The sequence below is a fragment of the Vicia villosa genome, linkage group LG3 (genome assembly GCF_029867415.1).
Source record: "Vicia villosa cultivar HV-30 ecotype Madison, WI linkage group LG3, Vvil1.0, whole genome shotgun sequence".
Classification (NCBI taxonomy): Eukaryota; Viridiplantae; Streptophyta; class Magnoliopsida; order Fabales; family Fabaceae; genus Vicia; species Vicia villosa.
In genome coordinates this window covers 812539-884627 of record NC_081182.1, presented here as the reverse complement: position 1 = coordinate 884627, position 72089 = coordinate 812539, and the positions used below count along the sequence as shown (strand labels likewise).

Sequence of the window (72089 nt, the reverse complement as noted above, 5' to 3'; positions counted from 1 at the left end):
CTAGAATATTGTTTCCATGGTCTTCCCAAGTATGTTGGCTATGAGGCCAAAACATAGTTACTTGGATTGTAAACTGAGTGCCTTGACGAGGACTTTTCCTACTTAGAACTGTCACTAAAACCTTTTGTAATGGGAGTGAAACTCTTGTGTATATCTTGCAGTTTTGTAGCACAAAACTCCATTATAAAAAAATGAAGTCTAAGGCTCCATATATTTCGCATTCGCGGTATAATTGTCTCAACGAGTGTGCGTAAAACTTGTCTTGGTGCCCTTTTACGCTCCCATCTGATGCCGCAACCGCATATTCAACTATACCATGAGGTTTAGATTTAAGAAGCTCTTCATCATCTCGATCATCCACTCAGGAAACTCAAAGATTATATTAGTATTTGTTTCGTGTAGGGTAGTGTTCTTTGGAGGTCGAAAAGGTAAACGGTTAAGCTGAGTGTACAAAGACAAAACATTATTGAGAATCTGTGTTACTTGTGTTAATTTTCCACTAATATAACTCTCAAGACATTTATTAGTGCCTTCGAAGCCTTCTATACATGTATCTTGGTTGCTATGCACCACACTTAGCCAAACTCCGAGGTCCCCTCATATTGCGTGGTTTTGTCGCTATCTCAAAAATAAAAAAGCTCCTTGTTATATTCTATTACAAGTTAATGGTAGTCACAATTTAAATTTCAATTTAATTGTCATATTTGTCAATACCTATTGGCTTGATACCTTTCTCATTATTATTTCTTCTATATATAAAGGTTACAAGGCTATATCGGTAATTACACTAAATAATTACATTTAATGAGAACAAACCCTAATTCTAGGAACAAGCTAATTCTTATTCGCATCCCCCCTCAAATTGATGCTGCTTGTCAATGAGCATCAATTTGCTAACGAGAAACTGATGGCGTGGACGCGGAACAACCTTGGTAAGAATATCTGCAATCTGCAATTGAGTACTGACATGAGGAAGTGATATTATGCGGTCATCATAAGCGTCCCGGATTGAGTGACAATCAACTTCAATATGTTTGGTGCGTTCATGAAAAACAGGATTCACGACAATTTGGATGGCACTCGTATTGTCCGCATAAAGTGAAGTTGGCTCTAATTGAGGAAATCCAAGCTCAGCCAAAAGACCACGAAGCCAAATTATTTCAGAACAAGCAGCAGACATGGCACGATACTCAGATTCAGTAGACGATTTAGAGACTCTCGCTTGTTTCTTACTTTTCCATGATATCAATGAAGAGCCAAGAAACATGCACCAACCAGTGACAGATCGTCGAGTATCAGGACACCCTGCCCAATCGGCATCACTATAAGCACTCAATTTAGGAGCAACGCCAGTAGGAAAAAATAAACCACGATGAGAGCTTCCCTTCAAGTAACGAATTATACGACGAACTGCTGCCAAGTGAAGGTGGCGAGGAGAATGCATGAATTGACTTACTTGTTGAACAGCAAACGATATGTCAGGGCGAGTAATAGTCAAGTAATTAAGGCTACCCATGAGTTGACGATACAATAAGGGATCAGGCAACAGATCACCATCATCACGATGATATTTAACATTAACCTCAAGAGGAGTATCCACTGGAGTAGCCGATTGGAGACCAGCCATAGAAATTAAATTTGTGGCATACTTGTGTTGATGGAGGAATATACCCTTGGATGTAGAGTGAACCTCAAGACCAAGAAAATAATGCAAATGACCAAGATCTTTCATATGAAACGATGCTTGTAACTGTTTTTTAAGGCTTTGAATTGAAGCATTATCAGAACCAGTAATAATCATATCATCAACATACAGAAGAAGTAGGACAATTCCAGTAGACGTTCGATGAATAAATAGAGAAGAATCATATTGACTCTGAGTAAAGGAGAACCCAAGTAGAGTGGAGCGAAATTTCTCATACCATGCTCTAGGCGCTTGTTTTAAACCATATAAGGAGCGTTTAAGCTTGCACACACCTTTAGATGAAGAGAATAAGCCTTGAGGAGGAGTCATATAGATATCTTCCGCCAGGTCACCATGAAGAAAGGCATTTTTCACATCCATTTGATGAAGACACCACCCATTAGAAGCGGCGATATAGAGTATCGTACGAACAGATGTCATTTTGGCAACCGGTGCAAATGTCTCATCATAATCAATTCCATATTCCTGCTTATTTCCTAAGGCAACCAATCGAGCCTTGAAACGGTTGAGAGACCCATCAGAATTTAGTTTCACAGAATACACCCATTTGCAACCTATGGGTTTGATATAAGGGGGACAAGAGACAATATCCCATGTAAAATTCTCTTGAAGGGCCTGAAGTTCCTCATTCATTGCTTATATCCAGCGTAAGTCTTTAACAGCCTGTGCATAACAAGTAGGAATAGATATGCTAGACAATGAGGCAGACAGAGAAGATGTGAGGAATCATACCTGTTTGGTGAATATCTATCCGGTGCTTTAGATATTCGACCAGAACGTCGTGGTTCGACCGGTCCAGGATCAGGTGGCGGATCTGTGTCGGGAGGGGCAGTGGGAACCTGTTTTCTGCGTTGTCTGGTATATGTGATTCCTAGTTTGTAACGTTCTATGGATTGAGGCATAACAGAAAAATTAGGAAGAATAACAATATCATTTGTGGCAGGAGAAAGAGAATGAAACATATATTGATTATCAAAAAATGTAACATTCCGAGAAACTCGAAAATGGTGATTAGAAACATCATAACACACAAAACCTTTATGAGAGTTGTTATACCCCATAAATGCACATTGAATAGATTGTGCTCCAAGCTTATTTCGCTCAAACGGAGGTAAGTGAACAAAACACACACATCCAAAAGTATGTAAGTCACTATAATTAGGCAGAATTTTAAAAAGACGAAAGAAAGGAGAATCAAAATCAATAACCGTCGAAGGAAGGTGATTGATCAGGAATACAGCTGTGGAAAGAGCCTCGACCCAAAATCGGGATGGTACAGAAGCTTGAAGAAGCAAGGTGCGCGTGACATCAAGCAAATGACGATTCTTTCGCTCCGCCATCCCGTTTTGTTGGGGGGTATTGGGACAAGACCGTTGAGACAAGATCCCTTTTTGTTGTAGGTATCCCTGAAATTCATGAGACATATACTCACCTCCTGAGTCAGATCGAAAAATTTTAACACTTGCTTGAAATTGATTTTCAACATATGTCAAAAAATTCTGAAACATAGAAAACACTTCAGACTTAGATCTGAGAAAATATATCCAAGTAAAGCGACTGTAATCATCAATAAATGTGACAAAATATTTATAGTGAGCATGAGATGTTGTAGGAGACATTCCCCACACATCACTATGAATCATCTCAAAACAATTAGCAGCACGATGAGCACTTGACGGAAAAGGAAGTGTTTTACTTTTGGCCAATTTACAAACGGAACATAAAATAGAAGCAGGACAATCATGTTTATTTCCCAACAAACCAGTTTTAAATAAATGAGACAAAACAACGGAATTTGGATGGCCTAATTTTCTATGCCAATAATCATAAGAGTTCAAAATAGTATTGTATGCAAAAGATAAATGACTAGAACTAAATTGAAGCGGAAACATCTTCCCACTTTAGGCCCTTTCGCGATCACCTTTCCCGATACCTGCTCCTGCACAAGACAACCAACACGAGAAAAATTAACATTACAGTTATTATCCACCAATTGAACAACCGACAATAAGTTAGAAGCAAGTCCGGGTGATACAAGCACGTCACGGAAGTTAGAGTTTATGTCACCAACATCAGTGATCGAAAGTTTATTACCATCAGCAACTTGAATTTGTTGATTACCATTATAAGAATGTAAATTTTGCAAGTATTCAGAGGAACCCGTCATGTGATTAGATGCACCAGAATCAAGAAACCATGGTTGAGAAGCATTAGAAGACTTACCCTGAATTCCCAAGGCTGAAAGAGCAGAAAGTACCATTTGTTGAATCATTTCAGGTTGTAGAATGTAACACCCCTTTTATACCCCAAAATATTTAACATATAATCAGAGAATAGCATGCATATAATTCAAAAGGGCGTCACATCGATGTTTTTAGAAGAACTAAAAACCTTTTTAAAAAAAAAACTGACAGCATTTATCTACACGACACGGTACACCTGGTCATTTTAAATAACACCTAACATATAATCATAATTCATCTAGAATATGCATTAACAGCGGAAAGTAATACTCATGTGTTTCATATAAATGATACATGTCCCATACCATGATCATATTTCCATAAACAACTCATAAGATAACCATAATCATAATATTTGTCTTAAAGCCTTTCAACAACAAGCAACCAATTAAACATGTTCACAAGTTATAACCAAAATACATAAACAAGTAGAACATGAGTTCAACGTCTAAGCTACCCAGTGTTACATGACCAGAGCATCGACTTGCTACTTAATTACCAAGCAACTCGGAAGAAACTCAGACTAGATCACACGCCAGCCACTAATCGTCAAAACCTGCATGTCGCCAAACGAGGGCAACATTAAAACAGAAGGGTGAGAATACGAACCATTATGAAGAAAGTATAATGAGATACAATGGTTAAATCAACAATTATAGGAATGCATTACACTTGCCTAATCATGAAATTAATACTAATCATAATTCACATATATTAAACATACACCAAGTATAAGAGTATAATACCTCAATACTATATTCTCAATTATACACATAGCCATAATTATCACATATTCTCGCATTTAACCAATTACGTATTCAAACATCACCCCTTCCCAATTATCAACTAATACGATTTTCACTACAACACCAAGTGTACATAATGAATTACCAAACTCATACACATAGCATCACGACATCAATGCACATAATCAATTGTTCACTCGTACACTTACCACAACAACATAATGCACATAATCAATTATCACATTCAAGCACATATCATAACAACATAATGCACATAATCAACTATCACATAACTCTAATGTGACTCAATGAAACATGTGACACTATGCATGTGGTACCAATGCGAAATTCTAAGTTTCACCGGCCTCCGATTCATAACTCTAGAATCTAAGCCACACTTCCGATCCGGACAAGACCAAAGTCCACCAATTGTAAACATATAGTTTACGGCTTCCGATTCACTCTAGAATCCAAGCCCGCTTGTGTTTCAAAGCAAATCCACCTGTGTTTCAAGGCACACTATGATATGAATGTATGTACAATATCACAAATATATGCAATTAAGATCATCTCTACCATCTTAACTTTCCGCATATCACAATAATTCAACTCTATGAATTATCCACCAATTGTACACAACATTCGCAACACACACACACATCATTAACATATAAGAGGCCAATTAATCAATTATGATTCACACAATCCAATTAACACTAGTAACCATACTATCTCATGTTAATTCTCATTTTTGCTAATTATACATAAACACACACTTTCAACATCAAGTAATTAATCATTAATTTAATGCTAACCAACTAACCACAGAGAATCAATATTAGCACAACATCATGGCATATACATATATTATTCTCAACATACATATTCAAGCCAAAACACAATTACGGACGAATCCTCAAAATACCGTAATTTATCGACAAACCGAATAATTGATCCAACTTTAAGTATATTCCAATCAATTAAACTCATTGCAATTAATTTAACTATTAAGTTAACCAATTAATATCAAACTATATTAATTTAATTCACTTCTATTTCTATTCCATTTCCACTTTCTAGCACTCTATTGCTCAAGACCATTTTTATTGAAAAGGATATCGCGCTAGCTTTCTAACGCTTCGAACGGAGACTCAAACGGAGTTACGGTTCAAAAGATATGAATTGTTAAAGTTTCAACGAAAAGCAAACACTGACATCATAAACTAACAACTCTAAACATGTCAAAATTACGTAAAACAAATAAAAGTACGACTCCTAATAACTTAAAACAACTCTGACAACTTATTTTCAACTCTAACAACTCTATTGACAACCCTAACAACTCTATTGACAATTCTATTAAATTGTTATAATTTATTTATAAAGAATATTTAAATAAAACACAATTTCACTCGATTCGTAAAAATCACAATTTCAACAAAATAACACCACCACGTTAATCTACTAATTAAACTTAGCTACGACGTAAATTTTCATCAAATTCCGGATAAGTAATTATACCGCTTAATTCGACTATTTCGATCAAACGGGACTGTTTTATTTTCATTCTAGCATATTACTGTTTCCAATATAATTTAATTTCACGTTTTGTTTTTAATACTTCTATTTCATTCTTATAACTCTTACATATATATGCTATCATATATGTAAGTACTATTATATTCATATATCAATGCCATTAGGAACCTACAGTTTTAATACCAATTCAATTCCATAAATTATACTCATTTACCAATTACTTTACACATATATTTAATTGCATGTAATTCAAGTACTTAAGTAGTATAGTATGCCCATTTAAATTGACAACGGATTCACTAACAGTAGCCAAACCAAACCAAAACAGAAAGAGTATGAACAGGGCATTCTACAAGAAACAAAACAGAAACGGAAATGAAAAGAAAAGAAGTGGCTGGCAATGACACTCGTCATAGGTGAGGGAATGGAAAGGAGTGTCACGCAGGGACATCACTCGGCCCTACTATGCACCACACCTAGTTTCATTTTCCAGAATCATAAGAATATAGAACAGCAATGTATGAACTTCATTTTCAACTTCCAATTATTTCAAACAGAAATCATACGGACGGATTGAAACATAAATTTCTATACGATTCAGCTATGATCAAAGACAAATATATTAATCTACCAATTACCCCATTATACTAGCCCACAATGATTATGGATTCTCCCCCTTACCTCTTCAATGTGCTTCAAACCCTAGCTTTTGCCCCTTGTTGCTCTTCCCCTTTCTTCTTCTCTTAGTCTCCTTTCTCCTCTTCTTTTGCAAATGAAAATTATGATACCTCTACTCTTCCAACCCTTACTATATTATTCATATTGGACTTACCCAAATAATTCCACTTCCTAACTAATTAGGCCCAATTGATAAAATAGAGTAGTCAAATAAATAATTATGTTCCAACAAATAATATTATTACCCTTAATATTATTTTCCGATTAATCCAGTTAAATCCGACTTTGTCTCAAATAAATAAAAATCCAACAATAATATTATTTCTCTACATATTCCACTTTATTAATTCTTCGATTAACCGAATAAATCCCAACTTCACTTAATAATCAGAACACGTTTCTCAATAACACCGAAGATCCAATTAATTATCAAACTTCGTTCGAATTAAGTAAATAAATCCTTATTTAATTTAATTAGTCAAATAATAAAATTCGGGCTGTTACAACTCTCCCCCACTTAAAATATTTTCGTCCTCGAAAATTCAGTCGACACAACCATCTCAACACCAAAACCACATCCACTCCCTCTCTCGATTCATACCGATACAAGACGTTCTACACTTACGACCACACAAAGCTTCAAAAGATGTCATTCCAACATCCGAAGAAAATACCATGCAAACACACAATCTTTTCGATGCACAACTTAGAAAGTCTCTTATCGAATGGTCCATCTTCAATTGAATAAAACGAGCACATTTCGTCAACTATCCACACTGACCTAACTCACTTCACAATTACTCGATGCCTCGGCAATTTCGAAACAAAATCCATAGAGATACTATCTCACTTCCTCTCGAAAATAGATAACTGTTGCACCAAATGAAACGGTTCTTGACAAATCCAACTCAAATACACAATTCTGGTATATCCCTCTTCATACTTTACCACTACACATTTCCTCAAATCTCGATACATCATTAACACCATGATTAATACTCAAATCAGTACGATGTTCCTCATCCAAAATTCTCTTTGTCCGAATTCTAACCATCAGGAATACAAACTCGATCACAACATCTCACGACACCATTCTCGACAATCGAAAAGTTACTAATTTTTTTTCCTTGATTAATCAATATCATCTTGTCCACTAATTGAAAAATCCAATTTCTAACCTTCTCAAATCTTGTCAAAATATTCCAAGTAGGCTTCAACATACCGACTTAACACACGAAGACGTCGCTTCACAACCAAACTCAACCCTCTAAATCGTTCCAACGATTTCCAATTCTTAAATTCTCAACATAACTTATATAAAATTATTTCCTACTCAATGCATCGGCCACAACCTTCACTTTTCCAGGGTGGTAGTTCAAACCAAAGATTAAAATCCTTCGAAATTCTACTCGTCTTGTTTACCTCATATTCAACTCTTGTGATCACTCAACACATCAAACCTTGATCCGCACAAACAATGCCTCTTACATTCCAAAACAAACACAACGGTAAACAACTCCAATACATACATCGAATAATTCCTCTTATGAAATTTAAGTTACCTTGAAGTGTAAGCTACTACTTATCGATATCTGCATCAACACATCTTAACTCGAAATCCCATATCCAAGAAAATTCACTTCTTCCAACCAAAACTCACATTCAGAAAGCTTTACATAACCTTCTTCTCTTTCAGCACCGATAACACAATCCTTAAATGTTAAACATGATCATCGTCGCTCTTTGAATCAAATATCCTCAAGAAACATTACCTCATAGAACCTTCTTTCTTCTTACTCGACGAACAGGGGTAACTCTACGACTATACACTCAGACAATAAACTTCTTCTCAAACAATTCTTCAAATCTACTCTTCAACTTCTCCTTAGTCGCTTTACACGCTACCAAGTTAGTAAGACAAGTCTATCTCGTCCAATACGATCTCGTCTTCTATCAACAATAGATTAAGGGTGATCAAGTCTTCAATTTGTCAATAGACAGTCGACAATCATAATGAAACATAAACCATCGTTACTAAACCATAATAGTGTTCCTTCAGAACTCGCACTCGAAATCACTTAAAACACCAATACCCAAAATCTCTCTTAAAGTTATAATTACTTGCTTCAACTCCAACCAGTTCATACCAAAATTCTCATCAAATTAGTCTAGCGGAAAACAAACTAAATCAATCCCAAAATCTCTACCAAGATGCTCAAAGGATAACTCAAACACGTAAAAGAAATAGAAACAAAGCCACCGCAGTTGTATCAATAACTACACTTCCATGCATAACAGATAAAACATGATCCAATCTTATAGCACAATCCAAATAATGAAATAATGCGTTGCACCATTATCAATAATAAAGCACGTACCTCAGATTAACTTATCCTTAGAAGTAGTCTCAGCACCAGACAACGCAAACACTTTTCCTTTCGCTTGATCCTTCTTTGGCTTATCACACATGGCACAATTGTGTCCTTGCTCACCACAACTGTAGCAAGTCCTACTCGAACCAACTCCACAATCAACAGTTTTGTGACCCGTCTCGCCACACCCGTAGCACTTAATCGGAATAGAAGCTCCTCCCCCACTTGGCTTCTTGCCAAGACCAGATTGTTCCCTCATGTCATCATACGATTTCCCATGGAACTGTTCTCCTCCTCGTTTCAACTGTAGAAACCTCACTTCTTTCTTTCCACGCACATCTTCTGGAAAATAGTTTCCCAAAAATGCATCACGGAAAAGAGTCCAAGTAACTTCAATATCTTCTATTTCAAGTCTCCGCACAGTATTACTCCACCAAACGTCAGCTTCTTTTGTCAGCATGTGAGTACCAAACTGTACCTTCTGTACATCAGTACAACTCACGAATCGAAAGATCTTCTCAATTTCTCTCATCCATGCGTGCGCTTTGTCCGGTCCATACCCTCCTTCAAAGATCGGCGGGTTGCACCTTCGAAAGTCTCCAAAAGCACGGAACTCATCCTTTCCTCCATAACCGACATTCTCTTGCGACGCTTGTCCAATCGCACCAGTCCACCTCATCATTGCCCCAACATTAATGTCAACATTCCTTCTTGCAGCCATCGTCCTAAACAACCAGACAACCAGACATAACAATATCGATCGTGTCAGATACACGAATCAATTACAACAGGATAAAAGACATTAATAACCTTGACCAACTGGTCGACCATGCTCTGATACCACTAATGTAACACCCCTTTTATACCCCAAAATATTTAACATATAATCAGAGAATAGCATGCATATAATTCAAAAGGGCGTCACATCGATGTTTTTAGAAGAACTAAAAACCTTTTTTAAAAAAAAACTGACAGCATTTATCTACACGACACGGTACACCGGGTCATTTTAAATAACACCTAACATATAATCATAATTCATCTAGAATATGCATTAACAGCGGAAAGTAATACTCATGTGTTTCATATAAATGATACATGTCCCATACCATGATCATATTTCCATAAACAACTCATAAGATAACCATAATCATAATATTTGGCTTAAAGCCTCTCAACAACAAGTAACCAATTAAACATGTTCACAAGTTATAACCAAAATACATAAACAAGTAGAACATGAGTTCAACGTCTAAGCTACCCAGTGTTACATGACCAGAGCATCGACTCGCTACTTAATTACCAAGCAACTCAGAAGAAACTCAGACTAGATCACACGCCAGCCACTAATCGTCAAAACCTGCATGTCGCCAAACGAGGGCAACATTAAAACAGAAGGGTGAGAATACGAACCATTATGAAGAAAGTATAATGAGATACAATGGTTAAATCAACAATTATAGGAATGCATTACACTTGCCTAATCATGAAATTAATACTAATCATAATTCACATATATTAAACATACACCAAGTATAAGAGTATAATACCTCAATACTATATTCTCAATTATACACATAGCCATAATTATCACATATTATCGCATTTAACCAATTACGTATTCAAACATCACCCATTCCCAATTATCAACTAATACGATTTTCACTACAACACCAAGTGTACATAATCAATTACCAAACTCATACACATAGCATCACGACATCAATGCACATAATCAATTGTTCACTCGTACACTTACCACAACAACATCATGCACATAATCAATTATCACATTCAAGCACATATCATAACAACATAATGCACATAATCAACTATCACATAACTCTAATGTGACTCAATGAAACATGTGACACTATGCATGTGGTACCAATGCGAAATTCTAAGTTTCACCGGCCTCCGATTCATAACTCTAGAATCTAAGCCACACTTCCGATCTGGACAAGACCAAAGTCCACCAATTGTAAACATATAGTTTACGACTTCCGATTCACTCTAGAATCCAAGCCCGCTTGTGTTTCAAAGCAAATCCACCTGTGTTTCAAGGCACACTATGATATGAATGTATGTACAATATCACAAATATATGCAATTAAGATCATCTCTACCATCTTAACTTTCCGCATATCACAATAATTCAACTCTATGAATTATCCACCAATTGTACACAACATTCGCAACACACACACATCATTAACATATAAGAGGCCAATTAATCAATTACGATTCACACAATCCAATTAACACTAGTAACCATACTATCTCATGTTAATTCTCATTTTTGCCAATTATACATAAACACACACTTTCAACATCAAGTAATTAATCATTAATTTAATGCTAACCAACTAACCACAGAGAATCAATATTAGCACAACATCATGGCATATACATATATTATTCTCAACATACATATTCAAGCCAAAACACAATTACGGACGAATCCTCAAAATACCGTAATTTACCAACAAACCGAATAATTGATCCAACTTCAAGTATATTCCAATCAATTAAACTCATTGCAATTAATTTAACTATTAAGTTAACCAATTAATATCAAACTATATTAATTTAATTCACTTCTATTTCTATTCCATTTCCACTTTCTAGCACTCTATTGCTCAAGACCATTTTTATTGAAAAGGATATCGCGCTAGCTTTCTAACGCTTCGAACGGAGACTCAAACGGAGTTACGGTTCAAAAGATATGAATTGTTAAAGTTTCAACGAAAAGCAAACACTGACATCATAAACTAACAACTCTAAACATGTCAAAATTACGTAAAACAAATAAAAGTACGACTCCTAATAACTTAAAACAACTCTGACAACTTATTTTCAACTCTAACAACTCTATTGACAACCCTAACAACTCTATTGACAATTCTATTAAATTGTTATAATTTATTTATAAAGAATATTTAAATAAAACACAATTTCACTCGATTCGTAAAAATCACAATTTCAACAAAATAACACCACCACGTTAATCTACTAATTAAACTTAGCTACCACGTAAATTTTCATCAAATTTCGGATAAGTAATTATACCGCTTAATTCGACTATTTCGATCAAACGAGACTGTTTTATTTTCATTCTAGCATATTACTGTTTCCAATATAATTTAATTTCACGTTTTGTTTTTAATACTTCTATTTCATTCTTATAACTCTTACATATATATGCTATCATATATGTAAGTACTATTATATTCATATATCAATGCCATTAGGAACCTACAGTTTTAATACCAATTCAATTCCATAAATTATACTCATTTACCAATTACTTTACACATATATTTAATTGCATGTAATTCAAGTACTTAAGTAGTATAGTATGCCCATTTAAATTGACAGCGGATTCACTAACAGTAGCCAAACCAAACCAAAACAGAAAGAGTATGAACAGGGCATTCTACAAGAAACAAAACAGAAACGGAAATGAAAAGAAAAGAAGTGGCTGGTAATGACACTCGTCATAGGTGAGGGAATGGAAAGGAGTGTCACGCAGGGACATCACTCGGCCCTACTATGCACCACACCCAGTTTCATTTTCCAGAATCATAAGAATATAGAACAGCAATGTATGAACTTCATTTTCAACTTCCAATTATTTCAAACAGAAATCATACGGACGGATTGAAACATAAATTTCTATACGATTCAGCTATGATCAAAGACAAATATATTAATCTACCAATTACCCCATTATACTAGCCCACAATGATTATGGATTCTCCCCCTTACCTCTTCAATGTGCTTCAAACCCTAGCTTTTGCCCCTTGTTGCTCTTCCCCTTTCTTCTTCTCTTAGTCTCCTTTCTCCTCTTCTTTTGCAAATGAAAATTATGATACCTCTACTCTTCCAACCCTTACTATATTATTCATATTGGGCTTACCCAAATAATTCCACTTCCTAACTAATTAGGCCCAATTGATAAAATAGAGTAGTCAAATAAATAATTATGTTCCAACAAATAATATTATTACCCTTAATATTATTTTCCGATTAATCCAATTAAATCCGACTTTGCCTCAAATAAATAAAAATCCAACAATAATATTATTTCTCTACATATTCCACTTTATTAATTCTTCGATTAACCGAATAAATCCCAACTTCACTTAATAATCCGAACACGTTTCTCAATAACACCGAAGATCCAATTAATTATCAAACTTCGTTCGAATTAAGTAAATAAATCCTTATTTAATTTAATTAGTCAAATAATAAAATTCGGGCTGTTACATAGAACACTGCCAGTAGATACACCACTACTGAGAGGACCAGCTGCAGAGTTGCTAGTGGCATGAAATGCTTGAGTTGGACGTTGCGTTGGTCGGGGAGGACGTGTGGGACAGTCAGAGATGATATGACCCTGTTGTTTGCAGTAACTGCAAAACTTCTTACTACAGTTGCGAGCAACATGTCCAAATTGTTTGCAAGAAAAACATTGGACTTGTCGCATATCACGACCCGTTCCTCTACTTTGAGCAGCATATGCAATTGCCACAGGTTCAGAACTGACAGCATCATGAGACATGATTCCTTGAGTAAGTAGACGTTGTTCCTCCCTTAGAAGTTTGCCGACACAAGTATCTAAAGAAGGAACAGGATTCCTATTGAGCAACGCACCTCTAACAACCTCAAATTCTGGACGAAGTTTCATGAGAAATTGATCTCGCCTACTTGTTTTGTATACTTCTTGAACAGCCGCAAGAGAGGTTTTGGGAACATTAGCATGTATAATAGCAGAGTGTTCTGTCCAGAGATTCAAAAAACCAGAATAGTATTCTTGAATAGACAAATCACCTTGTTTGTAGTTGGCTATGTCTAGCTCCAACTGAAAACGTTTTGCCGAATTGTCCTGGTTGTAAATGCGCTTCAGATAATTCCATATTTCTTGAGCAGTTGAAAAAGAGCGCAAATTGTTTATCATCTGAGGATCAATACTGTTGAGAATCCAAGTGATGATTTGAGCGTCTTTAATGTCCCATGCATCTAAATCTGTTTTATCCGTTGGTGCCTTAGAAACATCATCTAGATGACCCCATAATCCCTTTCCTTTAACATACATCTTGAACTGAAATTCCCATGCAGAATAATTCTTGCCGGTGAAACGGAGACAAAAATTCTCTCTTTCTTTTTCAGAAGCCATTTGAAATTTGTTCTACTGGAGACAATTCACCAATTATTCTATTATTATAATAATTAATTATTAATTATAATAATAATAATAATAATAATAATAATAACCAAAAGTAGGAAACAATCCCAATTAAAATGAAACTGACGGTGACCATAATTTGAAAACAGTAAACCACGAAAGCCAATGAAGAAAATTCCACACGCAAGAATACGACAATCTCACACGCAAGAATACGGCAAACCCTCCGAACACACCGAAAATCCAACACCAAGAGACACGAGCGAAAGAACAATCAAGACGAACCGCAAAACCAAGAAATCAAGAATCACGATTGGATCGCAAAGGAAAACGCAACCCTAAATCCAAAGGATAATTATGACGGCAACGATACGAATCGGTAGGAAACAAATTTCACTGTCGATCAGGACCCAGAAACGATGATCAACAAAACACGAGCGACAGGATGTTGTGGCGAAAACAACAACCACGATCAAAACCAAAAAATCACAGGTTTGGACGACGAGGCTGATACCATGTCAATAAATATTGGCTTGATATCTTTCTCATTATTATTTCTTCTATATATAAAGGTTACAAGGCTATATCGGTAATTACACTAAATAATTATATTTAATGAGAACAAACCCTAATTCTAGGAACAAGCTAATTCTTATTCACAATATTTAATCTCATCATTTTTTGAATTCGTATCAGTTAAATTTGTGTCATTTTCTTCTTGATTTTTAATAGTTTTTTTACCTTTTATTTTATCTTGTTTCTTATGTTAATTTTTGTTGATCTCGTTCCTTATTTTATAGACAAAAATGATTAATTATATACAACGATTTGTTGTTGAATTTCCATAAATTTTGAATTACATACACTAGAATTATTAAGCACTAATTAAAAAAATATATATTTTTTATAGTTAAATTCCCTGTAAGAATTCTAGTTTAGATCTCTAAGTCAATTAAATTCTCAATTTCGGTTGAATTTTCTCTAAGAATTAATACATGATAGAAAGTAGGGGTGTATATAGGTTGGATAAGCAAAAAAATCCCGATAAAATTCATTCAAACTGACCAAAAAAATAGTTGGGTCAGATTATTGGGTTAACACGGTTTTCAAAAATAAAATATCGTTTAAAATATTTGGGTTAAAGGTAAACACACACCTGACCCTTAAAATATCGTTTAAAATATTTGGGTTAAGTGCCTTTTTGAATGGTCATATTAATGAAGAAGTGTATGTCTCTCAACCTCCCGGTTTTGAAAACTTTAATTATCCCGACCATGTCTATAAGCTTAAGCGTGCCTTGTACGGTCTTAAACAAGCTCCTAGAACTTGGTACGAGCGGTTGAGCAATTTCTTGACTGATCAAGGTTTTTCAAGAGGAAAAGTAGACACAACTCTATTCATTAAGAGACACAATAAACACTCTATATTAGTTCAAGTATATGTAGATGATATTATTTTTGGGTCTACTAATATGACTTTAGTCAAGGAGTTTTCTAAGCTTATGCAGGGAGAATTCGAAATGAGTATGATGGGTGAATTAAATTACTTCTTTGGACTTCAAATCAAGCAACTCAAGGAAGGAACCTTTGTAAGCCAAACCAAGTATTGTCAAGAACTTCTAAAGCGTTTCAACATGGCAAAATCAAAGGTCATAGACACACCAATGCCTACCGCTATAAACCTTGATCGGGATAAACATGGTAAGCCGGTTGATGTAAAAAGTTATAGAGGTATGATCGACTCCCTTCTCTACCTTACCGCTTCTCGTCCTGACATCATGTTCAGTGTATGTATGTGTGCTAGGTATCAATCATGTCTTAAGGAGTCACATCTAAAATCAATCAAGCGCATACTCAGGTATCTTTGTGGTACAACTAAGTATGGGCTATGGTTCTCCAAGGGTAGTGATTGTTCTTTGGTTGGTTACTCCGACTCCGACTCCGACTTTGCTGGTTGCAAGTTGGATAGGAAAAGCACTAGTGGTACATGTCATTTCTTCTCTAATTCCTTAGTGAGTTGGATAGCAAGAAACATGTTTATGTTGCTTTGTCAATTGTCGAGGCGGAATATGTGGTAGCCGGTAATTGTTGTGCCTAAATCTTGTGGCTCAAACAAGAACTTCTAGACTTCAACGTCAAGCTCGGCCATATTCCTATTTTCTGTGACAACACGAGTACTATAAACCTAGAGATGATAGTGATGAGGAAAATGAAATTGAGAACATTATAGGTGAGGATGATGAAGCAATGGGGGAAGATGAAGATGAAGACCAAGAAGGTAACAATGATCATATTATGAATTTTCTTGAGGCCATGCGTCTCCAACTAGTTGAGAACTCAACCCTCGTAAATTAGCGTCTATCCACTATGTCCAACCGGATTGAGGAGCAAGGTGCTTAATTCTCGGCCTACTCAACTCTTCAAGATCAACGGTACGACACATTGTATGGTATGATGGAGTCTCAAGCCAACAACTTCACCAACAATTTCAACTCCTTCACAAACAACTTCATGCAACAATATCCTCTCCACCAACCTCAAAATCCCTCAACCCAAGATGGAAATGAGAATGAACAAGACCAAAGTTATTTCCTTGATTTTGTATCTTGCATCATGTGTGAACCTTTTTTTTTGTTGCTATGTAATGTTATGCATTCGTGCTTCTTTTTACTCACTTTATGTTTGTTGTAATCCTGAACATTGAGTGTATGCTCAAACCTTGGATGTGCTATTTATGTTATTTGGGTAGTTTTAATCTTTCTCTAACTTATTTTTATGTGAATGATTGTTAGAGTCATTGAATGCAATGTTGATAATGATGTAATCAATAATGAATCTTACAAATTGCTTGATCTTCTTTTTGATGTTGTCAAAGGGAGAGAAGCAATTGATAGCTAGTAATGGAAGTCAAGAAAAGTCATCAATTGATAGCTAAAGAAAAGTCATGCAAATTACTTGAGAAAGTGCACCAAGATAGGGGGAGTGTTTATCTCCATAAGATTGCTTGTGGTTGTTCATAAAGAGTATGAAAGAGAGTGCATCAAGATAGGGGAGAACTTCCTTTTATGTCAATGCATCTGACGCGTTCTGTTTAGAGCTCACGCAATTTATGCTTCAATAAAAGTTTGCTTGACTCATAAGAACAAGTTTTGCCATCATAAAAAAGGGGGAGTATGCGAGAGTAAGATTGTGTTTTAAGTGATGTCAAAACTTGAAATTCAAGTATGGATGTGTCTCAAACCAGCAGGACAAAGTAGGAAGCATTAAGAATCTCAAAATTGGTATTTTTGGGTGTTTAAGAGGTACAGGTCGACCTTCACAGGGCTCAGGTCGACCCACAAGTTCAAGAAATGGTGCTTTTGGTGATTTGAAATCTTCAGGTCGACCTACAGATCCTTCAGGTCGACGCATGAAAATTTGGGAGAGCCACGGGTTTGCTCAGGTCGACCCTCAGGTCGACTCATCTTGGAATCCATGTTGGGACAGCATGTGTCGATGCATGCCCTGCTTAGGTCGACGCAAGGACTTTTGAGTGACCCGCGAGTTTGTACAGGTCGACCCTTAGGTCGACTCATAGCATGCTTAGATCGATGCATGGAATGCTTAGGTCGATGCATAACCTGTTTTCTCTTCTCTGCTGAAGCCACGGGATTGCACAGGTCGGCCCTCTCAGTTGCTCAAGTCGACCTGTCGCTGTGAAAAGCTGTTTTTTGCTGTTTTCAAATTGCTTTAGCTCCACATGACATATAAATGATTCATTGATTAATTTCATTACATGCAACAAGAAAAGTGAAAGATATACACAAGGCTCTTATCATCTGCAATCTCTCGCTCATCGATCGACAATTACACATAATAATTTTTGTCAATCAAGGTGAGGAGCGTGTGTTGATAATGTTCGACGGTAGATTCAGTTCTTGTTCGAGTTAAGAGATTGTGGGTTTTTCTTGAATAAAATCTTAGGGTTTTGTCCTCCAAGATCATTGGGATTTGGGGGGATTTTGACTATTCTTCGCTTCATCAATATTCAGCCGTGCTTAAGGGATCAAAGAATCATAGGTTCACTCAACAAGGTAGCAACAATCGGAGGATAGAGGAGGACGAATCGGGGCCACGATCTTGGAATCAAATCAGCCGAGCAGAGAGTTTGAGAAACATTGGGTTCTCAACAAGGTAGCTACAACCGGAGGTTTATCAAAGATCTGTGACACACTTGGTTCATCTCGAATCAAGGGAAGAGAAGAACATTGTTTCAATATTTATGCATGTTTGTAGTTGGTAATTGGTAACATTTTCTTCTCTTCTAAACACTTTGCATTCAATATTGAATATCCTAATTATAAGTTTAGAATTAGGGGCAAACGTACCCTACGCGAGGACGACAATGGGAACTGCCGAAACAAATCGTGCGTCTCTTTTACTTTCTCGCTTTTTACTTTCGCTTTGCTTAATTTGTGTTTGTGTGAATCGTTAGAGCTTGGTAACTACTGCACACCAAGTGTTTGATAAAATCACTCACACAAATTATTGTTGTTATTTGTCTATAAAGCATTGGAAGTAATATTCTAAAGTAACACAAATAAGTCAACTGATAATACAACGCGTTAGTTCACTTTTTCATCACGTTGGTTTTTGCATATCCGATCCTTCCAATAAAGGGTCGTTTTTAGACGATTTCGCAAATCCGAGTAGCTTTCGTATTAAACTCTTTAAAAGGCGAAAATAGAATAAAGGATCTATTCAACCCCCTTCTAGATCCGTCACATCATCTAACACTTCATGCCACCGATGATCTAACCATATATAGACAAATCATTGAATCCCCCGTTACAAAGATGCGCATATTCACACATCATAGAGAACTAGAAGATCAAATAGAAGTGATTAAATATCTCATGCTGCTTCCATTAACATCCTAAGATTAAGATTATACCAGTGTTGTCGATGACATGTGACGGTTAATGGGGTGAGTGAGCCACAAAACCACCAGACATAAAAATATGGTGGATGAGGTAACGGCAAACGGAAGGGCAAACGGAAGACAAATTACTAGTATAAGACTTACCAAGTATAAATCAAAAAACAGCAAAAAAGATAGAACACGAAAAAACTATCAATATCTGCCAAAAACCAGGGATTCTTTGGAGATAGAAACTAGATAAACATCAACAACAAAATTGGTAGAAAATAGATGGAAAAATAAATGTATAATAAAAAAATAAAGCAAATATACAAAAATAGTTAGAAAAAATAATGGCCAGAGAAGATAAAAAAACAGAGCCCAAATGGAAACAGAACTAAAACAAATAAATAAATACATAAAAAAAGAATAAGATAAGAATAGGGGGAAAGTAATTCAGAAAATAAAAAGCAAATAAATTTAAAAAGAAACAGAAGAAAAAAGCCAACACAAAAAAAAAGAAAGAAAAGCAAAATCAGAATACAAGAAACAGTAACAGATGAATGGTGGTCACACCAGGCCTCACGCACGTGCACCAGCCCTCACAGAAGGAGGTGGTCATCGTCCCAGACCCATTTTTAAGGGTTCCAACACATTTGGTCTATCCAAGTTTTCCAATTTCTGTTTACACGCACCGCCATGATCGCCATCCTAGTGGTGGCTGTCATGGCCCCACCATACAAAACCTGCGGCTGCCACGCTACCGCCACCAATATCAGCAATAACGTATATTCTATATCACTGGACTATACTTAATCCATGCAATTCCTAAAAGATATTAAATGTTTTATTTTAATATAATCCCCTATTCAACTCCAAGTCACAGTTAGTAGTTAATACAAGTATAGATATGAACACAATCAAATAAGGTGCTCAAAAAAATGATCAACTATGAAATACTCCCAATACAAGATTAACAAGAAGTGCTTCAAAATCAAATGACTACAGCAAACATCACAATCCACAAGGACATCAAAATTTTTAGCAAAAACATCAGCAAAAGTCAAAATCGCTTAACCAAAATCAGTGAAAATGAATATAAACTACCAAGTACCAACTTAAAAGTAAATTAAAAAAGGACATACTAAGATGATTCAGTAGTTTTTCTCTAAATTTCGGTCACTGTCTAATAAATTCTACCTCACGGTTACAATATCATCAATCTTCAAAATCATCCGCACACACTCAGTTGCCAAGGTGATAGCACTTGTGCTTACTAGCAGTGGCTGCACCACATTCTCCTCAAGGATGTTTGTAATTTGACCTTTCCTGACATTGATTCCAGTATTGATCTCACCTTTGGCATGACGATTCCTCAGCTCAGTAACAATTGCAATCGGGTTCAAACCCGCATTCTCAGCAAGAGTATAAGGAACAACTTCAAGAGCCTCAGCAAATGCACGAATGCAGTAACCCTCCATCCCATGCAACACCTTAGCCCAAGCACCCAATTGCCTAGACAGCTCTATCTCCGGAGCACCACCACCTGCAATCAAAAACCTCTTGGCAACCAAACACCTAACAACACACAAAGCATCATGCAGACTTCGATCAGCTTCATCAAGAACAAGCAAGTTAGAACCCCGAACAAGCACAGTTGTTGTCTTTCCCATATCCTTAATACCAGAAATCTTCACAATCTTCCCATCCCCAATCGAAACCTCCTCCACAAGATCAGCAAAACCCAACTTCTCAGCACGAAAATGCTCAATATTAGCAATCGGCAAACAATTAAGCGTCTTGGTAATAAACTCAATCTCATCTCTCTCAACATCTTTAACCACCAAAATCTTAGCTTTCGCAAGATAATGCAAAGACAAATCAGTAACAGCATCTCTCAAAATACTCTTCTGAATCAACAACACATTACAACCCGTCGCCTTAATCTTCTTAATCATCCCTAGAATATAACTCCTCTCTTCTTTCAAAATCCTATCCATCTGAGAGTAATCACTCACCACAATACTCTGCTCAATATCCGTCTTAGGAGGCGAAATCTGAAACTGAATCACAGCAATCTTCGCATTCTCCATTCGAGTCGGTCCACCAGCAGCATGACTAACCTTCTTATCGAATACCAAACCCTTAACAAGCTCAGTATCATCAACAGTCCCACCAAGCTTCTTAACAATCTTAACATCCCGAAGATCAACCATTTCCGGATGAGCAGGATCCACAACAGAGAGAACCGAATCAACCGCGATCGGAGCGAGAAGAGACGAGTACTGACTAACAACCTTGCTATTCAACGAAGTGCTAGCGGATTTAATTAAAGAATCGCGGTCGGAAAGTTCGACCGGAACCGCCATAGCAGTGAGAACATCAATGGCTTTAACAGAGGCTTTATGAAGCGAATCAGAGATAACAGTAGGGTGAATACCGTGGGAGAGAAGTAAGAGACATTTCTCGAGTAAAGCACCGGCGATGACGACTACAGTAGTGGTTCCGTCTCCGGCAGCGGAGTCTTGAGATTTCGAAAGCTCGACGAGCATTTTCGCGGCGGGTTGGAGAACCTGCATCTTGTTGAGGATGGTGGCACCGTCGTTGGTGATGATAACTTCATTGGAAGAGGTGGAGATCATCTTGTCCATACCTTTGGGGCCGAGACTGGTGCGAACGGCGTTGGCGACAGAACGGGCGGCGATGATGTTGGCTTGACGGACATCTTCCTTGCGTTTGTTGTCGGTGTAGGATTCGGTTTTGGAAGATCGGGGAGGAGCCACGGTTGCCGCCATTGATGGAGGGGGTGAGAATGAGAAACCCTAAAATGGGAGAAATGTGAGAACTGAGAACCCTAGGTTTTAGAAATGAGTGATGTGAAAGATGAAGTGAGAAGTGAGAGGGGCTTGTTTGTAAATTTTGAAAGTTGTATTGTGTTCGCGAAAGTGCAGGAGTATGGGCTTCGTTGTCATGTCATGTGATACTATTTTTATTTATTATTTTTGTTTTATTGTACTTTTGAGAAATATAAAATGTCAGTTTTAAAAATTTGAAAGCCTTGTGTGAACAAATGTTAGTACTATTCTTGTAACTATTTGATTCTTTTAGTTTTCTCTTTGCATTTTTATTTTTGTTGAGTTATTATTAGTGATTCTTTCATAATTAATGTTTAAAAGCTTCCCGAGTACTTGCATTCATGGTCGTACTTAGCTTGTGGTTCGATTCTTGTCTCCCATATAGAAATAATATAAACTCATTTAAATCTTTTGCCTCTTGGCTTTCAACATTCATAATCTTTTCATAAAAAGATGCTTCCTCCATTCCGCAATGATGCATACAAAGCTTCCATATGAGAATATCAAACGTTTTCCACTTGAGTGTGAAGATGGAAAAATTTTGTGTTAATCTGGATTTAGTCATCCATTCTTGACGTGACACAAATATTTAAATATCCATGTTTTGGGAAGCATTATTTTCCGTAATGGTAAGAGACGTCAAATAAGAAGAAAACACAGTTAAAGAGCTTATCTCTAAACGAGCTATAAGAATGAATTATGTACACAATGATAAAAATTTGGCATATTGTTTTATGAAAGGATTATTTAGAGAGAAAATTCATAATACATCCAAGAATATGGACTAATGCATATACTTAAGCGAGTTGCTCATAATAGTAACTCAACTTAAAAAACTGGAGATCATAAGAATTAAGTTTAATGGGTAATAACAAGTTGTGAATAATATGATATGATCATGCTAGGATAAATAATAGAAGCATGAATCTTGGAGTGATAAGAAGATGATATGTCAGATGATATAAACTCTTAATGAGATTTATACTTTGTATTAGTGGAGTGTCAAGCTATAAGAGTACTCTTGATAGAACCATTTGTATCATTGTTGAACTTAGGTCAGTTCTTATGGAATTTTGAGGCATACTTCCTAGAGTTTCACTAAACTAGGATAGACGTGCAAGTTCATTAAAGCACGAGCTTATAGAATACACCCTAAGAAAAGGTTGTGTATGAAGTTAATGTTTGAGATAGAATTTAAGACTATGAGTCACTTTTGTTGAATCAAAATTTTACTTGTGATGCAAAGGTTTAAGTTGTAGACACCTTAGTTTATGCGCAATCTTAAAAAAGTTTGATGTTACTTTTTAAATACTTTAGCGTAAATTGGTTAATCATCCTTGTTTTAGTAAAAAAACATTAGTCTGGATATGCATCTCTGAAATATTCCAGAGATGCATCTCCGTAAACTTCTCTAAAGAATATTCTTTTCTTTCAAAAATTATGTGAAATTGAATGAATGCTCCCGAAATGTAATTATGTTAGATCCCCAAGTCAGACTAAAGAATGCAACATATGTTCATGTATTAGCAAAAATAGAAGGATGTGAGAATGACCTTTATTACTTTTTCGAATCGGAGGTGACATCATCTTATCATCAATTACCAACTGTTATTTTTCCAAGAAATAGATTTCCATACTAGTATCACTATCGATCAGCTAAAGCATATCTAACTTTCACTTTCACATTCTCTATAATCCAACATATCTTGTTGAGCAAATGGGATTTATGTTGGATTTGGGAAATTAAGCAAAAAGATGTCGAAGTTGCAAAACATGTTTACGGAAGGGCATCTCTGAATTTTGTCCTTTCGGACTATTTTTTAGGTAAAATAAGGGTGTCTCCTTAACAAAGTTTTTGTTGGTGTGATTTTGAATGCGTCCGGAACAAGAGTAATTTTGGATTTTCAAAGATGTGTATACCCATATAAAAGTAGAAAGAGCATTTGCCAAAACTTAATGTCTCACATTGCTTAGCTTACATAGTTTTCAACATTATATAATATATAAGAAAAAGAAAAAGTGGTATATCGATATAAAAGTAGAAAGAGCATCTGCCAAAACTTTATGTCTCACGTTGCTTAGCTTACACAGTTTCCAACATTATATAATATATAAGAAAAAGAAAAATTGCAAGACCTATATTATTAGATTACACACTTTGTTTAGTTTATTTTATTATATAAGAAATTCACAAGTTTCATTTCAAAGCATAACAAAAAATTACTTTTGAATTTTTCATTTCTCACTCTCTTTACTTTGCATTCTCAAATTGACGAAGCGTCAACTTCTTTCCTTTTCATTCTAGTTGTTGATTATTTCTGAGTATTTTTAAGATTCTCTTTGAAGAATTATTTAAATTTCTTCTTTTATTCAATAAATTATTTAAGGTGACCAAACGACCATTATCTAATTCTCTTTTACAGAATTATTATAATTTCTTTTCATACACGAAATTATTTAGGATGGTCAAACAATCATGATTTGAGGGTGTAAATCTAGAACAATTATCTACATGGTAACAGTTTGAACTAAGTTGAGTTATCCTATAGATGTCATGATATATTGTATGCCTTGCGCAATTATCGCACAATTTAAGCACTGCCACAAAACATTTTTAAGAGGATGACTTAGTCGGCGACTCAACCCGATAATGTCTTTTATGGTCAAAACCGATTTTTAAATTGAAAAACATCATAAAGTATTTTTAAAAAAAATCATATGAACTTAGTATGAAATTATAACTTACATGTCACTAGAATTTCTCTTTTGTTTTCAAATCCAATTAAATTCTTCAGTAAACTTTTTAAATTGAACTATAAAATAATAAATTACAAAAAACCACGTATCTTATCGTATTATCTCATATATAAAATAAAATAAAATGAAAATAAAATAAAAGCATCTTGCGTACAACTAAGATGTAAAACACAACACCAACTATTTTGAAGCCAAATTCAAATCTGTGATTCTTTATCCTGCAAAAAAGTATAACAAAAATATAACAAAAATATAATTGTCACTCCCCTCCGTTCCTTTATAATTGTCACTTTTTAAGTTTTTTCACATACCAAGACAGCCAATGATTATCGTTACTTTTTAAGTGATGATTATTCTTTTTCCAATAATACCCTAAATTTTTTAATATTTTATTTAACTTTTTCTCTCTCTCTCTCTATCATAATGATTAGGGATAATTTTGACAAAACAACAAAAATACTTTCTTGAACTTTGAAATGTGACACTTAAAAAGAAACAAATTTTTTTTACAAAAGTGACAATTATAAAAGAACGGAGGGAGTATAAATTTCAAACACGCAACTAATGCTACACACTTTTATATCATTTTAAATTTGTAAGTTAGATCAACTCCTAATTTTACATGATATTTCAAATTCAATAATCTAACTTATCATCATATCGCCTTTCCAAAAACAATAAAATATCATCATAGCTACTGATGCTGATAGAGTACTTAATTGCTATAGGTAGAAAAGAGCCCAATACCAACACATTTGAGCATGATGCCATACACAATAAGCGCTTGAATAAACTTCACAAAGTCAACAGAAAAGCTCTACACACTTACAACACAGACTCGTGTTTTCTACATCTGAATATCTCCTAATGAATCATCACGTTGGAATGGATACAAAAAAACTACAAAAACTCTTGGTAATGAAATTCTCTGCATTTTCTGTTATACACTGATTTGATCCGTTTTGGGGGAGGGGTGAGTATGGAACCCATTCTTTATGTATTCAAGCTAGGATTCCATAATTTCATTATTGTTTACTCCACAACTCAAAGTACGCACCATTAAGTTTCAGGGCAAACCAAATTTTGACAAGGCTGATTGGAACAAAGTCCAGAATGCCTGTGATGAGCTTTGGTCATCGGCTTTTATTTTAATTTGTGACTTGGCCGAGGAAGTGTTGATTATACATTCTACAAGATATATTGATGCTTCTTCCGCTTTTTGAGCAAAGAAAAAGAACTTGAAATTAGGAGCCTGGCCGCCGGATGCAATGCACTGTATCGAATGACTTTGCATGTGCCGCAGGAGTGCGTGGGGAGTTGTCAAGGATGCAATTCCAAGAGGACTTAAAGAATATTCCTGCATCATATTATAAAACGTTACAAACCAAAAATAAACCAAAATGCTAAACATATTTTTTGGTGACGTGCATTTTGGTTAATATGGTTCAGCGCAGTTTATGAATCACGAACACCCCTAATGTGCATAGACTTCACTGGCTGAACAATTATAAGTCAATGATTTTGTATTAACAAAACTGAAATTAAAATTTCAAAGCAAACCTCTGATAACGATATTGGTAATTGACGCCATTTCTGCTGAAATGTGCCAGGATCCAGTACAGCTTTTGGGTTGAGGGTCAATGGGGGAGGTGGCGGTGTGGTTGCAGTCCCAACTGAAAAATCTAAACCAAGCAGATCATCAATTGCCATGATAGATCCTGGAGCTTGACCAGTTGCACTTGTACTTGAAAATGCCAAATCTGCAAGTGGTTGTGAAGTGGCAGAAGAGGCAGATCCATTATAGGAAGGAGCATTATAGGCAGAACCATTGCTACCAGGATCTCTAACATCATCTTTTTCTGTGGTACTTAGAAGCAGATCCTTGTCATTTTCCTCCACTCTCTGAGCCGGAACAACAGAATCTCCGGATTCTGCATTAATAGATAGATTTCCAAGTTCATCTGAAAACTCAAATGTCCCTCGGTGTTCCTTATCGGTGAACATGTAAGAAGGCTGGATGAATTTGCTATAGTTAGTTTGACAGAATTTAATATACAACCATAAGAGAGGGAGAGGAACAAATAGACCAGGATCATTGAAATAGTGTTTCAAATATCGATAATAAAAAACAAAGTGTTAGCTTGTCACCGTGTAAGGTGTAACTCTGAAGCCATGGAATTGAAGCACAGGTTTAAATGAATTATGAGGTTTCACATTATTGAATTGTTAGAAGTACAAATTCTAACATAATTATTTAGAATGTCACAGGTTATTCAATAGTTGACGCAAGACTCAACATGACATGATTAGAATGCCACAAGTTATTCAATAGAGGAGAAAACACGGTTTAAATGGTAAGATGGCCCATTTATCATATTTTCCTTCATTTTATTGTTATATCTGTTTATATAAACCACGGACTCTAACACGGACACATCGACGTCGTTCAATTTGTTTCATAACAAAAATATAATAATACAAGATATGTTAACCTTTTCACCTTCATTCATCCATCCCCTACCAAAAAACTTACAAAAATGTAATCAAATTTGACATATTTAACCCCCTCATTGTTTTTAAGGTACCTGATTAAAATATTGCTATATTACTTAAAACTTTTCTTTGTTAAATCAGGTGTCCGTTATTACCAAAGATTAGTGTGTGTTGTGTCTGAGAAATATCCAAAGTGTGTCCAACCAAAGAAAAAAAATTTAACACTTTGTGTCGCTCGGACACCAACACGGGAACACGCCTAACCAAGGAGTGTTTGTACTTCATAGTTAAAATGGAAAATATTATCACAGTAAATTGTGTTCATCATAAATCAACCTCTTGGGGGAAGTCAGTAGTTAGTTACCTTTTGGTATACGACAGACAAACTGTTAAATTCATCAAATATGCGATCTTTAACTTCACTGCTCTGAGTATCTGCAAATACGGAAACTGCTTGTTTGGGAGGGTTCACCACACTCTCTGCCACTGATACATTGTATTGTAGAAGCCTGTAATAAAATAAGGCCCTATCATGAACATCCTGCAATCAACAAAAGCACATGTAACAGAATGCTGCTGACACAAACAAATATTTAAATTGCATTGTTTTGATTTTGACAATTCAAATAGTAAGCAGTAACAACTCAAACCTGGTGAAAGTCAGCAAGACCAGCAGCCAGTGCAGCTCCTAATGCTTTCTGAGTCTCAGGGGGTCTTTTAAAGAAACACTTCATTACTGCAGTAAGAAGATGTAAGCGAACCTGCATCAAGCACAGAAGTTACTCATGCTTCAAATAAGTGATAAAGACATGAAATATCTTCTTTTATTTATCACATTAAAAAACTATTTGATGATTAACATGCAACCACTAGGGGTGTCAATGATGTGTGCATACTTTCTATTCAATATAGCCATAGAATTATAAGACAATAAAGTCATATTCTCGTCCAGATCCAAACCCAAGATGATTCCATGGCAGATGTGGGGAACTGATGCTCTGACTTCCACCTCTATTCCCGTGAATATATGAAAAATTTATGATGATGCATAATGTTTGTACTATTCATGTTTCTGCTGGGGCAGGAGGAAATTATTGAAGTAGGGGGGTCCTCAAGTGTAAGAAGAACAAGTGGATAATGCTAATGCCTATGCCATATTGCCATGTCATATCATTGGCAGGATACAAACCCAACAATGAATCCATGGCAGACATTGGTAGTCATGGTATGACTGCTGTGATTCGCGTTTTTGCTGGGGTTGGAGGGAATCGGTGAATCAGCAAGATTTTGAAGTGCCAAAAGAATAGAGGAATAATGTTTGCAGTGTGCCATGCGACAATTGTCATGATACTTGAAATTAAACCAACTTGTTACCTTAAAAAAAAGAATGAAAATATTTACGAGTATTATAAAACATAATGTGAAATGTCATATTTACACTGACAGTTCACAACGTTGTTATTAAATCCTATTAATTAATTAAGTTAGAAGTACATCAAAATACTCAGGAAAGTGGAAACAACTATTCACCAAAAACAGACCCAGGAAACAATTAAACAGTGGGTCGTAGCAACGAATCACTTCAAAAAAATTAGAAACCCTAATTGCACTGATTGTTGAGAGGAATATGGTAAGGCTCCTACGCGGTGAACAGTTCAGCTATCGCCTTCAAATAAACATGGTTCCGGGTTTTCCCCTCAAACCTGAGCTAGATTTCTTGAAATACAACTATGAATTGATTTGCGGTTTTGATGCAATTTCATGATCCTGCAATTCCCGATCCCATGTGCATCACCGTACCGAGGGAGCTTCAAAGATCGTGGGATGTTACGAGGTGACCCGCGATCCTGCAAATATTGGCCCATGAGACTTAACAACTACTGTCTAGGCTCTAGCAACAACCGTGTCCTATATAGTACATGGGGGACTGCTTCTGGCACTAGAGCTGACTAATATGGGGACTTCCTGGTATCAATAACTTGAGATAAACCTTAGTTTTTAAGTGCCTTCCCTCTTCAAATTTAAAAATTATCAACATTAAACTGATTGGACAAAAAAAAATTATTTGTCGTGAATATTTGAATTGTTGTTTTACAAGAATTTTGCTCATACACATTTTCATTAACTCAATACTATAGTGATGTTAGAAATAGTTATGAGTCTAAATATGTTCATCTTACCTTGTAACCTGAAGTATGGCTTGAATTTTGAAAAAACATTAATGCTTCCCAGGTTAATTTTAATAAGATTATATGTATTAAATTTCAACTGAGAACATTATTGACTATTCAAGACCAAAGAGCCAGTTAGAGATAATAAAACTAATAAAATCGTTGATATATTTTCACTCAACAGCTTAAACTTTTGGGAAAGTTGGATCATCGTGGCATCAAATACTGAAATATAAATCTCAAATGTAACATTACAAGACTGCAAACCATAAAAAGAGATATGTATACTACCTCGGCAGAATGCTCTTCGTCCCAATTTTCAATTAGACTTTCCAGGACATACGGTGCATCATGCATCTCCTGAGAATATTCCCCTAACATCCATATGAGAGCTGCCTTAGCCTTAGGTTCTTGGACATTGTTGCTACTGATATTCCCAACAACAGCAATACAATCCTGACTCCATTGAGGATATTTTCTTAGAAGATCTTTCACAAGCACCTGCAAAAAATGAACTTTCAAATTTGTAGGTCTATCATCATTTCCAGGTCAAATAAAAATGTTATGATTTTACATGCGTTTATATATCAATGGAAGCAGTGCAATATTACTCGGGCAAAAATTACAAGGTATCTAGCAGGTATTTGTCGTGTTTACCAGAGCTTCAGATGTAACATAGTCCTTTTCCATCTCCAGAAACTGCAGAAGTCGATCAACAATAGCATTGACATCATACTGCTGCAATGCAATCTTTCCAACAGCTCGAATTGATTCCCTTGCAATTGGGATGTCAACATTTGCAGCATATTCACATAATTCTGTCACTGAAATGGGACACAAAGCTCTTGTGTCAGCATTACAAGGATGAAATGGAGCAAATGAAATTGGGGATAAATAACATCAAATAGAAAAATGCAATTATCACAATTTCTCCTTCTCGGAATCCCCTTCTTTCTCTAGCACATTGGGGAGTCGCTTACCTATCTCGTAGGTGTTACTTTCATTTGCAACTGCAGTCAGCATTTCAAGCTTCAATTTCTTGACATAGGATGGTTCATTATACTGGCAATAAAAGTGTTTGTAGTCTGAGGAAAATATATAAGGGGCACGCATGACCAAGAGATGCAGGTGGCTTAGAATTGCATAAGATTGTTCCGGACTTCCTGAGCTCACTTGAGTTAAGAGAGGGGCTTTGATACGCTCATATACCTAAACAACAACAAATTTAATCAGATATCACATTGCTTCTTGCAAGCAACCAAAGCTGAAAAGATACAGTCAAAATAACTACAAGATCAAAACCAAAGATTAAATAATTAAAATGATAGTTTAAATAGGTTTCACGTATGATATAATAATAACACATTTATTCATATACAAATCAAGAATATAGATGTCTATGATCCATTGATTTCTTTGTTAGAAAGAAGCGTGTAATTCTTATGTTTCTCGAGTGTATTGTCGATCTTTACTTTTCTCCTAGTTGTTAAACATTGTACTTCGTAACAAATATGACATGATGTTTGTAATAAATGTTGTAAATAAGATCACAAATATACAAATCCTTAATTTAAATCATACACCAACATGATGGATATAAAGAAATAGCAAGGAATTTAAAACATAAATTAAACTAAGTTATATCTTTTTCGGGAGGCACATTTAGTGTCATGTACATATTTTTAGCGGTGTCTGGAAGAGTTTATTAGAACTTATATTATGACATAAACAATTGTACAAGTGTATGAGTTTATAGAAATAGTTTGAGACATGTCTATTAGAAACAGCATAAACAGAGTTTATGCGGACTTTACTCTCACTTTCTCTTCTATTGTAAAACATTTATACGTAAACTCTTACATGATCAGCACTTATTGGATAAGTATTTAATTAAGCTATTTACCCAAACACTTAATTATTGACAGGCTAGGATGTAAAACAAACAATACAAACCAAACCATACACAAAAACAAGATTTAAAAACACTGATATGGAGCCAAGGGAATCAATTATCAATAATTGAGTTGCTCGTGAACTAAACGAGCCAAGCATCATAGGTGAATTGACTAAACGAGCTTCAGTATACTGCTCAGGCTTATTTACATAATACAGAATCCATAGTGAACTGAGGCAAACTAGTTTCAATCAAAAGAACTCACAGATGGCTTAGTTTACTTGCATCCCTAAGCCTAAGGTCACAACCCAAACTCAATTATGTGCACAAGCCTCCCCTGACAGAACCTTAATGAGAAATGCATGTCCTCCATTACAAGATACCAATAGTATAATCTAGGCTAGAGAATGAAATGTATAGTCAAACAAATCACACAAAATTATGTTATGAAAAAAAAAACAGGTAGTATAAATAATGTTCTCACACATAGACACAAATCAATACATACCTGTTGATGAACATCAGCCATAGACAAAGTCAAGTGCAGAAATACTTTTATAGTTGCCAAGACAACAGCACCATTTGCATGCTGGAGTCTATCTTCAAGGAGATTCATTATATCAAATATTTCACTGTTATCTGATGGAATGTATTTGGCCACTAATTCCATCACAAGACATTGTGCCCATTCACTAAATTCCTTAATGCTGCATGTTGCAAAAAAAGAAACTGATAAGTTTACAAATTAGTATTTTTGCAAGATACTACAACTGCTTTTACCTTTGATGCCTGCCACAACAACAACAAAAAATACACATTTTATAGCCTTTACAAACACAATTAGCAAATAAGGTATTCCAAATTCTTATTCATATTTGTGAAGTAACTATTCAGTCAATCACTTACTCCCACAATAATACCAAGTATAATTGATTTACAGTTGTATAGAAGGACAAAGAAACTAGAATGTTGACAGATTATATACAGTAGCCATAGCATTTGTCAAAATGAGAACTAGAAAGATATAAAAAAAATTTTAAAGGGAATACCAGAGGGTGGTTAAGAAGCTTCGGTATATCTGGTATGTGTCAATAAATGAAAAACATTAATTCAACACTACAGCTTTTCTAAGTAGTTCAAAAATTATCGGAAAGCAAGAAACTACTTAAGAAAATATTACCGATTGAGAAAGTAATAAACAATTGGCTTGCTATGCAGAGTTTCTCTCTCCCTGGCTGCTTCCTCTGAGTTGGTCGACTCTAAGGTCCAAATTTCTTGTAAACCAGACAAACAATTTGCAACTACCTGATGAAACAAACATCACCATCTATAAGTGTAATTCACTTGGCAAATGCTGCCATTTCTAATTTTTGTAATAGGAAGAATTTTGCCATCCTGATATATTCATAAACAACAAAAGAAAGAACAAAGAACGGAACATTTTTAAGGAACATAAAGAATTTAAAAGTATAGTAGTTAGAATAGTGAAAGTTCAGCTTAATGTGTAAAATACACTTCACTTTGAGAAGTCATGGCAGATTAAACTCACATGATGTAAGACAGATGAATAAGAAAATGAGAACAACATCAATCTTTTATATTATATTTTAAGGTCAAGGAAATCAAATTATCTATAATGAGTTTAGAGAACATGTTGAAGGAGCTGATAATAATAATAATAATTATTATTAATAATAATAATAATAATAATAATAATAATAATAATAATAAAAAATTAATAATAATGATGCTAGCGAACAACTTAGAAGGTTGACATGCCCAGCCAAATATAATACAATTATAAGGAAAAAAAACTAAAACTAAAATGAGGCGATTTCTAATATATGAGTACGAATACATGCCTTTAAACTATAAGAGGCAAGAGCAATCAATCCCTGCCTAATAGATGGGGGGTCGTACTATAATGTAAACTAAAGTGTGCTTACAAAAGAAAATAAGAGTCAAAGCTCTCCCAACTATTGAGGTAACTCCTATCACAAAAAAAAACACATGCCAAACAAAAAGGAATAACCCCTTCATTAACTCCCCCCTCAATTTACATTCCCTTTCACCTTGTTACTCTCCGGTAACTAACTCTACCAAGAATCCGACTTATATTAACAATTGGATTATGTAAATTAGATTGGTTCTAAGGGAATCTCTTAAATCTTTACAAAGTTGAACAGAACTGTGGTGATTTATCATAAGTTGATGATGAATTCACTACAAAAACATAATCCTCACCTGAGTATCCTGGTCATTGAGCATCAAATGCTTCAGTGTTTCTGGAAAATCCGCATCCATACACGTCGTAGCTGATATGTGATACAGTTTCAAAACCCCAACAACCGCCACCGTCCTGACATAACTATTATTATCCTTCAACCCCGACCCTAAAGGCCCAACCAAATACTCCACCAAGTTCGCCACTCGAAGCGAACACAAACTCCTCAACGCTAGTCCTCGAATCATCGGATCCTGATCCTTACAATCCCTTTGCAGAAAATTAATCGTCAAGAGAGCGAGATCAGGATTCACCTTCGCATAGTTCCCAACATACAGATAACACATTTTTTTCAAAACAATATCTGATGTGGCCGAGCACATTACCATCTCCCCAAAGAGAGCCGAAACATCAATACCTATAGTCATGTTTGATATCACCTTCTTGAAAAGATCCCTCTTAGAATCATCAGTTCCCGGAGCTCGGCTACCAGCAAGCTGCCGGAGCTGTAGTTTTAAATCAGAGACTTCACTCTTCCTGGTTAAAATTAAATGTTAGGTCAAAACTCGAGAAAAAGAAACAATTCACCAAATGTACAAAAGATAACTGTAATAATATCAATAATATAGAACAAATTTGAGATGTAAAGCGGTATTGGATCTGCAATGTTCGCGATAACCTAGAAAATGCGTATACGAATAATTGGATACATGATGTGATGTAAAACCAGAATAGGCGCAAATTCGAGTTTAATAAGATCCGAAAAGCAGCGATTGATGTGCAATGAGTTACATCGATGAGTCGAAATTGAAATTGTGGATCGTTCGAATTGAAAACAAGTGAGAGAAGAGATGAGTGAGGGAACGGACCCGGAGGGTTGAGACGGGGAGGGAGAGCGTTGAGATTGCGGTGGTGGAGGAGCCATGGCCACTGGAAGTTGACTTAGAACAACCGCTCTGGCGATTCGCGCCGTCTTTGAAGAAAGTGAGATCTTAATGAAGATAGATGGTGGTGGTGAAGAAGAATAAGATCGGTAGTTGTAGATTGCAGTGATGATGATTCAGCTTGTAACTTGAAATTTGGGAATGAGAAAAAGCTATGATAAAAAGTAAAATTGGAATTGAAAATTATTGCACATGGGGATACGGTTTTTTCGACGTAGGAGAAGCTGAAGTGGCAAGATCTGATTGCTTTTTGTTATCTATCTTTTTGTATGAGAGATGAGATAATTAAATTAGACTAAGTTTATGAGTTTAATTCAAACTAGTACAAATTTGTATCATAGCACGAGTTTCGTCAGCGTTCACATTATATATTTTTAAAGTTTGTTTTCATTTAATCAGTTAGTTGATATTTATGTTGTTAAAAGCGGCTGGAGCATTCGATATAACGGTTGGTGCGATAAATTTGGCATTTTCTAACCCTAAGAAAGCATTTTCTATCAGCGACTTCTGAAACGAATGACTCCTCTTCTTCCATCGCACATCACCATCTTTGTTCATCTTATTCCATCACACATCATCATTATCGCATATTATCGTCACCTTCACGTAGTTTGCTCTTCCTCTCTGCTTCTGCTTTGTTTCTTTCCTTTTTCTTATCATCCTCGCTTCTCTTCTTCTAATGTTGTGTTCTTGTTCTTATATTTTTGCTTTGTTCTTTAATTTCTGCTTCTACCAATATTAGCGCTTCTAACCAACCTTGTTGAATCAGTAGGACTTTCATTTTCAAGCGCCACAGACTAAAATCGTTCACTCTGGTGAACTTTTCAATCTCATATTTTGTTGACGACATTCTTCTCCACGCTCATCGCACCAATTTGTTGTAAAATCAATGTCAAGAACACAGTATAATATGTTTCTTTTCTTGGCAAGAAACTCTCAAGGGTAGGAAAGAGAGAAGCAAGAAGAACACAATGAAATTGGTTATAAACTGTTATTTTTTAATTTCTCTTTGAAACAAAATTACAAGTGTTACAGAATAACAAATAATCTTTCTCACCCTAATTAGGATTTGCAGTGTCCAATGATGAGAGACTAGTATGTTATTTATAACAAAACTAACACACTAACCTAATAGGCTTTTGCACATATATCCATCACACAAACTAACTTAGGGAACAAGTTAACTTAAACAATTTGGCATAACAAACAAGCCCAATTCGATATGCTAACAATCATAGCATACTTCAACTACAACATGAGAACAAACTTTGACGACATGTTATGATCTTGTCAAACTATCGAACCAAGAAGCTACCATTCGACCATATTATACTTTGATCCAAAATTGAGAAAAATGTTTTAATTATATATATATATATATATATATATACTCTCTTCTTTTTGACCAAATTAAACATAAAAAATATTCATAGTGCACTTGGTAAAACTACAATCCTAAGTAAACCAAATAAACTAGAACTTAATAGCTAAGCATAACAAACTCAAACTCCAGAAGCTAAACACACTTCTGGAACAATCATCTCATAAGCTTCTGACTATAACAACAACTTCTGAATATGAATTACTTCCAACATCATCCCTTAATTCATATTCAACTAACTAAAACTACAGCACCAATTCTATCCCTAAAATGGATAAAGTGTTCAGTCTTGACATCCATCGTCAAAACATCTGCATGTTACTTCTGGTTGCTACAGTGTGCAACTCCTTTTAGAAAAGCAGATTTCTCCTTGAAAACTGGCGATGGATTTCTTTTCCTTTGGAAGCTCAGTTAACTCCCAAGTCTTGTGTCTTTCTATAGCCTCAAATTCTTCTTTCATGGCATTCAGCCACACTTTCTTCTTGAGAGCTTCTTCAATACCAACTTGTTCTGAATTTTCTTTTGATTCTGGAACTATATCTCCTTCTAGTCTTTCTTCAGAAGTTCGACTACCACAGGAAGCTACATCTTTGTTAACTTCTAGACTTCGTCCAGAACCATACCTTCAGAAGTACCGTCTTCAAAAATTGGATCGCCTCCATAAACTTTTTCTTCAGAAGTTCCACCTGTAGAATTATGACCACTGTCAGAGGCTGGACTACCTTTAGAAGCTCTGCCTTCAGAAGTTCCACCTTTAGAGTCATGATTCACACCAGAAACATGATCATCTTCAGAAGCTTGTCCTCTAGAGCCTACATCTTCGGAGTTTTCCCTTCCAGAAACATGATCACCACCAAATTCAACATCTGGATCAAAATCAGATTCACCATCTGACTCATCTTCAGAGTCTCCATAAGATTCTTCTTCTTCTGACTCACCTTCAGAACTTTTAAGCGCCGACTCATCTTCAGAACCTTCATGTTCTGATTTAACTTAAAAATCATAATTTTCTTCAGATTATGACTCATCTTCTGATTCTCCTTTAGACTCGGAATCACCTTCGGATTCTGACTTGTCTTCTGCTCTAGAGTCATCTTCTGATTTTGACTTATCTTTAGAATCTTCAAAGTCATCTTCTGATTCCGAATCATATAAAAACACTCCTTCAAAATATTCAAAGTTATATTCTTCCCCTTCACAATCAGAAAACGACAATCTCATAGGTTCCTCATCAAAATCACAAGCCATTATTAATAGCACAGGTTCATCATCAGAATTTCCTCTGGTTATTTTTGCTTCTTCTTTATTGGACCAACAATCTTTAGCAAAGTGGCCAAACCTATTACAACAGTAACAATGAACCATTCTCTTGTCATACTTCTCATTTCCTTTCTGATGTTTCTCCTCGTCTTAATATAACACTTATGACTTATGAGACCTACCATGTCTTTTTTGCTTCTGGTCTTTCTTGACAAAAGAAGCTTTTAGAGCCTGTTCAACCTCCCTCTCAGAGGTTCTTTCAGTCATACGCAACTCTTGCGCCTCTATACTGTTTTGCAACTATTATATTCTCATGGTGTCCCGATCTTTAGAATGTTCAATTGTCACAACTATGCAATCAAATTGAGGAGTAAGAGACCTCAATACCTTATCTATGATTACTTATTCAAAAAGGGTTTCTCTACAAGCTTTCATCTCATTAGTGATCAAAATCACTCTGAAGATGTACTTAGAAATCTTCTCGTTGTTCTTCATGTTGGGATTCTCATACTGCTTTCTCAAGGAATGAAGCTTCACCTTCTTCACTGATGCGTGACCACTGTAACACCTAACTAGTGTATCCCACACAACATTCGCCGTCGTTGAATCAACTATTTTCTTAAACATGTTCACATCTACACACTGATAGATGTTGCACAACGCCTTCTGATATTTTTTCTTGAGGGCACACAAAGAATTTCTCTATGCATCAGTTGCATCTCTTGAAAGTGCAAGTGAGACATAACCATTGCCGACGAGATCAAGAACATCTTGAGCGCTAAACAACACACTGTTGAAAGTATTTGTGGGTAAATATTTTCGGTAATATATCGTATCCACAGGGATTGGTTAATATCACTGCCGTTCTATAGTTGTTTATTTTGAGTTAAGAAATTTGGTTTGGTTTGTTTTATACTAATAATAATATCAAAAGCAAATAATAAAATAAAAGCAAGTAAAGGACTTTGTGTTAACAATTAAAGAAAGATGTTGAGTCTTTAGGGTTCATCAACCTAATCCTATACAATTATCAATTAATTCTCAATAGAACAATCCTTTGAATCATTATCTTCACTTATCCTCAAATAAGATTCCATGTCTGCAAATCAAATTAGATAACTTTTACCGGTATGAGATTCGATCTCTCCAAATCACAATAACGATAACAGTAATTAAGAACGATAATTATGAAAACCCAATTACAATTCCATCTCTGCAAATTGCAATTGAATCAATATAGTAACCTAGGGCAAAAGTTAAATCCTTTCTTTCGATCAAAGATTCAACAATGATGTAAATTAAAAGCAAGGTTTCTTATTGATAATAAATTCAAACAATTGTTCACAGGAATTAATCAATGGTAATGTATATTCATAGGTTAACTACTACCTTAGACTCAACAAGAGGGATTTAGCTCTCCATAGACATGAAGAACATACAAGAATCAATGGAGGAATTCATCTTCATCAATAGAATGTCTTCGATTGGTAAAGAATCCACCTTCAATTGTTGTTCTCAGCTTCAGAATCAGATAGCTCTCCTAATTTCGCTCCCACAAAAGTATCTCCCACCACTTGGAAAACTAGGGCTTTAAAACAGAACTTTTGGGCTTTTAACGCCGAGGCCGCGGCGCGGCAACGGGCTGGCGCGGCGCGCCCCTCAAACAGAAGTATTTTCGCGGCGCGCCTAGGAACTCTCGCGGCGCGCCCTTTGTACTTTCCATCTTTTTCTTCAGCCTTTGAGACTTCCAGCTTTCTTTCCTCCTCATGTTCTTCTTAAGTTCTTATTCAGCTCAAAACCTGCAACAATAACACCCACAAGTGATTCGATTTGCTTTACGCACGAACTAAACTTATTCAGTTCAATTCTTAATAAAAACCTATGGATTCATCACATTTTTGCATTGGTTTAGAGAAGAAATCACTTATATTAACACATGAATTTACCATTAATTTACTCCTAACACACACGCATCTGATTCTTCCAATGATTCTAGTTCTTATCATCGAACACTGGAAGTTTGGTACCTAGACTACCGTTTTCGTTCATGCTCAACCTTGTGCAAGTCACTCAGATCTCACCAAACACAGTGTTTCCAAATCCCGCAAAATCAGAAAATGTGATTCTATTTCGATTTTGTTCAAGACTCAACACGAATACAAGAACCAAAATCAATCATACAACGTCTCATCGTTTCACTTGTGTTTCCCAAGTTTCCCTGTGGATTCGAACCGAAGCTCTAAATACCAATTTTTAGTGCTCAAGGTTTAAGAAAGCAAAAAGAATGTTATATTCTTTGTAAATGACGACTACAAAATGTAAAGGAAAATGATTGAGTTTAAATGACAACTACTATTAATCTATTTATACACTGGAAAATTAAGTTGCCACGTATGCCCTAATAATAGTAAATTTAATAACTAAGTAAACAAAATAAACTAGAACATTAATAGCTAAGCATAACAAACTCAAACTCCAGAAGCTAAACACACGCAGTCACCCCATAAGCTTCTGACTCTAACAAAAACTTCTAAATATAAATTACTTCCAACAAAAGCGATGTTTATATTCTGTTCCGTTTTATTCCAATTTGCTCAATTCCGTTTTATTTCATATTCCATTAATTTTAATTTCAGCTATGCTATCTATACACTATTTTTTGTACACCGTATTTTACACCTTTAATGTTAACAAAGCAAAATACTATTGCACAAAACTCAAGACAGAAAAAATTATTTAAAAAGAAGAATGTATGCATTGTGTGTATAGATATATGATATAGGTGTACAAAAGAGGTGTAAGCTTATATTTCCCTTTTAATTTATCCAAATACACCTTTAATAACTTGTAGACAATTGATTTCCTATCAAAAGCAATTTATAATTTATAATGAAAAAACAAAGGCATGAATTATCATATCACCATGCTTATATCATTGGATTTTGGTTTCCTTAGGTTACCCAACCCAAACCTCTTGCACACTAAAACTCCCATGTCTTTCCTTCATCTCCCAAGGTTATCCTCTCCCTCATTTTCTCGTCTATCCTCACGCACCTTCACCACTCTTCTCCACCCACCACCAAAATCCACTCTCACAAACACAAATCCAGAATCAAACCAACTCTCCACAATAACCCCAAAACCCGAAACCCTATCACTCGAAAAACTCTTCATTCCTCCAAACACCCATCTCACTCACGAAGACGCAAGAATCTTAAACGGTTCAAATATACTACTCAGCAATTACGCCACCGGTGCGAAAATTGTGCAAGCCGATTTTGTTAAAAGCAGCCCTGGAACTGGAGATTGTCCGTCTGATGGTCTTCCTGAGTTCGCGCTTGTTGGGAGGTCCAATGTCGGGAAGTCGTCGCTGCTTAATTCGATTGTGCGACGCAAGAATCTTGCTTTAACTTCGAAGAAACCTGGTTAGTGTCATATTATCGTACTTTCTTTCAATTTTGTTTTTTTAGTTTTAATATGTGAAATTTGATGTTTTTCATGATGTTTTTTTGTAGGGAAGACGCAATTGATTAACCATTTTCGTGTGAATGATAATTGGTACTTGGTTGATTTGCCTGGTTATGGGTATGTATGGTGTTTTACTCTTTGATTCTCATTTTAGGTTATGCATTTGGAGTTGAGGCTTAGCATTGGAATTGTTGAGTGATGTATTTGATATGAACTTATTAGTATGTTTATAGTTTGTAAATGTTGTTTAGAACTTGGTGTAAATTTTTGTAGTTTTACTTCTTATGGATTCCATTAATTACTAAAGCAGATTGGCGTACATTGCAGAAAAGTACATAGTATTTTCCTTATCTTTTGCCGCAATATAGCGCTATTGTGGCGCTATAGCAGATTGGCGTAGTGGTGGTAGGGTTCGGCACAACACTTTAGGCATGTGAACTACCGTCATCAATAATGGTTTTAGCGGCTCCAAACCGCTATCGCGACTGCTACATAGTGCGATTGCAACGCTATAGCAGATTAGTGTAGTGGTGGTAGGGTTCGGCGCAAAACTTTTGGCATGTGAAGCGTGAACTACCGGCAGCAATAGTGCTTGTAGTGGCTCCAAACCGCTATCACGGCCACTATTAGGTTTTCTGGGCAAAATCACCCAAAACTTTCCTTTCAAGAGAAATGTTATGTTCATGCTGATAAGCAATCGTTATTTTGTCTTATTTTTGGTTAAGTTAGCTTCTGTTTTTTCTTCTCTGGTGTATTTTTCTATTTTCGACTATTTTTTTTACTTTGCACACTGATTCCTAGTCTTTGCAATAGCGGTTATCCTGATATTCCACTAGCATTTTAGGGGGTTGGTGCTGCTTGACGCTATGTGATTAACAACTTAAGAATGCATCGGCAGGCGTCAGTGTATTGTGCCACATGTTAGACACTTGATACATCTTTGATTTGAAGTGGCGGTTTTACCTAGGTTCTAACTTCTAATTGTTGTTATTGAGTCTAGACGTATTTGTTGGGCTAGACAGTTTTTTCAATGCTAGTTTATATGTTACTTCTTTTTCAACAATAATTTTAATCGTGTTCAGTTTTGTATAGATTTGATGACAATTATATGACATTTTGTTCTTTTCATTAGGTATGCATCTGCGCCTCATGAACTTAGAATGGATTGGGCAAAATTCACCAAAGACTTTTTACTGAACAGGTCAACATTAGTTTCAGTTTTCCTTCTAATAGATGCTAGCATCCCTGCTAAAAAAATTGATCTCGAGTATGCTAGATGGTTGGGTGAGAATCAGGTAATGCATCAAAATTTTCTCCATTTAACAAAAACTACATGCTTCCCATACTCAGCGGATCAAATTTAACCGTTTATTTTGGTAATGAGAGTTGGTTTAATATAGTTGTTTTCCTTTCAGATCCCAATGACATTAATCTTCACCAAATGTGACAAAAGGAAGAAGGCAAAGAATGGAGGCAAAAAACCTGAAGAGAATGTCAATGACTTTCAGGAGTTGATTCGGAGCTCCTTTGAAACCGTGCCTCCATGGATCATGACCAGCAGTGTAACTCATCAGGGTCGTGATGAGATTCTCCTTCATATGGCCCAACTTCGGAACTACTGGCTCAACCACTAGTTCTGGTCCATATATCATTGGATCTGAGTTGTCCATCTTGAATATTTAAAGGGCTGTATATATGAGTTGCTTTATCATTTTCTCAGTGGCAAGTTGTAGGGTAGACTAGAACCGGCTAATGATTAAGTTTCAAATTCATATAATTTCTCATGTTTATTGTATAGGAAAATGCCTTCAAATTGATTTATGTTGTATACAGGGCCTTAGGCAAGTGAATGAAAGAGTCAAAGACCCTGTTAAAAGAATCATTTTAAAGGTTGACAATAGATTGTTTTTGACTCATTTTATGGTATTTTTAGAATTTTTTGACAGGATTCTACATGTGTATTAGAGAAAACAGGGGGTGCAAAGAATTTTAAAGGCATTGTTGTATATGCAGAATAAAATCAATCAATTTTGTTTTTACAAGAAGTTCTAAGCAGGGATAAGGATTCTGAAATTAAATTTATGGATATTACTTTCAGGACGCACTCATATTATGGATGCAAGAAGTTACTATTATATATATTTTTATAAATCCAATAAAATTTAAAATTATCTTTATAAAAGATAATTTCAGGATGCACTTATATTTTTCATTTGTTTTTACTTTTTTGAAATTTAAAAAGGAATACAAAATTTATTCTCCAAAAGATAACTTCTGCAACTCAAGTGACATTGTCTAGAAGTTAATTTTCAGATCATGACGCTTTACATATGATCAATTTCTTAAATTCTCTCTCAAGAAATTATTGTATTTAGTTACACAATCAACCTATCTTTTGAAATCATAAATTTTATAATCGTCATAAATTATAGATAATATACATTTGTATCTCTTCTCACTAATTCATTCATCTAATTTATTTGGCTATGCCAAAATTGTTTGAAAGATATTTTCGAGACCTTTTCAACTTCTTTTGGATGATAATTTTCAGACCGATGTAATACTTGTTTGACTCTGTTCACTTTCAATGGTTGTAAGTACAATGTAGTCTGATGTTATCAACCCAACTTATGTACTAGAGGTTGGTGTAGAGTGTTCTAAAATCCGATATTGTATACGCTGATGTTGGGAATTTTTTTACCACTCAACGAGAGTTTAAGTTATGTAATTATATGCTTAAATGAGTCAGTGCAAAAGCCGATAAATTAGATTTTGGAATAATTTTTTGGGAGTTTGATTTTGGTTCTCATAGACGGTAAAAGACAATCATTGTTATGATGTGATGTGAAAGAAGTGGAAACGACAATAAAGAGATTGAAGATTTGAAATGAAATCGTTTTTGAAAATGTAAGATGGATCATTATGCTTCTAGGTATTAAAAGTGTGAGCGCATATTTTTATGACGCATCCAAATAAAATCAAGTTGTTTAACACATTTCTAAATGTATTACTAATAATTTACTCAACGCATAAGACAATTTATTACTTATTTATTAATAGTCATTCTGGTCTTATTTATAAGAAAAAATTTGACTTTTTAAATTCATTAAATAATCAATGTATTTTGTCGATAATATAATTTAAATATATTGAATATTCAATAAACCTAAAAAGTAAAGTTTCTCTTATAAATAGAATTGATGATAATAATATATTCAATTGTTGTGTTAACATCTAAACCTATCAATGTTCATGTTCAAGTCAATGTTGGAGTATTTATTAATGTAGCTACAAAATTAGGAGAATATGTTGTGACTCATCCATGTAAGAGGCAAGACAATTTATTAATGTGAGGCTCTAGATTTCGATTGATACATATAACCTCATCTTTTTCATGGATGTGAAGGGGTGGAAATAGGCTAGGCTAGGTTAGGCTTTAGAAGGCCTGAGCCTGGCCTACGATAAACTTAAAAGGCCTAAGCTTGGCCTAAGGCCTATCATAGGCTCAATTTTTTAGCCTGGCATGGCCTTTTTAAAAGCCTGGCCTGACCTGAAAGCCTATTTAAAAAGCCTGTATCTTATTAAAGTTTTCAATTAATCTGTATAACTTAAGAAGTCTTGTAGGTCGACCTATATATACATATATAAGTGAACCTATTTAGCATTTGTTTTATATATATATATATATATATATATATATATATATATATATAGGGTAGCCTATTTAGCTTTTTTTTCTAATATATATGCATACATGAACCAACTTATTTAACATATCTCTAATATATATGAAAATATAGGCCGGCCTATAAGGCTTCATAGGCTTTTTTAATAGCCTAAGCCTGGCCTATTAAATAAAATAGGCTTTTAAAAAAGCCTAAGCCTGACCTCTTTATTAAATAGGCCTGGCCTGGCCTAGGCCTATGTAGGCTGGGCCGTAGGCCCCTGTAGGCCGGCCTGGCCTATTCCCACCCCTAGATGTGAAGCCACTTATTTCATTAAGTCTCTTCAAACACGGAAAGTTGTTTCGTACATATAATCCAACTCAATTCGAAGTTATTTTTTCTAAATAAATATATTTTTAATGAAACTAAACACCCATACCAATATAATTTGACGCTATTTAACTTTTAAATAATTTTAAATTTACATTTGAATTCAGCTTAATAATTTCCTTTGAAAATAATTGCATTCCTAGTCCGCCAAATATTCTAAATTACTACCCATAAAACACACCGAAGCATTTTCTTGATCTTTCCTAGCAAGAAAGAATCAAAAACTTCAAAACTCTCCAAAACAGAGTGCATTGGAGGTAACGAAATTTCCAACCATGCAAACAAAACTGGCCAAATTTGAACCGAAATACTACATTGAACAAAAAGGTGACCTATCGATTCATCTTCATCTAAGTAAAGAGAACGCACTAAACCGTGAGAATCAACTAAACCTCTTCTCGAAAGTTGAAAACGTGGAGGTAGACGATTGAGAAGCAATCTCGAACCAAAAAAACAAAAAAATAGAAGGAATGAGAGCCTTCCAAATCTTAGAAAACAATTGAGAGTGAAAAAAGCCTGCACTTACCTGTCGGATGCAAAGAAATCAACCTCAAATAAGCTGCCTTAACCGAGAAACCAGACAGATTCCTCCACCAAATGAAAGTGTTCGACTCATGCAGAAAATGATGTATTTATGCCAGAATACACATAAGGTGTCGTAGCTCACAGACTGCGATTGTCGATAACAAAATAACACTTATATTCGTATTCCAGAACCAACTACCATCAATCCAAGAACCCAATGAAGCTATGTTGACTTCATTGTTCGAAACAGCCCGGAACAAGGAGGGAAAAGCCATCTTCAAAGCTTGTGAGCCAATCCTATGATAACTCTAGAAGTTAATCAGATTACTGCTGCCTCGCTTACACGAAACGTTATTGCAAAACCAATTTTATTTAGCTCCCCAATTTCCCACAATTTCATTAAGTCCCTCCACCATAAGTATGATTTTAAAGAAGAAGAAGGAAACCTGGAAGGTTCGAGTAAAACACTCCGAATGTCTCCATACTAAAAATTAAGAATAGAAGCCCCTATAACACATTGATCTGAACAAAGTTTCCAAGCCATTTTTGTCATCAAAGCCATGTTGAAAACCTCAAGATCCTTAATTCCCAACCCACCATCGGTTTTTGATTTACAAACATCCGTCAACGAAACCCAATTGATCCAACGTTTATGCTCTTTCTCTTTCCAAAGGAAAGCCCTTTCGACACTTAAAAAAGGAGAAGAAAAACAACAAAATGGAATTAAGGACTGCATTAATTAACACCAAACGACCACCGAACGAAATATGTTTTATAACCACTTTATATCTCTAAACGAACCCCACAAAAAATTATTAAATATACTCGCAAATATTTTATATTATTATATTATCATTAAAAATATATTTTAATGATTAAACACATTTTTTTTGTTTTAAAAAATTTTTTTTTTTAAACATCACTCACTTATGTTTCAATCACAAAATGAGAGATCAATGTTGTGGAAGGAGTCGAATGGTGCGGTGATATGAATCTTCAGGGGAGTAAAACATAGTGAATATGCAAGGTTAGCTCAAACACTCAAATCAATGAGGCCAAATAGTTGTAACTTGTAAGAGTGAGAATGATATCATACCAATTACAGTGTATAAGGGTGGAACAACGTGCTCGGTCCACCAGACTTTCCTGTTTTTCCGCACTTTTTATGGGAAGAATCAATGTTTTAGGTCGAGACCCTCTAATATGGCACATTCATTAACATAAAATTTTGTAATTTTAAAACTTAAAAAGATGCAGTTTCCGCGGTCTCGCCCTGCCCTCATTTTTGTGAGGCGAGCTAAGGTTGCCATCAATAATTCTCGCATCTCCGCCCCGTTTTTTGCGGGATTTTGCGGGATAAGCCTAAACAGGACATACATGCACGTTTGACACCCCTAGTTATAATGCTTATATATGATAGATGGTTAAAACTATCACTATTTGATTTGACGTGCCTCATGGGTAGAGATCTAATCAGATCTTACGGCGGGTACTCGATTTGCATCTCATATTAGGTGTGAGAAACTTTTAGCAAAGTTTCACCTATTTGTTGGCCTTCCACGATGATGTTTTGGGTTACGCTCTTGTAATTGGGTTTATCTTACTGAGCCTTTGCCTAACCAATAATAGTCCCCCCCTAAGTCCTTGTTGTCACAAATAAAGCGAGGATTAAATTAAAAGGTTCACGAACGACCTTCAGACTACTCTTTTCACTGTCTTTGATTATCTGGGTAGGTCTTTGGCTTGGAGAATGAGAACTTAAAAGTCTGTTGAGTGAGAGCAGATGGTCTTGGAAACATGCACATTAAATGTTTGTCTTGTAACAGAAATGGTTTGTATTGTAAACCTTACACATGGCTCTAGGGCCACAGGGAAGGAAACGGCGATGCCGCTTATAACAATCGAGTGCACTCAAGTGTCTTTGCCATCTTAAACTGTTAATTTCACCTTGTGAACTTCTAGATATTTTTAATCAAAGATTTGTCTTCTTTGCCTACCTATATAAATGGGGTCTTTTTACCATAATTTTTCTTTTCGCTTATTTGTATAAACACATAGCATTTATTTTATTTCTAGTTATCTTTCTATGAGCTCAAGTGACATCCCTATTGACGTGTCAACAATTTTCTTCCTTTCCTATTTGCATTTAATTAGTGTTTCTATGTTTATGATAATTTTATCTATGTTTTGTTCATCTCAAACTTCACAGTTTCTATAAGGTAACATTTGTCTATTTACTTAATTATTGTTGTTCCCATTTCTAGCTTATGTGAATACATTTTCCTTTTTTTACATGTTTTGAATGATGTCAAAACTAGAATTGATTTAACTCTTATGTACATTGAACAATGTCTTTGAGTATATGTGTGCACCCTTGCATTAGAAGTCATTAGGAGTCTTAGAAAACATCTAGAACAAATTTGGAATGGTTGTCATTTGGTTCAATGCATGAAAAATCACTTTTTGCATAAAAATTACTTGCACGTGTCGACACATACGTGTTTCGTGTTGGCACATGTATTGATGTTTTAAAAGGAAAAAGTTTCTTCTTTCTTGTGTCGACTCATCCTTCTTTATGTGTCGACACATGCTGCATAAATTACTCAATGTGTTGACACATACATGTTTTGTGTCGACTCATGTGCCATCATTTTAAAGTATAGACTTTCTACTTCTTAGTGTCGACTCATGATATGCCTCAAAAGTTGTAAATTCTAGATTCAAGTCAAATCACTTCAAAAAGCAGAATTAATTCTACGTTTGAAGAACAAAACACCTTATAATCATTCTAAAATCAATTCGACATATCTAAAATAAGTTTGACTCTGTCAAAAAGTAACCCAATCATACATTGGTCAAGTGAGCAACCTCCATTAGAAAAATCATTGCATTGGTCAAATGATATTATGCCTCCAAACACATGTTGGGTCCAGGATTCAACCTTGCTTAATGCTTTTTTCTCTCAAAATTTAACATAATATAAATGCTTGATTCATAAAACCCAACCATTCGGCCAAATAGAATTTGTTTTAATATGCACACAATTAATATTACTTAATCAAATCAATTTTACAAATCTACATTTTAAAAATTGTTAGAAGGCTAAAATCATTAAACTAAATAAAAGTGCTATAAATTTCTAAACTAGGTAACAAGAATGTAAAATAGGAAATAAAATAAAGGCAATTGTTAACAGAGAGAACCTGATCATGTTGGTTGCAATTTTTTTGAATGGTATGAAAACCAATACAATGATGAAGTCCAACTAGAGATGCAACACTCAGTCATTTCAAGATGTTCCAAATGTGATGAAAAGGATGTAGAAATCAACATGTTTAGAAGGGGCATTAAAAAGGATGACAAATACACTAATAAAATGATGAAAAATATGCTAAAGATGCTAGTCTAGTCATAATGTTTTTAGTTTTGATTTTTGTAGTGTTGATGTTTATTTTGGTCAAGAAGTGGTGATCATGGTTAATTTTGATGTTAGTGTTGTAAGACATGAATTTTGGTACTTTGATGTAAAACTTGATGACAATGGTTAAATCTCCACTTCTGCCTATTTTGTTTTGTACTTATATACCATTTTGTGTTGTACTTATTACCAGTTCTGTTACAGTTAAAGAACAAATAGGATTAGGTTGTTACAATTAAGAAAACAAATAGGACTTGATTTTTACAATTAAAAAACAAATAGGATGGTTGTTACAATTTAAAATATAAATGATCTGTTTTATTACAATATTTTGGACCTTAAAATGACTTGTTTGTTATAGTTTATTTCCAGAATCAGAATGCTATCATAACATAAACCAAAACATAACTGCAACATCATCATAAATATTCCCAAAACATAATCAGATTGATACCTTAACATAATCATTGTTAAGATCCAAAATATTCCCAAAATACATTGATATAGTAACCAAAACATAATCACAACATATTCCAAAGTACATTGTTAAGATCCAAAATATTCCCAAAATATATTGTTAAGATCCAACATACAAAATACACTAATAACAATCTATTTTCCTTTTCTCATTATGTCCATCTTTGGTCTTTGGCTTGTTGGTGGGTGAAATGTTGTTGTAGGTCCCTGTCCTGCCCTTCTCATGGCAAGTAATTGAGCTACTGTGATGGACTGTCGTGTCTGGATTATTGAAGTTGGGGCTTCTCCAACTTGGTTTTGGGTTAATGCAGTTTGTCTAGTTTGAACTCTTTTGGATGGTTTGGATTGAATAGTTGGGACTAGAATGGTTGTTTGGGATTTTCTAGTTCGAACTCTTTGGGTTGGTTGGGATTGGACAGTATTTCATCTTCAGGTTGATCACTTTGGTCAACAATAAAACCTCTATCTCCTACCAACACTTAATCGAATCCATCATTTAAAACCTCATCATCTAAGTCATCAAACCTGTTCCCCAATGTACTATCATCACAGTCAGGTTGGATATCAAGTTGGGCCTTAGGTTGGGCATCATGTTGGGGATTAGATTGTGCATTCGGCTGGTGTTCAGATTATGCCTCAGGTTTGGTATCAGATTGTGCTTCAGGTTGGGGATCCGGTTGTCCCTCAGGTTGGGCATCATCTTGGGTTTTAGGTTGGGCATCATCTTGAGGATCAAATTATGCAGTAGGTTGGTGATTTGACTGTGCCTCAAGTTGGGCCTCAGGTTGGGCCTCAAGTTAAGGACCAAGTTTGGCATCAGGTTGGGCCTCAGGTTGGGCATCCGTTTGGGTATCATCTTGGGTCTCAAGTTAGGCATCATCTTGGGGATCAAATTGTGCATCAGGTTAGGGATCAGGTTGTGGGTCGAAGTCATCCTCAGGCAGTGCAACTATTATATCAGGTTGAGAAATAGGGTGAACAATGTATATGTTAACTTTTCCATTAGTCTTGAACCAGTAAGTGATTCTAATGCACCAAAGTCATCTTCTAACGACGTCAGTGTTCCAACAAAGTCATACCATATTTCAAGAACCCATGGATACTTCATCTCTTTAACAACCCCCAAAATCTCAAAGTAATTCCATCTATCACCATCACACATCTAGTTTGACACTTCCCCTCCCACATATTTGTAACCAACAAAATATCCCCCGTAATGGAAGTCAACGTAAAATACATCCATAACCATTTTGATATGTTTACATCAACATCAGACTTACCTAACAAGCAAATAACTAACAAAGCCTAAGATGAACACTACCATTACTACTATAAAAAACATACCCACAGTTACATCAAAGTAAAAGCAAAGATAACAATTTTATGGAGAGTTTCGTTTTCAAAATAAAAACATAAAAAGAGATTTTCGTACCTCAGCTTCACGATTTCGTCACCTTCAATCACTTTATTTCCAACTGTGTCTGCTTTCTACCTCAGTCCACTGCGTTCACATTAGGATTCCTTCTACCTTGAACACATGCGTTAGCTGAACTTAATTAGGGTTGAATAATCGAAATTTGGGATTGAAACATTTTAAGTCTTCTAGAGTAAGACAAATACCTATTCGGCAATGTTAAGTGACACATCAGCACCATTAGTGCCACTTCAGTATTTTGAGAATGAAGTTTGTGAAAAAGGTTAACGGTGCAGACGTTAGTTAACATAAAAGACTAGTTTGTATCGAAAAAATACAAAGAACTAACTTGTTACAGTAAAATAACTTAAAGGGCCATGAGTATACTTTTATCTGAAATAAAATTCATTTGATTTAATTGATATTGATTCAATCTTAGTCATCCATGTGACACAATCATAATGACCTTAAAAAACTTTTAAAATATAAGAAAAATTAGTATAAACTAATATATTAAAATACTAATTAAAATATCAAATAGATAATTATTAAATTAATTCTTTATCAAAATATACTAAGGGCTTTATTGTCCTTGTACAAAATCCACCCCGAATCTAAAATCCTCATAATGCAATGCAACGAATCATGACATGCATGCATAAATATCTAGGCTAATTTTTGTGGAAAAACAGTGTTGTCAATTTTCCCAAGTCTATCCAATGATTTTATATTCCTTTGAAAAAGAATATCTAGTTGATTTTTCAATGACAAACATTCTTGAAAATACCCATCATTTGATCTTTACCCTAATCGCATATACTTTAAATATTTGAGGGGTGACCTTTTCATAGGTTAATAACTGTTTATCCTCTAACTTGATGTTGACTCTTGCCATCCACCATTCAATGTTGTGAAATCCACCTCTCAAGACATATTGATCAAAACCGTTAGGAATAATAAATGATTTGAAGTTTTGGACCACATCAAATTTAATGCATTTTAACCCTATAATAGAGCCTCTATGGTCCTCAATCTTGAATAAACTGATTAGCTTCCATGTGCATGTTGTGAGGCCTGTGGGTGATGTTATACAACGTGGAAGGACCACCTTAGTTTTTGTAAGTTTTCCTAAGTGAAAGGGTGCAATTTTGTTTAAAATTGACATCTAAAACAGATGCTTATATTCAAATTAGCTATTTGATAGTGCCTAATATCCTATTTTGCTTTGATTGAAACTTGAATTAGATTTCTAATACATACAAAAAGGTTATAATGAGATATTATTCATAATGTTGGTTTTTAAAGCATCCATTTCAACAAGTTAATTTTTCACCTAATTATCCTTAAACTAAATAGACACCTCTATTATAAGATACTCTCTATTTCTATTTATAAAATTATATATTGGTATAGAACAAGATATTGATGATGTGGTGATCCGAAACTCTTTGATAGGCGACATAAGCCTCAGGTACAGTGGAGCAAAGGTGTATTGATAAGCATAACACTCTAACAATCAAGTCACTATGTTAGAGAAGTGTGATTTTGAAAGAGTTTGTGAAAATGTACTTATTACGATGCATAGATGAGTTTATATATATAGTGGACGGTTGAAACCACTTCCAATTGACGTGACATCAATATAAAATTTATTGTTTTTGACAACATTTTCTTGTACAACATGTGTAAAATATTACTTAATTAAAAATTTTGGTACCAATTTTTGTAAGCTATCAAGACAATTTTCGCAACACCTCATAAATGTTCTTTAAAATATTTTTGACAATGTTTATTTTTTGACAATAATTTTAGATAGTTACATTATTCTTAACAAAAGGTTACATTTTCAAATCTTGATGGGTTAAAATATCAAGGCAAATAAGTAATAGAAGAAGAAAGAGAGGAATGACTGAGGAGAGTTCGTGATTTAAATTTTGATGGGTTAAAATATCAAGACAAATAAGTAAACGAAATGATATTAAATAAATGTGATGGAAGGAAGGTGTAAAAATATTGCTAGTTGTACTTGGATGGAAACAAAGTGTAGGTGTGTTGTGTCTTAGTTTGTGACTAGTACTAGTAGAGACAGTAAGAGATGGTTTTATGTCTTCTAGTAACATTCATAAACTAGCTATGTCTTATAATATGAGATTTTAGTTAATTTAATTGGATGGGTTTGTATTGAGTTTTAGTTCTTTGAGTATTAATAGAGAAAAATTTTAAAACACTGGAAATTTATTTGTAAAATATACAATTTTTCCTTATAAAATAGACGCAATTTCCCCCAAAAAACACTGAAAAATTCTTTGAGCATTAATATAGAAAATTTTCAAAAGACAAACACCAAAATGCTCTGAGTATTAATAGAGAAAACATTCAAAACAACATTGAAAGAGACTCTGAGCATTAACAGAGAAAACTTTAAAGGACAAACATTGAAAGATTCTCTATGTTTTAACAGAGAAAATTTTCAAAGGACAAACACTGAAAGCCTCTTTGAGTATTAACAAAGAAAACTTTCAAAACACCACTGAAAGAATCTCTGAACATTAACAACGAAAACTTTCAAAGGACAAACACTAAAAGATTCTGAGTATTAACAAAGAAAACTTACACAACACTGAAAAATTCTCTGAGCATTAACATGGAAAACTTTCAAAGGACAACACTAGAAGATACTTTAAGCATTAACAGAGAAAACTTTTCAAAAAACAAACACTGAAATTCTCTAAGCATTAACCGAAAAAAACTTTTAAAACACTGAAAGATTCTTTGAGTATTATTTGAGATTTTTTTTCTTCAAAATACTGAAAGAGTCTCTGAGCATTAACAGAGAAAAGTTTCTAAACAACACTAAAAGATTCTCAGAGCAATAGCAAAAAAAACTGTCAAAGGACAAACACTGAAAAGCTCTTTGAATATTAATAAAAAAACTATCAAAACAACACTGAAAGATTCTTTGAGCATTAACAGTGAAAACATTCAAAGGACAAACACTGAAAGGTTCTATGAGCATTAACAGAGAAAATTTTTAAAGGACAAACACTGAAAGGATCTCTGAGTATTAACCGAGAAAACTTTAAAAACAATTTAAAGACTCTCTAACCATTAAGAAAGAAAATTTTCATAATACAAACACTGAAAAATTCTCTGAGCATTTACAGAAAAAACTTTCAAAACATAAAAATATTCTCTGAGCATTTACAAAGAAAACTTTCAAAACACTGGAATATTCTTTGAGTATTAATAAAGGAAACTTTTAAAGGACAAACACTGAAAGATTCTATGACCATTAATAGAGAAAACTTTCAAACTGAAAGATTCTCTGAGCATTAATAGAGAAAAACGTTCATAACACTTGAAGATTCTATGAAAGTGTCCATGAACATTCATGTCTGCTCTTTTATGTCAATGGTGACTTTTCACTTGGGTAGCCAACTCTCTCCATCGTTGAGCGTACTCTTTGAAATACTCCTTTTCTTTCTAAACATATTCTACAGTTTACGATGATCAGGTGTCATGTCTTGATTGTACTTGTATTGCTTCAAACTGTGTTGAAAGTTTTGGGTATGATTCTTTTCAAGTCCCATATACCGCTTCATGGAAGCCCCACTCAAGCTGTATTGGAAACAATGAATTGTTTTATTCGGTTATATTGAAGTTGTTAAGAGTTGAATATGATAACTCTTTATTTTGAAAACAATATATTATAATTTGAAGTTGGGGACTACGTTGCAATGTTTTATTATTTGAATTAAGGTCAATACCGCCGCAATGATATTCTAAGTGAAGGTGAGCGCGCAATCAACAGATGTTGTATGACGTTGATAATTTGCGTTGCGTGTTTGTTAAATATTTATATTATCAAAGAATTGTAGTTGGTGACACCTTAAATTGTCGTGTAATGCTTAATTTATAAGTGTTGGGTTTTACAACGTTACTTAAGGTCAACAATATATTTTATTTCAAAAAATCGGTTAGATTGTGAATGTTACAAACCTATTTAAAATACCTTACTAACCACCTTAAAATAACACTTTTAAAAATACTTTATCCACTTAAATAAGTGTCATTTTCATTTTCAAACTAAGCCTCGATAAGATTATTTAGCTTTAAAAAAGATATCTCAGAATATATTTTGTCTATAAGGATTATATTTGGTGAATTCTTATCTATCCAATTAAAAAATTTGAGTAAAATTACCTTCAATATAAAATGCTTTGGAAACAACAAATAATAGTATTATTTTATAAATATATGCTCTTATCTACATGGCTTTATCAAGCTAAATGAAAATATAAGAGGAAAATGCATACACCTCCTTAAGCGCCATATACTTTCCATCTCTAAATATAACAACCTGAACAAATAAGTTAATAATGATAGAAAAATAATCAAAAGCTACAAATCTAAACATACAAGAGCAAAGAGAAGATTGTCACCTCATCTGGTTCATCGTTGGAAACCGATGGCAATATATCAAAAAGGGGGCCGCTAACAGCCATAATGGTCAACAAACCGGACAATTCAGGAGTCTGACTCTATGATCATCACTTTGTCTTATACCTAACCAATATGATGGGCCATGTTTAATTTCATCCATATGCCCTAATGTCTTGGTCAAGCCTTATGTCATTTCGTTATTAGTGAGACAGAAAGTAAGGCTTGCATAGTCTTTGCAATTTCTATTTAAGGAAATTCCAATTTTCTTGTATAATACACCCCCAGCTTGTTGCCATCAAGCCCAGTTACGGTGTCTATCTCCATGACACAAACAACACCTACTATATGGAGGGCCCGTTTTGGTACCTGATGGAAGGCTTATAGGCAAAGGCTGCAATTAGACAGCTTCCAAACTTATTATGATTATTAGTCTATAAATGTGCCTCGGAGAATATGTCACACTTGATAACAAAATCATCAGTTAAGCTTATCTCAAAATATCTAGTGATTAGAAAAAGCATATTTACTAATATGCCATAGGTATACTTTAATGGCGGTGACAGAGGTGATCTCAATCTACTAAATTTACTGCTGATAATTTGGTTGAGGTAGTTTTCCTTATGGCCATCAAAATGTTCAATAGGGGAGTGTTTCAGATGATCATTAAATATCAATGCAACTCCTTCAAAAAGATATTTTCTTTGCTTTCCTTTAGATACCATGTGTTTTTGCTTCTGATCATAAACCTTTGTTTTGGTTATTTAATTTGATGAAGAGTTGTGAATGGCGGTTGAAGATATCATAGTTGGTAGGGATCTTTTCTTTGGAGACTTTGAATGGAGGGTGACTTCTTTACCAATTAGAGTAGGAGGATTGAGTCTATACTCGATAGTAGATGTTGCCTCATATGCTTTTGTGGCTTCTAGGGCCAAATCTTGAGTGTTACAAGATCATATATTGAGAGATAATAGGATATATGGTACAAATTTTGATTCCGACAGAGTTTTGGACGAGCTCAGTATTGTGATTCTAGATCTCAGTATTGTGATTCTAGATTTTGACCTTAGCACTTTTACTATCAAACACATCGTCTCTCAACAACATATTTTGGCTAGAGCCCATTTTAGTAAACTTGTTTAGGACATGGACGTAAAGTTTGATGTGATCACAAGACAAAAAGAAGTTTTTGGTTGTTTGCAAGCAACGTCCTCGTGATTTTCTCCTTGTTATTTCTATTAATGGATTAGACCAACACATATCACTGGTAGAGTATCGTACTAACCTTAGATATTTCCTTCACTCATTCTTCATTGTCCTCTTACTCAAATCCAAGATCCTCTCCAAGCATCTATTTCGCAACAATCTTTACTCGATCATACCGGTCCATTGTTTGAGCTCCTTTCCCATCTGAAGGAATAATAACTCCCAACTTTGTTCCATAGCTACCTTCACTCGACCCTACAGGAGTCTTCAACGGAGAAGAAATTTCTTTTTTTGTGGCTACTGGATTCTCAATTTCTAACAACACCACACAATACAAATCTTAATATTCAATTCAAAAATTTCACAAACATTAGTAATAAATTAACCTCCTCTAAGATAGATCTCACATTCACTAATAACTGAGACGAAACCAAATCATATTAATCCTACTAGAGGCTAAAGATAAATTCATATGGAATTGAAAATTGTGACTTGGGTTACTTTGAAAGCTAAAAGCTTAGTTTTTGAAATACTCTCAAAGTTATGATGGTATGATCATATTTCATAAAATTGACGCAAATGATTTATATATGTTCTTGGGATAAAGCACAAAAAATGAGTAAAAAACACACATTTGAACTCAAGTCTCTCTAGTGGGTATGATTTGGGTCTAATGCATAAATGAATTGAATCAAGAACTTAAAACCCATAATTTTCCCATTTGATTTGAACCAATGATTCGAATCAGTGATTCGATTCAAAGAATCGTGTGATTTGAATCATGATGAGAGAACAAAAATGCAGGATTTGAAATGATTTTTTTACTCGAATCAACCTTTAGCTTGATTCGAATCAAGTTTTCTTGTGATTCGGCTCATAGAAGCTTGTGATTTAAATCACACTACCAGAGAGAAAAAATGAATTTCATATTCATCTATAAATTTGAATCATGTATATCCTTGATTTTAATCACACTTTAAGTAGCTTGTATGAGGTCTTCTCTAAGATAGTTCGAATGACCACCCAGTTTAAGACTCTTAATCTTTTTTTCTCAAGCTATATAAACTCTACGACCTTTGGTGCTTTCACCTTCCTCTTGTAGAAGTCTTGCTTAGTTAAATTTGAACAGTTGGTTTTCTAATTAATGATAGGATTTACAACATTCATAATAAGTCATGTACTTGTGATACTTCTTATGTCATCCATCTTCCTTGATGAATCAGACTTCGTAAAGTTTATTATTGTTTGAATGCTTGAGACAATCTCTTTTGATGTATTTATTGTAGTTTTTCACGAACAACCTTATTTCTTCTTCTTTAGAAGATTCACCATCAGTACTTTATTCATCATGCTCTACATTGGCCTTGGAAGTGGAGGCTTTCAAGGAAATGGTTATCTTTCACTCTCTTGCTTTTATTTTTTATTTGCATTAGCTTCAATCTTCTAGTCTCTTTAAATCATGATTGTGCTCAGTAAGCTTTTTAAAAAGAGTTTTGATACCAAATTTCTTCAAATCATGTAACTCTTTCATGGTTGTTATTTTTGGCTGCCATTCTCTATACATAGATCATAGAACCTTGTTAGCACAATCCTACTTAGATAAATTCTTAACTAGTTTCTCTAATTTTCTTAAAATATGAATAAAGCGCATCGGCCTAGATTCCACAGTTTCATCGGGTTCCATACGTTAACTCATTTTTTTTATAACAACATGTTAATCTTAGATCCCTTCACATCCTTAGTACCCTCATGGAGTACATGAAGTCCATTCCACGTTGATTGAATCCTCTTACAATGTGAAATTTATTCATATACATTGTCACTTAAAGAAGAAATCAATATATTCCCCACTTTTAAATAATTAAAAGATTTCTTAATTTCTTCATCATTCCAATCCTTTGGGGATTTTATAACTTCAACATCTTCAGAGGTTATTTTAGAGAAAAAAAGAAGCATCTTAAATGGCAACAAATGTAATTTTATCCACTGATAATAAGTGAATATACATGTTATCCTTTAAGCATACATAACTTTTGCCCTTGAATACAAAAGCTCTATTGTGTGCACCATTTGAATCGCCATTGTCCTTATACTCAACTTTTGAAGTCGCTAAAAGTGATCAAAAGATCATATTTGATACCAATTGTTAAGAAACAATAGGGGTGATAAAGTTTTAGAGGGGGGAGGGGGAGTCGAATATACCTTACTCTTTAAAAAGGTTTTAAAAACATATTTCTTAAAATCAGGGTTTTCACAAAATCGGGCTAACATTTTTTTATTGTGTATGCGTTGGACTGATATCACGAGTTACTAGATTTTTAGACAATAGAATGGAATATGGAATTATGAACAACTTAACCAATTAGGTAAACAAAATAGTGCACCAGAGTTTATACTACTTCAGCGTGTTTTTCCTTGCTTTACGTCTACTCCAGTCTCCAATGGTAAGCCATTGAAATTTCATAATTTTCTGCTATTTTTACAACATGCATTTTATATAATCAAGGTACCAAACATTGGAATTAAAAAAATTAATAGCCCTAATATGATTCTTTCCTTCATATGTTGTACACAACTCACACAGCTAAATTCTCAAGACCTTCACTCATTCTTAAATCTCCTCTTACTCAGATCCAAGATCCGCTCAAAGCACATGTCTCCATAACATTCACTCGATCCTACCATACCTTGTTTGAGATCTTTGCCAATCTAAAGGAATTAAATTCATAATTATCTTCCGTAACTACCTTCACTTGACACCACTAAAGTCTTCAATGGAGAAAAAGTTATTTCTTTTTGCTTTTGTTGGATTGTCAATCTTCAACAATACCACACAATACGAATCTTGATCTATAACTAAAAAAATCCACACACATTAATAATGAATGAACATACTCTATAATAGATTTTACACTCTCTAATTATTGAGAAGAACACTAATCTTGGTAATCTTGCTAGAGTTTGAAGAGGAATTCAGATGCAACCGAAAATTGTGAATTGTTGTACTTTGAAAGCTACAATGGTGTTTTTGAAAAACTCTCAAAATTATGATGTTATGATCACATTGCATAAAAAAATTACACAAATGATTTATATATGAGATTGAGATCAAGCACTAAAAATGAGTAAAACACCCATTTGATTCAAGTCAATTGCAGCGGGTATGATTCGAGTCGAATGAGGAAATGATTTGAATAAATAAATTCAAAATAATTTTTTAATTCAATTTGACCTTATGCATAGATTTAATGATTCTATTAAAATAATCAAGTGATTAGAATCATGCTAACATAACCAAAATCTAGGATTTGAAATGACTTTTTAATTCAAATCAAGTTTACTTTTGATTTGAGTGGGAGAAGCTTGTGATTCGAATCTCTCTAGCAATGACAATTGATTCTAATCATGCATATCCTTATTCAAATCACTCTTCAAAAATATTTTATTTTGTGAAAAATGAAGTACTAGATTGAATCTTAGGCTTGTAAGATATGAATAATGAATTAATGCATTTCTTGACCTAAATTATTGACTAATTTGACTTGAACTACTTTGCAACAAATTTTATTTCAGAGATTGATTTAATATATGCAAAAAACAACTTAATAAATTGCATTCAGTTCTAAGATATGCACAAAATGAAAGCGGGAGTTTTACATGAATTAGACTTAAAAAGATATTTAAGATCCTAAGGCAACTCTTTATAAAAAAATTTAAAATAATTGATATAGATCAAACCAAAGTCCTATAATTTTAGATAATCATAGAAAATATTAAAATCCATAATCTAAACAGTACATAGCAAAACTATATATTTTTAATATATTGATAAAACCACACGCTTATAACTTATCAGTCCCGTCAATAATGGATAAGAAGAGACCAAACCAACTTCACTGTGACTCTTTTCTTCACATTCAAAACCACATTCTTCTAAAAATGAAAATGAAAAAGGTGTAACAAAAGTACAAAAGGAAAATGTTGTCTCAAGTATTCATATGAAGAGGAAAAGAATTGAGTTTATCGGGGTTGTCGTTAAGGCAAGAAAAAAAAAAGGAATTTCTGGATGAAACAATTTTGGAGAAAAAAGTTTGATCATTAGTATATGTTAGCTCCATGGTTTTAGGGTTGCAATTTTTTTTGCTAAAACATGGCTCATGACAGATGCTGAGCAAGATGTTGTAACATCTTAACTAAACTAATATAACAGAGTTTGAACTTATATTGAAGACACATGTTCTAACAGATATCATGACATTCTGAACCAAAACATCAGTATATGTTGTTTTAAATCTTGACAAATTTGATTTTTTTTGGTGATATTTCTTTTAGATATGTCTCAATAATATTCGCAGGTCAAGAAGATTGAAATCTAGAACTTTAGAATCAAATCAAGTCAGAATTAAAGTTTCTAATATTGGTTGGTTAAATAGTTTAGGAAACTTGAAGATTTATTCCAAGATTCAAAGATGGCTCTACAGATTTGGTGCATACCTTAGCGTGTGAACTAAGAAAGAATTAAGGCAAAAGGTTTCAAAGCCCACAAAGTGCTAAAGTCTATTTAAAGTGAACCATAACCTAATAAAAATGAAAACTTTTGACAATTGTAAATTATGGGAGCCTTAGGTATGCAGTTTTGAGAGTCTCTTGCGTGTACAAGTCACCCATGTATCTTTGATACATTGTGGTAGACTATTTGTTACTTGACTATTGTTCAAGTTATTGTTCTCACTCTTTAAGCTTTTAAGCATAAAGGTGAGTATTGTTCATGATTGAAGCTTTTAAGCAATATCAAGTATTGTTCTTAGTTAAGGTGCTTGACTAAGTATTATTTACTTGAGAGTGTAATTAAATCTTTCTATTTGGGTTCCCTTATTCACAGGGTGTGTGACTGTTTTATCACTGCGGTGGTTAGAGGTGGGATAACAATTTCCCAGGTCTAGATGTCGACTTCTAGGAAGAAGTAGCATTGGGTAGGGATTAGGCATGAAGTTGTACACTGGGAATGTTTAAACTTTGAACTAGTACTATTAATAGTGGATTTCCTTCCTGGATTGGTAGCCCCCATATTAGATGTTGTTGCACTGAACTGAGTTAACAATTCGTATGTGTTATTTACCATTCTGCAATTATTTTATGCATATCTTTCAGGTTGGTAAATATGTGTTATGTTAGCAGATGATGTCAAGAAATTTGTCCAGACATTGTTTAAGTTGAGATATTGACCTTAACTTGGGATTTGTGATGGTGGTAGTTATGTGATTGTTTTGTGTGCAAAAGTTACAGATGAATGCTATTATTCTGTATCAGGATCAGATGCCATAACATCTGCCTTGATGTCATGTTCTAATGTTAGAACATCAGGATTAATATGTGCCTACCATGTACCAGAGAATTTTTCAGTATAGAAGACTCTTATAGATCGAGTAGTAATAAGCAATTTATATCAATTGTTAGTATTAAAGAGGATTGGTTCTACTCACAAATCCACAATTTGGATGACTATGATCAGGCCCTGACTTAAACCCCTATAGGTGGAAACATCATTACATCGTCTTTACAAGAAGTTCTCCCTTTGAGGGACTGTGGATAATCATGTTTTCATCCTCAACCTCTCCGCTCAAACAAACTTCGTGCTTAAGGGATTATGGATTATCATTTCTCCGCCCCTCAATGTCTTGTGCATAAGGAAATGTGAATTATCGTGACTTTGCCTTAAAACTCACTTCACCCCTTTAGGCCTCGTGCTTGAGGGACTATGAATTTTCATGACTCTGCCTTAAAAACTACCTCATCCTTCTAAAGCTCGTGTTTTAGGGATTGTGAATTATCATGACTCTTGCTTAATACCATTTCCCCCTTCAGTCATCATACTTAAGGGGCTGTGATCTATCATGATTTTATCTTAAATATCACTTCTCCCCCTAGGCCTCGTGCTTGAGGGATTATGCATTGTCCTAACTATGCCTTAAAAACCATTTCGTTCTTCTAGTCCTCGTGTTTGAGAGACAGTGGACTGTCATAATCGTGCCTTAAAATCCACTTCGACTTTCCATATCTTGTGCTTTAGAGATTGTGGAAAGTAAAATTATTATTTAAGCTCATTTTGATATTATTTTGTAATAAATATTATATTCCACGTCCATATTGGAAAAAAATTCAAATCACATGTTAATAATTTCGTGGGAGGAACGAAAGCCACATCTGGCATAGCTTATACGTGCATGCCATTTGGACAAGGACATTAGGTTATGATGTCAACTCGGCTTCGAAGTCGGAGGCTGACTTAGTCTTAAGTCATTTAACGAATATGGACAAGAATTACACATTTGAATTTAGATAAAAAGGGAATAAGGCGCTAAGTGACCATAAAAACATAATATGACGGTCAAAGATATTACGGATGAATTAAAGTCATGATCCGTAGACACTAGGTGTAAGTCTAAAGTCTTACACTAAATCTCAATTGTTAACAGAAATGAATCAAATAATTTTTTATTTAATTTAATATAATCATTTGATTTGGTGTAAAACTATTAAATTTATATCTAATTTTGTATATAAGTGGCAGGGTCTCTTATATTGTACTCACGCTAACTACAAAGTTAAGGAATCAAGATCCTCTCCATTTCTCATCATCTCTATTTCTTCAACTACCATAGTAATGAAAAGAGAAAATGGAGAGGATTCTATCTCCTCAAGACCCATCCAATCATAGAGTTTAGAACAATCAAAACTACCATCTTTCAATATTATTATGGGAATCGTTATTTTGGTTTTGTTACCATTTAGTATGATTAACCCGCCTATGAAACTAATTGTTTATGTATGTCTTCTAGTTATTTGGAAGTTCAATTTACGCCTATGTAAATGTTTGATGGCTCCTCCCTATCTCTATTGCATAAACAATAACTACGTTTGAGAAAAGAAAAATTATAAGAAAAAATGAGATAGGAATGTGGTTAATAAATACTTAGACCCAACTATTTATATGTGTCGAAATGTGATACGCAATTCAAATGAGATGGCGACTCTATACTAAAATAATTAAGGTTTCAGCCAAATGACGCGCATATAAGAATAAAAACAAGTTTTGTTATTTTTGATAAAAAATATTTATTAGATAAAATTTTAGTAAATTTATTAATTTTTAGCGGATATTATTTGAGTTTTAAATAGTAATTAATTAATTTTATTAATAGTTTTGTATTTTCATTATTACTTTATTAATTAATGAAATGATTTAATTATTATAATATACATTAATTAGAGTTTGTGTGCTGGTTAAATTGATATGTGTTTATTGAATTAATCTACTATTTAATATTTATCGGTAATATTTATTTATATTTATAAGATGTTAGTAATATTTAAAAGTCAACAACTTTGAAAAATAAAATATTACAATTTTAAAAAATACAAGATCATCCAAAAGAGATAATTTATCAAAAGAAAATCTGAAGCGTACAAAACTCAATCTATAATTACTCAGTCCTTTGTTAGAATTTGGCAAAAATTTGGAGTGTCAGAGAAATACAAGATCATCCATGCATGATGCATGCATGATTCTTCTAAGCTCCGAGAATTGACAGTTTATGACTAGGGTGACGTTGACCCTAGAGACACTGTTACTTTTCTTTTTTTCATTTTTCTACAAACATTGAAATGAAATGAAATGAAATGAAGTGTACATGACTAGGTAAAGTTTAATGATGAGATGAACATTAATTATTTTGCTCAAGTTGTTCATCATTACAGATGAGGTGGGGTTACATTACATGCAGAGCAGACTGCGCTCTTTCCAACAAAGCACGGCAAAGGTTTGATGAAATCATAGCTTACGTACTGTATTAAGTGCTACTGACATTATTCCAGTCACTACAAATGTTACTCATAGTCTTATCTGGGAACGGATTCCCTAACTTTAAGCCGCGAAAGTTAGTCTAACTTTCAATTATTGCTGACCATCAGATGAATCAAAAGCCTTAAATAGTTCCACGTGTCCATAGAATAAATTAAAAATTGAACAAAATAAGACGACATACAATAACTTTGCCTGCTACGTTTGCCACTGCATCTTGCCAGTTGCACAAAATCACTGTAATCAACTCCGACCACCACATCCACGCCACTATGACCCCTTGCACCTCCTCCACCATCCACTACCTTTAAGTTTTATCTCTCCATTTTTTCTATTAAAAAATCACTTTCAATGGAAATAATAAAAGCAAACGGGTGCATACAATTCACACAATTTGTTGTTGCTCAAGATATCACAATCAGTCAATCACCAAGAGCATAATTGCATTAAATTTGGAATCCACTTGTAAAATCATATTAACATGGTAGAAAAAAAAAGAGAAAATCTATGTTTCACAAGTTTTGTTCTTCTTGGCACCTCTATTTTAGCTTTCTTTTTCAACCATAATTTTCAACTGTTAATACAAGAACAATTCCATTATAATTTTCTTTTAAAATACAGAAGTTAGATAGTTAAAAGAAAGAGGGAAAATAGAATAAGAAGAAGGGAAAACGCAAGAAGAAGGAAACGTGAGCGGGCGAATGCAACTCTGCCACCTTCAGAGACTCTACCGGCTGTGCCGATCAAGCTCCAAAGTTAAATGGCGGAGACGAACACCTTTCGGCCTTGTGGTTGTGATATTATTTTACGGCTTTGTGGTAGTACTCTCTCTCTTCTTCTGTGTGTTAACTTTAATAATTGTTTTCAATTTAAAAAACAAATAACTATTCACATGGCACTTTGTGAAGCGTGTGATGAATCCATCGGATCAGAATTACTCTGCATTTCCCGCGTTGAAGTCAGACAATCCATTTCCGTCTTATCTCTTCACTTCTCCTCGTCTCATGTTAAGAATATTTTATCCAAATAACCAAATTTCGTATTCAATATAACCAATTTTTCCGATTTTTGTACCTACCTGCTAGTATTCTGAAATGAAAACACTTAAAAAATAAACTTCCAAAATAAACTTAATACATATAAGTACACTCTTGTACATATTTAGAATGTTTAGCCCGACTGAGTAAGTCGACACCAGGAGAAAGAGATGAGTATAAGGCAACGATTAAGGCGAAGCTGAAAAGTCACTGGACTACTTCGACAAGAGCACGTGATTGGGGTAAACTCTCAACTCGGGTGTGGTCCTTTACCCGATTAAAGATAGGCTCTGCAGAGCGGTGAATGTCACAAGTGGGCTTTTAATAGTTCTGTCCAAGCCGACCATAACCGCCGCCCACTCATAAAGAGATTCCTCCGTTATGGAAGTTACGGTTCTTTAAGAACCAAACGGCGGGAGTTACGTTAGTTCGCTCATTATGGAGGGAATCCAAGGTCCCTCCACTATTGACACTGATTATGGCTCCAGCAGCCATAAATAGGGCTCTCAACCAAAGAACAAGCAAAACACATTCTATCTTGAGCTTACACTACTTGTATTGCTCAAATCCCTAAAGCTAAACACTACAAACTCCTGTGTGACCTCGTCGGAATCTTCTTTCGGGAGGTAATCAAAAGTTTTCTACCTGAACATTTGGCGTCCACCGTGGAGCCTAGGTAAAACTTTCCTAGGCCGCACATTACTTCACACACCTTCAACACCAAAATGTCCATACCATCACCCGACAATGAAGAAACTCCGCCTGACGTGGCCCAACTCCTAGCAATGAGACCTTCCAAGACAGCGTCCAAATTTTGCAGTCCCAAACGACAAGATGAGTCCCCAGAGAAATCCATTGATATGCAGCCTTTAGCAGAAGTTGTTTGGGAAGATACGGTGCCGGAGAACTTCAAACCTCCTCACTTACCACCCTTCGATGGGAAAAGTGATCCTTATGAGCATATCATCACGTTCAACAATCAGACGACCATAGTTGGCGCTTCAGACTCACTGAAATGCAAGCTAATGGTCGGAACTTTCAAAGACGTGACATTGCATTGGTATATGAGTTTGCCCAAGGCATCGGTCCTAAGGTATTCCGACTTAGCCAAGAAAATGGTGCAACATTTCTCAGCCAACAAACACCGCAAGGTATCCACCACTAGTTTGTTCAACGTGCGTTTGGGGTCATCCGAATCTCTCACAGAATACTTGTCCTATTTCAACGAAGAACATTAAGATCTCATTATCTACTACTTCAATCCCATCATTATTCAAGCAAAAAGCATTGTAGTTGTTGTGGAAAATGTTTGAAGCACAACCATATTCATGTGCTTTGATCTTGTGATTGCATGTGGAAAGGATGTTTGATTGTAAAAAGCATTCGCATCAAGATTTTCCTAATCCAAAAATTATACCACTAATCAAAATTGTACATACAAATTTAAATTGAAATCTTAATAGAAACCAAAACCTTAATTGAAATTGAAATTGAAACCAAAAAATTATTCCACAAATCGAAATTGAAACGGTACATACAAGCCGAAATTGAAATCTTAATTGAAATTGAAATCGAAACCCAAAAATTATTCCATAAATCGAAAGTGTATATCAAACCCAAAAATGATTTTCTTACCGATATTATTTATCATCTTCCCATAAATGTTTTTGTTTAAATTACAACCAATGACATAGTTGATCTCCAATTCTCTCCTAGCAACTGCATAACTCTTTCTTTTGATTAAGAAACCACTCAGATCAAAATTCTAATTTAAACAAGAATAAAAGGGGTTTCTCATGATGGAAGTGATGAGTTTTGATTTAGGATATCAAACATGTTATAAAAGGGATTTCTCATGTCATAAAAGAGATTTCTCATGATAAGATCTAACATTTAAAAGAGAGTGAGAGGTTTTTCATGAATCATGATGCAAGTGAGGGGTTTCAGTTTTTACGAGAGATTGAAGGTGAGAAAAGAAACAATACTTTAAAATCTTGTTGTATGAAAAACACATGGGACAAACATTAAATCAATTCATTCAAACACAATAAAGTGAGGTTTGTTAAAATTGGTTTATAAATTTGTGGAAAATTTATGGGTATGAGATTAAGATCTTCATATTTTATGAGTCTGAATTATGATCTTCATATTCTTCACTGTGACTGACTTGAGAAAACTGGTTTATGTTTTCTTTAATAAATTTTATTTATTATGTGGCATACACATGACTTCCACCTTAACAAAATAAAATTGCATCTAGCCATTTTAGATTTCACATCACTGCCACGTAAAACATTTTTATTAACTTTGACTAACAGATTAGACAGAAAGTACTAACATGGTACATTTTGTATAGTTGAAAGACCATTATGGAGTTTAGGGATCAAATTAGATTTCAGGTCAAAGATAAGGGACGAAAAGGACATTTAGCTAAAAAGATAATAAAAATAATTTTAAAAAAACATAGCATAAAGGACACTTAAATCCAATTGGTGCGACCTATTAAAGATAGGAGGATGCCCCAAATGGTCTGGCATGGCCTGTTCAATGTTAAATGTTCGCACCAATGGTCTGGTGTCTTGACTTTGTGTAATTTTTATGGAAGAGTTGAGTATGTTTGGTATTGTTTTAGAAATGATGGTTATTTGGGTAAAAAATTCTCACATTAAACCTTTCTTTCTTTTTCTCGACATAAAAACACTTTTAAAGAAAATATATTGAATGGGTGCCATGAATATATGTCCTTTAGAATTTTTTTTTACTTCAGTAATTTATTTTTCTATAATTTTTCCGATATATACACTTACTTTAGAATATATGTCTCATGAAAATATGCACTTATTTTTCTATCTCATTTGCTCTATAATTTTGTAATATATATGCACTTATTTTTTTATCTAATTTGCTCTAAAATTTTGCAATATATTCTACTTTTGTAATTTTATTTTTCTATTAAAAATATAAAATACATTTTTTCTCGAGGGAACATGTTACACCTCTACAACAATAAATCTCTACCACACATTCTTAAAGTAACAACATTCAAGATGTTGCTAAGACATCAATCTATAACAAAATATCTACATTCATCATTATATATCTTTCTTGTGAAAGCATTTGTCTTGATAACATCTGCTCAAAATAATGAAGTCTTGGAATTTAAAAAAGCTTGGAAAAGTTCTCTGTGATAAATTTTAAGTGCTGAAAAAACATTTTTTAAAGTTGGAACAAATAATTCCTTACTTGGGGTAGATAGATCGTTAAAAGTTGATTGCATGCAGTCTATAGAATTTTAAAATAAACCGAGAGAATATTTTTGGCATGATAATTGAGAATAATGATCACTGTCCTTAAACAAATATTTGTCGTCCATTTCATGAGTATCTACGCTCAAGACATCCCCATTAGTGATTTGCATGAAACCTAACAGACATCTATTATAAAAGCATTTTGAATATCGATAATCGTTAATGAAACATATAACATGAAAATTTTGAAGTATAAAAAACTCAGTAAAATTCTCTACGATGGATTGAAAGAGCAGAAAATAAATTGTGTTTAAGGTTTGTGTTCTTCAATAATCAATTTTTTTACGGTGTTCATCAATAATCATATATTCATTCATTTACTAGCCTTTTTCTTGTTTTACATCAGAAAAAATTAATGTAAAAGGGATATGGAATATATTGCATCCACCATTTTATCTTCTCCGACATTTTAATGAAACTGGAATTCAACATCTGATCTTCACCAACAATGATGACAATGATTCGGATTTAAATTTTTTTATATATATTTACAAAAATATTCAGTGTAAACAATGTAATATTGTGGGTAAATAATTAATTTATAAACCTCGGTGTATTGGTAAACCGAGAGGTTTGATGTGCTAGTTTTGAAAATATTAAAAATGTGGAAGCTGGGGTTCGAACCTATGTGCATAAGCATTTTCCCCTTGGTGTTTTAAAAACCTTGGGGTAAAGTCGTTACTATTCATGATGACATTCGTTACCTCGTTTCTTTATCCGAGGTAAAATGCATTTCGTGTCCAAGGTTAAAAGATCTTTTTGTAGTAGTGTGTGGATGTGGAAATAATCTAACTGGTTATTCATGTGCTCCACGTGTTCGTCGGGGTCCCGGCCTGATCATAGCTTAGAAGCTTCAGCGGCTTCTCTAGCGATCTCAAAATCCTGCTATCGAGGATGCGAGCTGACACATGATTTATTTTTTGCTCTGAGATCGATGTGTCTTGTTCATACCTCTCCCTCCTTAGAGGATGAATAACGCTTTTGGGAGTATGGTTATCGCTTCCCTCTTCGAGATCGGGGAGAGATGTCACGTGTCTTCAAAGTCGCTGGTGAATCGGCAACCTCGAGATTTCTCCTCACGGTATTGTTGTTTTTATGGAAACCGACTTGGGAATTATGGCTTGGTTTCTTTTAGAGGCCACCTCTTACACAATACAATTCCTTGGATTGACGTGTTACATGTTCTTTTCAATCCTGAACACATTTTCTGCTAGGACTTATGAGTTCTTATGTTGCAACGTGTTATAAACATTGTTCAGCAAATGGTTTGCTCCATGTACGCGATTGTTAGCCTGTAACAACTAAAGGCTGGGGAGCATTTCCTGTACAAGTATCATATTTAATGGCGGAGGTCGGTGCAAAAGTTTAACTTAATGAAACTACTATGAGGATCTGAAGAATGAAAGAGTTTGGAATATTCGTTGATTGACTTTTAGGAGAGTAAGATGTTATTTTGAGGGATTCGAACGAGATTCTAAGAATAGATTGTCCTCTATTTGAGGAAGAGAAGGTGGATCTTTGACAACTTCAATAGGTGCAACGACAGATCGAGTGGCTTTAGATGCCACCATGGTTGATGAATCTAAAGAAGATCTATTGGAAATAAGGTATATATTTGAGGATGAATAACGTGAAAAGAAGATCTAAAGCTCTTACAGAGGAGATATGCATCTCTGGATCGGGCGGTCTAAATGTTAAAATTTCGCGGGGATCAAATTTCTGATCCCACAGACGACGCCATTGTTTCGTTTCGAAACCAAAATTGTTCGATGAATTGATGAAGGAGTGCTTGCTACGATGGACTTGAGCTTCTGGTACAATGGAGTGGGCGCTGACCTGCAAGGATAACACTCCAATAGTCACACTACTACACATAATACATTTCATGACGAAGCTTTCACTTCATTTAGAAAAAAAATGAGGTATTATGCCTAGGCGCGCTATGTTTTATTTTCTTATAATCATAACAATAATATATTCCCTCGGTCGTTAAGAAAACCGAGGGTACAAACAAATCAGTACACGCTTCGAATCTCAGCTATTGTAGTTTATGTTTTTATTTGTTTATAAGTGTAAGCTAAAGGAACTAACTCTTCAATGTTTCTTATAACCGAGGGATCAAATAATCAGATTTCACAATAAAAATACTCGTCAAACAACCTAATCCTTAATTATATTAAGCCGCCCCAAACTCGCATGCATCATTCTTTAGGGTGGATTGCAAGACATAAAAATCTTCAATGTTCTTCTATCTAGAACAAAAAAAATTTCGGCCCTTGCAATCTATCTCACATAATGATGTTGATTTTGTTGTTGAATTTTTGCTCATTTGATAGATTGCAAATGCAGAAAATTATTCTTGTTTCAAGTTACACAAAGAAGGGTGCTCAACCTTTGAAATGTTAAACAAAGAAGGGGTCTTAATTTATCAGTGATAACCGCAAATATTTATTGTAATAACTACAAATATTTGCTGTAAATAATTTACCTTAATATTCTATGTAAGCAATGTAATATTTAAAAATAAAAAAAAAAAGTAGAATTATACACCTCCGTTTTTATCCAAAGCCGAGGTGAATGTTTAAATGAGATGATTATTTACCTCATTTTTACAGTTAACCGAAGGGTGTAATAATAATACTTTACTATATAATCACTCGTTAAATAGATTTTACCCTAATTCTTAATAATATGTAGCATCCCCAAAGAGAGAAAATATTTACCATCACTATAATATATCTCTGGGATGGATTGTCAATGTAGAAAATAAATATTATCATGGTGGGAACATATAGCTTATTAGAAGTTGGATAAGTTATAGAGTGTTTTTTGCATATGCAACATAAAGGCATGTAACAAAACTTTGATTCCACCGAAGATCTCTATCATCTTGCATGAGACATCTAACATCTAAATCTTTATATCATTAAAGATTTGTTGTATACAATGTATTTTTAATATTATGTGAAGACAATGTTACAAAAATGCGCATTCACCTAGGTGGTTTTACATGCCTGAGGTGATGTTTAAGCGTTTTTTCTATATTTTTTTGACCGGCCTTAACAAATCTTTGTCGTCCATTTAATGCTTATTAATGCTCAAGATGCTTCCATTAGTGATCCGCGTAAATATAAGGGATATCCATTATAAAACAATGTTGAATATTGAAAATCTAACTTAAACGAAAGATATGAAGCGTTTGAAACCTAAGGACGCATGGAAAAGTTCTCTTTGCTGGATTGCAAGAGTAGAAAATTTTCTGGGTTGAAGGTTTGTCTTCTTAAATATTTATTTCAACCAAAAATAATTTGATATTTGATATTAATTATCTTACCCTTTTTTTCATCAGAAATAGAAAATCTTCCCTAAGATTCAATAGTTAGAAGATCTAAAGTCTAAATCTCAATGGAATTTGATTTCTATCTCGACCCTAGAGAATTTGATTTTTATCTTGAACTCTATGAAATTTTACTTTTATTTTAATTTTAATATTCTGTGTAAACAATATAATATTTAGTAAGCAATGTAATA

At 34.4% G+C, this 72089-nt stretch overlaps 3 protein-coding genes across 3 annotated transcripts; 1 reads left to right on the top strand and 2 right to left on the bottom strand.

The window, feature by feature from the left end:
* Positions 1 to 20439: 20439 nt before the first annotated feature.
* Positions 20440 to 22316, bottom strand: LOC131660014 (T-complex protein 1 subunit delta). The gene has a single exon (XM_058929128.1). The coding sequence runs from the start codon at positions 22163 to 22165 to the stop codon at positions 20567 to 20569; it is 1599 nt and encodes a 532-aa protein (XP_058785111.1). The 5' UTR covers positions 22166 to 22316; the 3' UTR covers positions 20440 to 20566.
* A 3403-nt stretch (positions 22317 to 25719) lies between these two features.
* On the bottom strand, positions 25720 to 34963 carry LOC131660013 (beta-adaptin-like protein A). The gene is made up of 11 exons (XM_058929127.1): positions 34634 to 34963; positions 33785 to 34301; positions 32721 to 32845; positions 32049 to 32247; positions 30627 to 30855; positions 30304 to 30470; positions 29938 to 30147; positions 28126 to 28236; positions 27840 to 28016; positions 26543 to 26995; positions 25720 to 26339 (listed from the first exon to the last, which is right to left on the bottom strand). The coding sequence occupies exons 1-11, from the start codon at positions 34687 to 34689 to the stop codon at positions 26049 to 26051; spliced, it is 2535 nt and encodes an 844-aa protein (XP_058785110.1). The 5' UTR covers positions 34690 to 34963; the 3' UTR covers positions 25720 to 26048.
* A 5283-nt stretch (positions 34964 to 40246) lies between these two features.
* LOC131654725 (GTP-binding protein At2g22870) lies at positions 40247 to 42743 on the top strand. Its single transcript, XM_058924670.1, has 4 exons — positions 40247 to 40774; positions 40865 to 40934; positions 41950 to 42112; positions 42233 to 42743. Exons 1-4 carry the CDS (start codon positions 40255 to 40257, stop codon positions 42449 to 42451), a joined length of 972 nt encoding a protein of 323 aa, XP_058780653.1. The 5' UTR covers positions 40247 to 40254; the 3' UTR covers positions 42452 to 42743.
* Positions 42744 to 72089: the final 29346 nt, after the last annotated feature.

What these genes read in the sequence shown, in the direction of transcription:
- LOC131660013 (XM_058929127.1), bottom strand. Translation starts at nt 34,689, where the DNA reads ATGGCTCCTCCACCACCGCAATCTCAACGCTCTCCCTCCCCGTCTCAA. An exon ending in TCAATGACCAGGATACTCAG is followed by an intron (nt 32,846 to 33,784) that starts GTGAGGATTATG and finishes TTGTTTCATCAG; the next exon opens with GTAGTTGCAAATTGTTTGTC. An exon ending in ACGAAGAGCATTCTGCCGAG is followed by an intron (nt 28,237 to 29,937) that starts GTAGTATACATA and finishes TGCTTGATGCAG; the next exon opens with GTTCGCTTACATCTTCTTAC.
- LOC131654725 (XM_058924670.1), top strand. Translation starts at nt 40,255, where the DNA reads ATGAATTATCATATCACCATGCTTATATCATTGGATTTTGGTTTCCTT. An exon ending in GTTGATTTGCCTGGTTATGG is followed by an intron (nt 40,935 to 41,949) that starts GTATGTATGGTG and finishes TCTTTTCATTAG; the next exon opens with GTATGCATCTGCGCCTCATG. An exon ending in GATGGTTGGGTGAGAATCAG is followed by an intron (nt 42,113 to 42,232) that starts GTAATGCATCAA and finishes TTTTCCTTTCAG; the next exon opens with ATCCCAATGACATTAATCTT.
- LOC131660014 (XM_058929128.1), bottom strand. Translation starts at nt 22,165, where the DNA reads ATGGCGGCAACCGTGGCTCCTCCCCGATCTTCCAAAACCGAATCCTAC.